At 44.4% G+C, this 56,833-nt stretch overlaps 1 protein-coding gene across 1 annotated transcript; it reads left to right on the top strand.

Moving 5' to 3' along the window:
* Window positions 1–35,450: 35,450 nt before the first annotated feature.
* On the top strand, window positions 35,451–52,350 carry LOC101536908 (uncharacterized protein C2orf78-like). Its single transcript, XM_055127107.1, has 4 exons — window positions 35,451–35,654; window positions 44,384–44,453; window positions 48,442–49,218; window positions 50,465–52,350. Exons 1-4 carry the CDS (start codon window positions 35,451–35,453, stop codon window positions 52,348–52,350), a joined length of 2,937 nt encoding a protein of 978 aa, XP_054983082.1.
* The last annotated feature ends 4,483 nt before the right edge of the window (window positions 52,351–56,833 follow it).

Here is a 56,833-nt window from a genome sequence, read left to right as displayed (position 1 = left end):
ATCCTTGCAATACTATATGATCCCCCGAGTCTCACTAGATGTAATCCTTGACCACAGAGCCAGGAATAAGCCCTGAGGACAACCAAGTATGCCCCCATTCCCGGTCTCCTCCAAAAATGAATGGAAGAAATGGCATGGTGAGGGGGGTTGATTTAAATAATGAAATTGGAATAGACTGAAGAAGGCAGATGAGTCTAAGATGACCAGAAGAATAGTAAAAATTCTTTCATGCAGGCTGTCATTATGGCTCACGATCACCTTTGGAAAATAAAGAGATTTGAGACACATCTCCAAAAGGTTTGGGTGGTGTATCCATAAATGATCATGGCTGGGGGATGCGAACAAATACATTGGGGAAGAAACCTACCAGATAGTGGTCAATGGCCATAGAGTTATTCAGGGGTGACAGTTAACAGTGACCAACCCAAGATAAGAGTTGAGGTAGGAAGCCCGAAGATCAGCTCCTGGGAGATGTGAAGATAAATCACCGTGTATTCAGGCCCAATGGTGAGCACCCCTAGATGCATCGTTTCGCTTCACCTTCCCAACAATACTCAAAGCCGGTGTTATGGTGCCACTCTGCAAGCGAGGTTCAACAATGTGGTCCATATGCCTATGTAAGTTCTTTGGATTTGCAAACTCCCCAAGGTCGCCAAGCCGGCTTTCAAGCCACAGCAGGCTGACATTACTCGAGAGAGAGCTCAAATATACTAGCTTGAGGGGCCGGCTAGGTGGTTTTCCTCGGTTTCTGGTGCCTGCAGCCTGCTGGAGACATCGCTGTTTACTGAAGCTCACTCAAGAATCAATGCTATAAATGGCGCTGAGGGCTGGGCCGTGGGGAGGTACCAGACTGGGACATGCGCACTAGGTCGCCACTCCCGATGCGGTTGGTACCGGTTCTCCTTTCAGCTGGGAAGCCGTTGGTGGGAAGAGATGGTGCTAGGAAAGTTAGGGGACGATGGATGAAAGGGAAGGAAATGGGGAAGGGCAGGCACAGGGGCACCAGGTTGTCATCATGGGAAAGTTGGTGGTTTACGTGAAAATGTTTTTTTAGTGAAAAATTTTATTCCTTAAATGAGAGGAACAACAAAAACAGGTTAGAACAAATAAAATAGGTTTAAAATAGCAGATCACATACAAGGCCAGAGATAGCTCAATGGGCCGGAATTCATTCTGGATTTCCTTGCTGGATCTTGGGCAGGCAGCCTGGTTCCCGCCACCACCAGCACCACGTGATGTGACTCCAAAATAACCCCGAGTGTTATAGATGCAAGGACTAAGGAAACACAAAGCAAGCTGCAGAACTTTTAGAGTGGTGGATTCCTTTTTCTTTTTGGCGGTAGTGGAAAGGGCTTTAAGGTGACCTGTTTTCAGTGTTTCTTTAAGAGAAAAATAGAAACAACACCTTGGCCAGCACATGGATTATGGCCCAAAGGGGGACTGTCCTGACCTTTTATATTGCTTCAATGAAAAAGGTAAGGTGTACTATGTTTAGCTAAAATTTAGAGTTTGCAAAGAAAAAATATGTTACAGCCCAACAGTTATTGCCAATTTCCCTAGATGCTTCTAGGGAATGAGTAAGTGACAGAGAACTTGGACCCTTTTAAAATATACACATCTGCATAAAGATATTTTTTGTTGGATCCATCATTTGAAACTAACTTGCGTGGCATTTGGTATACTTGCTAGCTTTGCAAGTGTTACCAGTATTTTACCTATCCCATTGTCATAATTGCCAAAAACAGCCTCTTCATTACCCACTGACCTCTCCATTGTCTCTCCTCTCTGGTTCTTGGCAACATTCTCCTTTTCTCTTTATGAGTTTGCGTCCTCTGAACACTTCATATACATGGATCCTAAGATATGTGCCATTGTGACTGCCTTTGTCAAAACCTGGTGCTTTCAAAGTTCATTGTGTTACAGTGTGTCAGTACTTCATATGACTAATATTCTGTTGTATGGACCTACCATATTGGAGAGGTTTCCACACTTTATAAATGGACGTCTATACGTAGGCTAAAGGAAATATTGACAGTGAGAGGAGACATAGTACAGAGGGTAGGATGCTTGCCTTGCATGCAGTAGGCCTGGATTAGCTCCATGACACTCCATATGTTCCCCTGAACCCTGTCAGGAGTGATCCCTGAGCGCAGAGCCAAGAGGAATCTCTGAGCACCATCAGGTGTGGCTCAAGCACAAAAAATAAAAGCATTCACACACATAAAAAATACAGTCCCCTTCATGTGGTTTTAGATAGTAATAACCTCATGGTGTAGACTGGCTAATGGGCATTAAAAGAGATCATAAACTCTGCAAATGTTCCTTTGTTTAGTAAAAACTTGATTGAATGGATGCTATGGATGGCCATGGAGAGATCTGGTGCATTATCAGGTGAGTCAATGGCATAACATTTGTTCTGACAAAGTAGAGGCAGAAGAAGATGCTGCAGATAGAAGAGGTCATGTGACCAGGGAGGGCAAGACCTGAGTGTATTAGCCACCATACAAGCTGCGTGGCAGTTATCGGAAGTTAAAAGAAAATGCAGGCTAAAGACCTTCTAGAGAAGGCATGTATTCTGGCTGACACCATTGTTCCAGTGATGTGTCTATTAAATTTCTGGCTTCCATGAGTGTGGAGATTTTTTCTTCTGATGTGTAAACTACCAGGTGATTAGTTAGGGCAGTCACAGAGAACAAATCAAACAAACAGAAAAAACATTTTGGAGAGATGGGTGTTTGATCATTGTGAGATTGTAAACCAAATATGAAAGCTTGTAACGATCTCACAGTGATTCAATAAAATTTAAAAAATTTAAAAAACATTTCAATAGCACAAGAGTCTGTAAAATAATACAGTGCTTCTGCAACAAATATTTGAAAGCAGTACATATAAAATTTTAAAATCTTTTCCTATTCCATTCTTAACTAAACACAGTACTGTTAATGGAACGTGTGTCGCTGTTCTGCAGGTAGCGACATCTAGAGCCTAGGACTTAAACATGGCCAGCCTTGTTTCCTGCTCCACACCAATATTCAAACTATTTTGGCTCTTTATTATAATGACACAAAATGCAGATCTGCTACTATGGAGAGCACTGAAGGGAATGTAAGATGATCTTATGTTGAAACTGGGAATTAACTTGCTAGATGCTCATGTAGGATCTAAAAGATGTCAAAGCACTTATAGGAGGCTTGCATTGGAAATGGTTGACCCAAGCTCAAACACTGGAATATCATATGGTCCCCTGAACCTGCCAGGAGAGATTCCTATGTACTGGGAGTAAGCCCTGAGAACCACCAAGTGTGGGTCCCCCAAACATTTTTGAATGTCCTGCTAAATTATATCCATTGCTTTTGTGGGCTTGTGGTACACCAGTATATCTTATGACCTAAATCCTTATTGGTTTTTTTGTGGCCCTAAAATCTGTCAAAGAGCCACCATAGTGTTTCTTCCAAAACATGAGGTGCTACCCCTTTTCCATTTAAACACTCCCGTAGGTCTGAATTTTTGTCAGAGTTAAAGCCAACATTCTTACAATGGCCTATAAGGCCCCTTTCTTCTATTTTCCTTTTCCTTTCTTTCTTTCCTTTTCCTCTCTTTCTTCCCCCTTCCTTCCTTCCTTCCTTCCTTCCTTCCTTCCTTCCTTCCTTCCTTCCTTCCTTCCTCCCTTCCTTCCGTCTCTTTGTTGTTTCTTTCCTTCTTTCTTTCTATGTTCCTTTTGTTAATTAGGGATCAGCAAGTATTTTCTATTTAAAAAATCACACAGTAAATAGGTTAGTCTTTGAGGATCTGTCTCTGTCTCTGCTCATTTCTGCAGTTTTACTATGAAATCAGCCCTTAAAGCCTTGGCTGATCCTTCACCAGAAAATTTTCTAATTGTGTCCTTGCATGGGCTCCTACTGGGTCTTCTTTTCTTCACTTCTAAAAAATATTTCTATTCCAGGTATTGAGTAATAATATACAATTAATATATTAATATTCCATGTGACTGACCCTGGTTCTATCTCCAGCACCACATATGGTCCCTGAGCATCACCAGGAGTCACTCCTGAGCACATAAACAGCAGTACTTGAGTACCCCTGGGGCTGGCCCAAAATCTCTCTACTCTCTACTCTCTCTTTCTCTCTCTGTCTCTATCTCTCTTTCTCTCTCTCACACACACAGTTCTAGGGCTGGATTGATTAAACAATGAATAGAGTGCTTGCCGTGTATGAGGACATTCCTCAAGGGTTCATGGGACCATATGGGATGGGATGGCAGGGGTTGAACCCAGGTCCACCATGTGCAAGGCAAATGCCTTACTCACTGGACTACCACTTGGATCCAGATATGACACTATTTTAAACTACAACTGCTTTCAAGGTCCGCTTTTATTATTCTGATTCCCTTTATAAATCCAATTATCCCATACTACTTGGGATTTTCTAGTAGATGGTGTAATTTATTTATCACATTAATTGGCTATAACCTGTCTAAATTGTTTCTCATCTGCCAAATCCAATTGTCACTTTCAACCTCCATCCATCAGGGCCAGTCACAGAAAATGAGACAAACACCTATGTAGACAAACATGTGGATTGTCCAAGATTTAGGGTCACCTGGGTAGCCATCAGTGGTCTCACAGGCAGGTCAATACAATGTAATATTGCTCCCCAAGCCCCACCAGAGCCCAACAGGTGAGTCACTCTTGAAGATGGCAGAGACATCAAGGACAGTAAGTCCATCAACATGCCATAGGTACAGGGAGAGCAGAGGTTGGGATAGTTCACACGGCAAATCAGTAGAATACAAAGTGTTATATAAAGAATATGAAAATCCATAAAATATAAAGTATTTGGGCAGGAGAGATAGTTCAGTGGGCAGGGTACCTGTCTTTCACCCAGTCTACTGAGGTGCTCCTGAATCCAGAGCCAGGAGTAAGCCCTGAGTATGGCCAGGTGTGGCCCCCAAACCAAAATAAATTAATAAGGTTGTGGCAGTTTCCTGTTCTTTTTTTGGTTATATTGTTCCACAAATCTAAAAGACCCTAAACAGTATTAATCTATGTTTTCCTGGCACAAGTTTGCAGCTGCAAGATACTTTGTCATCGATTCTATGCTTGCCTACTGCTATTTCCTGGGTGTATGTTTGTCTAGGGAATATCCAAACCTTTAGGTTTTCTGGTAGGGGATGATTTCTCATAATAATATGTCACATCCTTACCCTGGTAAGCTCCTTGTTAAATCATAGATCTTTGAAAGCATGGATTTTTTTCTATTTGCTCAAATGTATATACCTACTCCTTTATTAAACAGTGCTTGATACTGTTAATTGATGTTTATTGTGTTATCTACTCAATATCATTTGGATGCCTGTATAATTGTTTCCAAGGAGTATATAATGGTATCATTCAGGTATCTATATTATAAAGAGGCTTTTATGTTAAGGAAGATTAGTGACTAATGGGGTAAATACTGCTCTGCAATTAATTTATCTTCACACTAACAAAAGAACATTTTAGGTAGTGGAATAAGCCATGCAAAGATTACTCCTTCTAAATGCTATGTGTTTTTCATTTCTTGGTAGAACAGTGCAGTTCTTATTACCCTCTGCTAAATTGCCCTTGTTGTTTGGCAGATTTCCTGTACAGCCATTTCTGACCATTTAGCGAACAAAGATTTTTGAGTGTCTTACTGTTCAGAATCTAATATAATGTTTTCATTATATTAGATTCATAGTCAGTGTATGTATCCAATGTGTATGTATTATGCAAATATTTATGTATTATTATGTATGTATAATTATTATTATTATATTATGGCAGAACCTGGCAAGCTCCCCATGACGTATTAAATATGCCAAAAACAGTAACAATAACAGGTCTCTTTCCCCTAACCCTGAAAGAAGCCTCCAATCGTTGAGAAAGACGAGTAAGGACAGACTGCTAAAATTTCAGGGCTGGAACGAATGGAGATGTTACTGGCGCCTGCTTGAGTAAATTGATGAACAACGGGATGACAGTGATAGAGTGATACTATTATTATGTATATATTATTATGTATTAATATGTATGTAGCAGTGAGATTATCCCACCCGCACAGCAGAGCCTGGCAAGGTAGGCTTAGTTGTCAGGCTTTAGTTTCTGTGTTTATAAGATGGGTTTTTAGCAGCCTTAGGAATAGTTGGGTTTTATTACTTCCCAAGCACTCATTGCCATGTGGGGGCCCTTTCCTACCTGCCTAACTGCAAGAGGGATAGTGGGTGGTGACAAACTTGGAGAAGTTTCTTCAAGGGAGCTTAGTTACACTGTCATCATTGGGTGTATTCGGCTTCACTGGGGACATCTGGCAGAATGTGAGGCAGGCAGCACTTGGGAATTGCCCCACACAGGCTGAGAGGGAACCAAGAATCAGGGGCATTTGCCCATCAAGTCCATCTGTCCATCATTGCTTGACAAGTGTGTGCTGGATAGAACCTCTCCTGAAGCCCACAAGCACTCTGGGAGACCCAGATGCCTCCAGATTCCAGCCTGAGATGACAAGGCCACAAAGGTCAGGCCAGGGGCTGGGGAGGTAGCTCAGGAGGCAAGACACATATCTTGCACTTGCAAAGACCCAGTTTTGATCCGTGGCACCACATGTTCCACACACACAGATATGGCCCTGGGGCCCTCAGCACCTCAAGGCCCGACCAACAAACTCACCAGAAGGAGCCCCCAACCTCCTGAGCACTGCTTAGGAAATTAACCCCCCGCAAAAAAACAAAGCTTGTGGGAGGCACCCAGAGCCTGTGATCTACCGACCCTCTTTGTCCCTCAGGTGAAACTGGCCTTATGGTCCAGGGAGAAGCCAGGAAGCTGGTACAGCACTTTCCAGCTAGGGAAGAAGGTCAGTCATGACATTGGGCCTCAGGCGGGCTGGAAGGAGTGAGGCTGGCTCGCGGGAGAGGGCGGGGGACCCACAGACACGGTGGGAGTTTTGGGGTCATACTTGTTGGACAGACCCACAGGCCTCCCGGGGACAAGGTGCAGCCTGACAGAGGCCTGAGCAATGACTGGGGTCAGTGACTGGGAAGAACAGGGACAAGTGTGCCAGAGGCAGGATCAGACTTTGCAGAAGCTCAGTCTAGAGAGGCTCAGCTGGATTTTTAAATTTTTAAAAATTGTGTGTGTGTGTGTGTGTGTGTGTGTGAAGTAAGATAGTTTTCTTTTATCTTTTCCTTTTTGGGCTACACCAAGCAATACTCAGGGCTGACTGCTGGCTATGCATCCTGGAATTACTCCTGGCTGTGCTCAGGGGAACACTATGGGATGCCAGAATCAAACCTGAGTACAGAAAGATTATTTTCTTAACACAAAGTGTCGATCATGTAAAATTAAAATCTTGGTCATGTAGAATTAAGACCACGTGACTATTTAATCAAACAGAAGAAGCACTGCAGCAGAGAGAATCGGCAGGCATTCAGAACAAATTAAGGGTCAGCACTCTTCACATACTTTCTTCTAAGGAAACTGTTTGGGATAATTTTTAGCGGATTTCCATAATGAGCAATACAAACTAAATTACTGAGGTCCTGCTTTCGGGGCTAGGGTGGATACATTCGAAATATGGGGGTGGGAAGGTGAAATAGTGGTGGGCTTGGTGTCAGAATATTCAGTGTAGTAAGTTATTGTGAACAGCTTTCACTGTCACTGTTACCCTGTTTTTCACTGATTTACACGAGCGGGCACCACTAACATCTTCATTCAGCCCAGCTCTGAGATTTTAGCAGCCTCTCCTTACTCGTCTTTCCCAACGATTGGAGGCTCTTTTCAGACTGTTTTTATTACTGTGGCATATCAAATACGCCACGGAGAGCTTGCCAGGCTCTACCATGAGGGCAAGATACTCTTGGTAGCTTGCCAGGCTCTCTGAGAGGCACATATATATATATGATGTATATATATATATTTAAATATATATTTATGATGATGTGTCGCACAGCTGCAAATGTCTAGATATATACAATATATAGAGAGAACAATTACATAATGATAGAAGATTTAAGCAAGAAGTCTATATGGGGGATGGGAAGGTAGTACAGTGAGCAAGGTGCTTCCCTTGCATGCATCTGACCAGGGTTCAATCCCTGGGCAAAGAGCCAGGACTAAGCCCTGAGCACTGCTGGGTTCTGACCACCCCCTATCTCCCAAAAGGTGTATGTGTTATAAACATCTTAAAGATTAAAATAACAGTAGCATTTATGACATTCATTCTGAAATCTGGTAAGATAATTACATAACTGGGGCCAGAGAAAAAGTGCAGCAGGTAAGGCAGTTGCTTTGCATGCAGCCAACCTGGGTTTGACCCCTAAGCACACCCAGGAGCGATCCATGAGCAATGAGACAGGAGTAAGTCCTGAGCACATCTGTGTATGGCCCCCAAACAAAACAAAAACAAAGAGAATTGCATAACTTTGCTTGTTATCTTTTTACTAGTATAACTTTTCATTATTTATATGAAATGTTAATTACAAAATATTCTATATAATATACAGCCTATTCAAGAATTTTGGCATACCTGAAGCAGAAGTTTACAAATTCGTATTTTCCATTTGCCGCAGCTTCATGTAAAGGCGTCAATTTCCACAAATCTGCTACATTAACTACTGCTCCATGCTTAACTAGAACTTCTGCAACTTCATAACGTCCATAAGAACATGCATTATACAAAGGCACAAGGCCTTTGAAATGAAAAGTTAAATGAGCAACACAACACAAAGACCTTATAATATAAATAATTGTATATAGCTCACAGATTGGATTACCATCACTTCTTCAGAGATCTCTCCAGAAGCAAGCAAGAGTTGCTTCTCTGACCATCGCTGAGAGTTGACCTTGCTGCTCCCCCCTCACCCGCCCCAGGAGTGGCTCACTTCATTAGAAAGAAGTTGGAGGTGCAGGGTCGAGTCACACTCAGTGAGACTCAGGGCTTATTCCTACCTCTATGTTCACGAGGGACTTCAGGTGTTGCTCAGGTAACTTATGTGGTGCCAGGATTCAAATCTGGTACAGTTACATGTAGAATGTCTTATCAGGTGGTTCCCACCCCCAAGATTTTTTAATTTTATTTTTAGAAAGTTGTTCACTATCATTTATGGCACTCAATATTCCAAAACCAATTCCACACCAATCCCTCTTCCCACCAGTATTATTTCTTCCCACCATACAGGCCTGCCCCAAAGGCAGATCCTAAGTAAAAGACCTCTACAAAGAAAACTATAAAATGCTACTCCATGAAATAAAAGAAGACATGAGGAAATGGAAACATATACCTTGCTCATGGATAGGGAGAATCAATATTGTCAAAATGGCAATACTCCCCAAAGCATTATACAGATTCAACGTGATCCCTATAAGTATACCCATGCCATTCTTCAAAGAAATGGATCAAGCAATCCTAAAATTCATATAGAACAACAAACGCCCACGGATAGCTAAAACAATTTTTGGGAAAAAGATGATGGGAGGCATCACCCTCCCCAACCTCAAACTCTACTACAAAGCAGTAACAATTAAAACAGCATGGTACTGGAACAAAGGCAGAGCCGTAGACCAATGGAACAGGGTGGAATATCCCTACACACAACCCCAAATGTATGATCATCTAATCTTTGGTAAGGGAGCAAGGGATGTGAAGTGGAGCAAGGAAAGCCTCTTTAACAAATGGTGCTGGCACAACTGGACAACCACATGCAAAAGAATGGGCATAGACCTCGACCTGACACCATGCACAAAGGTCAGATCAAAATGGATTAAGGACCTCAACATTAGACCACAAACCATAAGGTACATTGAAGACAAGGTCGGCAAAACCCTCCACGATATTGAAGATAACGGTATCTTCAAAGATGACACGGAACTAAGCAATCTAGTAGAAACAGAGATCAACAAATGGGACTACATTAAACTAAAAAGCTTCTGCACCGCAAAAGATACAATGACCAAAATACAAAGACTATCTACAGAATGGGAAAGGATATTTACACAATACCCATCAAATAAGGGGTTGATATCAATGGTATATAAAGCACTGGTTGAACTCTACAAGAAGAAAATATCCAACCCCATTGAAAATGGGGCAAAGAAATGAACAGAAACTTTACCAAGGAAGAAATACGAATGGCCAAAAGGCACATGAAAAAGTGCTCTACATCACTAATCATCAGAGAGATGCAGATCAAAACAACCATGAGATACCACCTCACACCACATAGACTAGCACACATCCAAAAGAACAAAAGCAACCGCTGTTGGAGAGGATGTGGGGAGAAAGGGACCCTTCTTCACTGCTGGTGGGAATGCCGACTAGTTCAGCCCTTTTGGAAAACAATATGGACGATACTCAAAAAACTAGAGGTTGAGTTTCCATTTGACCCAGCAATACCACTGCTGGGAATATATCCCAGAGAAGCAAAAGAGTATAGTCGAAATGACATCTGCACTTATATGTTCATAGCAGCACTGTTTACAATAGCCAGAATCTGGAAAAAACCTGAATGCCCTGGAACAGATGACTGGCTGAAGAAACTTTGGTACATCTATACAATGGAATACTATGCAGCTGTTAGAAAAAATGAGGTCATGAAGTTTGCATATAAGTGGATCAGCATGGAAAGTATCATGCTAAGTGAAATGAGTCAGAGAGAGAGAGACAGACATAGAAAGATTGCGCTCATCTGTGGAATATAGAATGATAGAATAGGAGTCTAACACCCAAGAATAGTAGAAATAAGTACCAGGAGGCTGTCTCCATGGCTTGGAGGCTGGTCTCCCATTCTGGGCAACTCAGAGAAGGGAACACCAAGTAAAATATGACCGGAGGTCATACGGGGGAAGGGTGACGTGTGTCAAATGTATACTAGAGTCTGAACACAATGGCCACTCAACACCTTTATTGCAAACCACAACACCTAATCAGAGAGAGAGAACAAAAGGGAATACCCTGCCATAGTGGCAATGTGGGGTGGGGGGAGACGGGACTGGGGAGGGTGGGAGGGATGCTGGGTTTACTGGTGGTGGAGAATGGGCACTGGTGAAGGGATGGGTTCTCGAACTTCGTATGGGGAAACATGAGCACAAAAATGTATAAATCTGTAACTGTACCCTCACAGTGATTCACTAATAAAAAATAAATTTAAAAAAATTGCTGCTATACCCCAGCCTGACTCCACTCTCTCTAGGACAAAAACTTCACCAAGAGATAATCTGTTGAAAATTCTGTTATGTGGGTTTTGTGACTGAAATCTCCAGGCATTCTTGGGGTTGGGATGGGCTACCTCCCCCCACCTCCATGTACCTATAGAATCTTCAGCAGTCACACTCAAACCCCAAAGCTGCCATCTAAATGAAAAGGTACTCCAGCCTTACCATCCCGAAAAAATACTGAATGCCCTGAACAAACACTGTGAGCTCTTTGGGTCTATATTGCAAACCATAATGCACAAAAGGAAAAGGAAAGAACAAGGAGGGAGGTGGAGGTGAGGGGTGGTGGGCTGGGGGATTGTGTTGGGGAAACAGATATATTGGTGCTGGGAAATGTACACTGGTGGAGGGATGGGTACTGGATCATTGTATGACTGAAACCCAATTATGAACAGCGTTCTAATGCTCTATCTCATGGATATCCAGTTAAAAAAAATTTTTAAAGTAAAAAAAAAAGACAGATCGTATATCATTTTGTATTGCTTGTTATGAATACTCTGCTAACAATGATCCCTAAAGTTTTCCTTAGAGGAAAGGGGGTGGAGATTGTTGTAGCTTACCCTGGAGACATTAAGGCCTCATAGAAGAGATTACTAACATGTGACAGGTTGAGCCTTGGGTTGCTACCCCCCCTCCACAATGTAAATCTGTAATGTTAATGGAGATAATGTATTATGATATCATAAACTTCCAGCAATACACAGGGGTTACTCCTGGCTCTGCACTAAAGAATTACTCCTGGCAGTGCTCGAAAGATAGTATGGAATGCTGGGATTTGAACTTGGGTCGGCCATGTGTGAGGCAAAGGCCCTACCTGCTGTGCTATTGATCTAGACCCTAAAACTATTTTCCTTTGGCTATACAGGAGAACAAGATTGTGCCTACCTGCCTAAGGACTCCAGCAATACAGTGCCCAGGGACAAATATTCCCTTTGCCCACAACTTGACCTAGTCTAATGCCCAGGTGAAGGTCTTCATGAAACCCTTAGCAATTCAAGTCCCCAAAACTCTTCCCTTTGAGCCCCCAATTTAACAGGAAAATTCAGTGTCATACCTCCTCATTCTCTGCCTTATTCTCTCCAGTTTCACATATATAAAGTAGCTAGGGAAGAGACCATCAATGCCTCTGAGTATCCTAAATCTCACAGTGACATTTTGAGGAGCTTGACGGTAAACAAAGTCCTTCAGATTACTCAGAGATGACAATGGCGCGTTCACTTCCGGAATGGCTGTCTCGAAGGATTCAGTCGAACCCTAAGGGGAGCACCATCCATGAGCATATGGGGCATTGAAAAGACAACCTCAAAATCTTTAAGAAACACTTCACCAGGAAAATAATGGTCTGGGTTGCTGCCAAGCTTTCATATTCCAGGCATGGTATTTCCAGGAAATACTAAGAGGTGTGAGACGGTGGTGAATGAATGATGAGAGATGAGAAGTGGATTCATGTCAGTTGGAGACAAAAGAAAGAAGAGGGATTGTGGCTCTGGAGCCTCGATTTGAGCTCAAGCCTTAGGAAGGTGGACCAGAGTGACTAATGGCATTGAAACACTGAAGCTCTCTGAGAGACAGTCCCCTTGGTTCCCAGTGACCACAGTACTGAACTTCTGACTTTACCAGAAACGTTTGTGATCTACGTACTGCGGCTGACTTCAAGCTGGCTGTACCCTGCAATTCCTCCTCTGTGGGTAAGGGTAAAGGTTTTGTTAGAATTACTTCTGCAGAGTCTTGACCTTCCTTGTCTTCCTCCTCACTATCCATGATCACCTGAGCTGCAATAGCTATAGAGAAAATATTTCAACAGCTGCAAAGTCTGATGAAGAATGAAAATCTCTGAAATAAAGACGTCATTAAAATATTTCTGGTCTTCTCAGCATCTATCCAAATGTTGACAACTATTGTCACAGTTGTACTCAGAGATGTGCTGCTGACTTGCCCCTGTCTTGCATCCTGTCAGTGTAATTCTACTTTTTCTCTGCTTGTTTTGTCTCACACACCACACTGAAACAGAGCTTAGGTTAGGAGTCAAAGCATCCCTGGGTTAGTTCTGCTTCAAGACTTGCTTCACTCATTCATTCTTTATTTTTTTTCTTTTCTGGGACATCCCTAGAAGGGCTCAAGGCTACCACTTAGTTGTGAACTCAGGGATCATCCCCTAATTGGATTGGGGAACCATATGTTGTGCAAGAGATCAACCCCAGGTCTGTTGCATGCCAAGCAAGCACTCCACTACTGTATACAATTGCTCTGACTCCTCCTTCAGATTCATTCTTTAGGATACAGGGTCATTTTTCTATGATCTACTTCTAATAGCCTTTCTCAGCTGAAAACCCCAAGTTGGAGGCCAGAGAGAAAGCTCAATAGGCTACAATGCATGTGGGAGAAGTTTCAGGTCCAAATCCTTATTTTCCGCGCCAACAACATCTAGGAGCCAAAAGAAAAATAAAGCCCAGGGAACAATGAGTTGGTAAGTTGCTGGGTGATTAAGATACATGTGAGAATTAAGAACCACCAAAACATTTCATTTATCTTCCTGTAATAGAAACAAAGGAATAGTGTTCACAAAGAAATTTTACTATCATTAAACGTAAGGCTGTTGTTACCTTGCACGTGGTCAACCCAGCTTCGTTCCTCAGCATCCTTTTGTGCCCCAAGCACCACTAGAAGGAATTTCTGAGGGCAGAGCAAGATGTAAGCCCTGAGCATTGCTGGGTATGGCTATAATTAAAAATCAGTATTTGATGTAGTCTGTCTCCGGCCACACTGCAATCTGATGCATCCTACCAATCTGTCAAGCACATATTGTTGGACATCTGATTTGTAAACTTTTGGGACCAGGAGTTGGATTGGGGGAATAAGACCCACAACCAGCAGTGTTCAGGGCTTATGCCTGGCTCTGCTCTGAGAGAATGGCAGTGCTCCGGGCATCATCTGGAGTGTGCTGGGGATATCAATGCTGGGTTGGTCACATGCATGGCAAGCTCCCCACCTGTTGTCATGTTGGTGTACAACATCTCACAATCTCAGGCCTAGTTAGACTTGGATTTTAAAATTGTTTTTCTGTTACTTTTACTTTAACTGACTATGCTTTGGGTTATGTAACTGACTTTGATACTGTTTCCATTGACTAAATTAATTTGCATAGTCTGCCTATGTGGCTGAATATCATTGGTTAGAACATCAAGCTAGTTAATAAAAGGGGGCTGAACAGATTGCTCTGGGGCCCAGCACAACACCAGAGACAGTTTTGTGATCCTCCAAAAAGTATTTTGTTCGTGTGCATATCTTAATGCCTCAGACTGTTTAACCAAACCTTACTACAACATTTCTTTCTTTCTTTTTTTGGATTTTAGAGCACACCTGACAGTGCTCAGGGTTTACTCCTGCTCTGTCCTCAGAGGTCACTCCTGATGACCTCGGTGGACCATATGGGATGCTGGAAATCAAATCCAGGGCAGTTGCGTACAAGGCAAGTGCCTTCACCTTTGTACTATTTCTCCGGCCCTAAAAAGTTCACTTTCAAAGAAGAACAATGCTGGCTGACGAATCCTACCCATGAAGCTTAATCCAAGTGTTCAGTAGTCAAACTCTGAAGGTTTAAATGGAATCAGAATCCTTATTTGAAATCAACTGAAAACCTTCTTGAAGTATTCATGATTATCCTAAATAATGACTCTCCTGAACCTGTGCTACCCTTTTATAAAACCACACTCACAGGATCAGTGCACATCTACAGAAACTCCCCCAGTTTTTGGACACAAACCCACCTGAAAATACCAAGACACCGATGTGTTCCTGCCAGGCCACGGGCACTGGCACCAGGTTGCGGGTCCACGATGCTTTGTGGGCTGTATATGAAAGTCGCTGTCTGGCACACACCAGTGATGGTCAGAGTCATAGTTCTGTTTGGTGTCCTTCAGGCTCAGGAACTTGATTCAGAGCAGCAGAGAAGCAGATGATGTTGCTGAGGCTGAAGAGGAGATTCAGGAGGATGGCTCCAATGAGCTGAGCCAAATACAAAGGTTTGGAGATGATCAGGAGACATTCCTTCCTCAGATTCATGTCCAGAGTGATGGCTTCCATCTGCAGATGTGTGGCCATGACCATGTACACGTGGAACAGCTGGTGACTATTCCCTGCAGCACACACACCCAACAGCCACCCACATAGGCACCAGATGCCTGTGGTGGCGGGACTGCTACACAGGAGAGTAGCCGCATGCAGGAACCACACTGAGTCCACTGGGGGTAAGGGCCTTAAAAGGCAAATCCAGAGGTGGGGGGAGGGAGGGAGAGATGATAGAGGGGAGAGGAAGGGGGAAGGGGAGGGAGGGAGGGAGGAAGGGAGGGGGAGAGAGAGCATATATGGAGGAATCTTTGGGGCAGGAGTAGAAATGGGGACCAACAGTTTCTGGCAGGGCAGCTCTGATGACTGTTCTGGTCTGTCATGACATGTGCACAACTAAGCACCTTTCTTACAAGAGGCTTCTTTTTCTGCTGGGGGCTGGGGACTGTCATACCTAGAGGCACTCAGAGCTTACTCCTGGCCCTGTGCTAGGGGTCACAATAAGAAGGAAGGAAGGAAGGAAGGAAGGAAGGAAGGAAGGAAGGAAGGAAGGAAGGAAGGAAGGAAGGAAGGAAGGAAGGAAGGAAGGAAGGAAGGAAGGAAGGAAGGAAGGAAGGAAGGAAGGAAGGAAAGAAGGAAGGGAGGAAGGGAGGGAGGGAGGGAGGGAGGGAGGAAGGAAGGAAGGAAGGAAGGGAGGAAGGAAGGGAGGAAGGGAGGAAGGAAGGAAGGAAGGAAGGAAGGAAGGAAGGAAGGAAGGAAGGAAGGAAGGAAGGAAGGAAGGAAGGAAGGAAGGAAGGAAGGAAGGAAGGAAGGAAGGAGACAGGAAACCATAAGTGTGGCTAGGGTTCAAACCATCTTTGAGCCACTGTGCCCTCACCTCCTCTACTATCTCTCAGGCCCCTTTGAGGTAAAAAAATAGACTCATTTTCTTGGGAAAAGGGAGTTTTATGGTTCCAACCAGATTTTAGCAGTGTTTGTTCTTTAAAGGACAGAGAACTCCCTAAACCCCTTTTGAATAATCTCTAATTGATAGCTCTCGGGCAAAGCCTCCCTCGCCACAGGACTGTTTTCTATTCTGGGTCTTGGGTTCAAGAGCATGGAATAGAGTTGAGTAAATAAAAACGCTCCCTGGCACCGCCCCCTCCCACCGCTGCAGAGATGTGACCCCAGGGGCCGCATGCGTGTGCGGCTCCTCCGCAGCTGCACCCGTGTGAATCCAGACCCAGCAGAACCAACTACAACATGGACTGCTCTTGCAGATTGTTTCCAGCCAGAGAACTAAGCTGCGATTCCATGCCCGCCCGGGAGGGGAAAGGTGTTTCTCTCTCTCGCCTGTCCCTTCCCGGGGATGAAGGGCGTGGGGGAGGCCATATTATGACGACCACAGATGGGATTTTACGACAAAAACTGCAGCAAAAGGGCACGAGGGTGCTCTTGGGAAGGTGGGAGGCACCGGCCCCTCCCACCGCTGCCGAGATGTCAGACCCCACTAGAGTCAGACCTCTTCACAACAGGTCTGACTCTAGTGGGGTGCTCCTAATAATAATGGTGAGGTTTGTGTTGAAATATTGAATGTAACCAAAGTAAATAGAAAGTAAAGTGAAATTTATCAGTTACAAGGCGGGGGGGGGTGTTGGGGTGGGCGGGATGGGAGGTGTACTCTGGTTTTGTTTTTTTTTTTTTGTCTTCGGTGGTGGGATATGGGCACTGGTGAAGGGATGGTTTTTTCAATGCCTGAAAGCATTGTAATTTTCCACATGGTGATTCAATAAAATAAAATTTAAAAAAAAAATAAAATAAAAACGCTCCCAGGAATCCAGAGAGGTGACAAAACCACCCCCTAATACCCTGTCTTTCTCATCTGCCTCCCTTATGGGAATCTGCCCCCTCAGGATTTTGCTCTTCATAATCCACTCGTTGAAGGGGGAGAGAATAGAAGATAAATTTCTAACATTTAAAAAAAACCCACAAATATCCCAAACCCCAAAACAGGCTCCAGGAAGACAAAATTCCTCTCCCTATATCTCCCCCACCCCTCTCCCGACCCTGCCCCATGCCCCAACCCGCACTCCTGTCTGAGAGCTCCTGCATTGTGTGGTCTAAGGCTTCCTCTGGCCAGCCGCTGGGGTGCAGGGTGGAGGGCAAGTTCCAGGCCTCCCCTACCTCTAACCAGAGCTCAGGCTTGGCTCTGGAGACACACACAGCTCAGCGGGGGCCGGGCTGCAGAGCACCCCTAACCACCTGGGGCGTGTTCGCCTCCTCCCTGGGACCCCCATGCCTCGCAGTGTCTGCCTGGGCCTGGGAGCCACAGGCTCTCCTGTGACTGCAGCTGCTCCCACCAGAAGGAGACAGAGACTGTCCCTGGGACAGCCGCTGCCGGGCTGCCCTGAGACCAGCGCAAATCCGACTTCCCTCTTCCTCTCAGGGGCTGTCCTCAGTGTTTTTCCGTCCTGGGATTTTTGCAGGTGAGGGAGCCATAGACAGGCCCAGGACTACCGTTAAACCCACCGACTTGCTCTCCATCCTCTCCCATCCTACCTGGACTTCCAATTTTATGCCCATTGGCCGGTACCTAGAGAAATTCCGGTCAAGGTGCTTCTCGCCCTGCCCCTGCCAGCCTTTTGCACCTGCTTGTGTCACAGCCCACGTGTGACCTGAACCCCGGGAAGTGGGGACAGCTTCGATGTAGTCAAAGCATCCGGGAGCCAGATGCTTGGGCAGGTGTGCGGAGTAGAAGAAAGAGGCCAAGTCACTTAATACCTCTACTGCAAAGCACAACACCCAAAAGGAGAGAGAGAGCAAAGGGAACACCCTGCCACAGAGGTGGGGTGGGGGGGATGGGGTGGGAGTGGGGGAGGGATACTGGGACCATTGGTGGTGGAAAATGGGCACTGGTGAGAGATGGGTACTTGAACATTGTGTGACTGAAACGCAAGCACGAAAGTTTGTAAGTCTGTAACTGTATGTCATGGTGATTCAGTAATAAAAAATTAAAAATAAAAAAAGAAAGAGGCCAGGAGGGTCATGGCCATGTGCTTCTTGTGGTAGAAGGTGGCTTCGCTCAGGTACAAGGTGGCACTATCCCCTGGGAGCAGGAAGAGCTGCAGGCATGGAAGGACATGTCAGGTCTGGAGAGGGTCCTTGTTCCGCGTCCTGCTTGGACTGCACCAAGGACACTGAGCAGATCCCAGCCTGCCCTGACCAACGGAGGCCCAAGGCAAAGGTGTGTAAATTTCCCCAGGTGCTCGGAGAGCTGGGGGCTCTTCATTAATTTCTTCATACATAGTTACAAAGTTGTTTTGTGATTGGGTTTCAGTTCTACTGTTCCAACGCCCGTCCCTTCACCAGTGTACATTCTCCACCACCAGTGTCCCCAGTTTCCCTCCCACCACCCCCACCTCTCTCACCCCTCAGCACCCCAGCCAGCCCCCATGTCCGTGGCAGGCACTTCTCTCTCACTCTCACTCTCATCACTCTCTCCCTCCCTCTCCCTCTCTCACACTTACTCTCCTCACTGTCTCCCTTGCTCTCTCTCTCTCCTCTCACTCTCCTCAATCTCTCTCACTCACTCTTCTCTCTCTCTCTCCCTCACTTGCTCACACTCTTACTCTTGCTCTCACTCCTCTTTCTGAGCATAATGATTCGAACTGATTTTTCACAACAGTCAAAGTAGTAACATAAGAAAACAAAAGAAAATAGAAAAATCCTATTAGTTGCCATTCTTTTTTATCTGAGGATAAAATGCACACCTGGAGACAGCTCAGGCTGAGTCTATGCCCTGCATAGATGCCCGGTCCCCTAAAAACCATCAAGAGTGATCCCTGAGCACAGAAATAGGAGTGGACCTTGAGGATCACTGGGTGTGATGCCCTCCATCCCATCCCAAACACAAACAAATCCCCAGACTCAAAGAAAGAACAGGGGAAAGTAAATCTGGTATCAAGTAGTCTGTTCACCATCTAAGCATGCAGCCGATGTTCCTAATTAAACCTCTGAGTCATCGGAGAGAATTATTATGTAGGAGCCAAGTGGAGTTCTTTGGGACATGAGGCAGCCACCGCGCCTGTGGGCATTATCCCGGCCTCCACCATCACACTCCCCCTTCAGATGGCTTCGCCGAGCACTGAGGTGTGGGAGGTGCTGAGTTCTCTGCCTGCCTGCCCATCCTCAGGGTTCCGGGGGCTCTATCTCCCTCCCCACTGCCCAGCCCTAGCCCCCGGCACCCCCAGTGCTGAGCCAGAAACACAGAACCTGGGACAAAACACCTGGGACGGGTTTGGCTGTGGTTTCCCGGGCAAGGCCCATGTTCTCCAGGAAGGAGTGGGGGCCTCGGGGGATTGAGTGCACCCCCAATCCGTGCCCCGTCCCAGGCGGGCAGAGCACAGAGCCTGTCCTTCCCCCTCCCTCCTCTGGGGGCCTGCAGCTGACCCCCTGCCACACTCACAGGCTCAGGGGCTGAGTCCCTCTCTGCTGCTGTGACACGGGGAGGTGAACCTCATTTCGAGGTGAGAAGCAGCTAGGAGCACTGCCTCTGGCCAAGGGCTGTAGTCAGACCCCTGGGACCCTGCTGGCCTTCCTTGCTCGAACCCCTCTGTCCTGGGTACACTCTGGAGTCACCCGCATATCCTCACCGGACAGATCTTCTTTATATAAAACCTCTCTATATTTACTAAATTACTCTAGTAAATATCAATTATTCTACTAAATGACTATATTTGCTGCTTTGTTTCCCTCTGCCAAAGGTCTGCCTCCAGACATTCCCCCTTTGCCACCAGCCAGCACTTCATCTCATATATCTGGTCACAACCTGATGATGGGTGTCGTGACCCCGACCCTGTAGCTCTCTTAGTCACTCTACTAAGTCTCAGGCTAATTCCCCTCCCCAGTCCTCCCGGATTGCTCCTGAGCTCCCCTCAGCGCCAACCCCTGATCTGTCCCCAATGGGTGCTCAGAGCCTGTGTCTTCATATCACTCGCTGATTACTCTGCGAGTCCCTCGGAGAGAAGCAGTGGGCTTCTTGTGGGTGTTCCCAGGGACCTGCATGGTGTTTGGACCCCCAGGGACCTTACCCTGTAGGGGATGGGCAGCAACACCCAAATGTAGGTATAGGCAAACTCGAGGACGTGCAGCCGCCTGTACAGCTTGGACCCCTGCGTCTCTAGAACTATAAATGATGCAGGCAAAGGAGGAAGAGACAGGGTGGAAGGAGTCTCAGTGCACGAGGCGCTTGGGCAGGCCTGGAGTGCACCGCATTACGGCACAGCGCATGGCCACGCTGGATTCCCATGGCCACCTGGTCCCCAGCATCACGGGTGCAGCCCACCAGCTGCCTGGGTATCCCTCGGCTGAGCAGCATTCCATCCTCTGGCCCTCACACTCACGGGAAGGCCTGTTGACTGAGAATTGTGATGGGGCCCTGGGCATTCTGAGGGGAAGGAGCTTTCCTCCCCCAAATGACTACAGTCAAGCCTCGGTTAAGCCTCATCCTGGAAAGGGTGTTTCCACAGCCTTTCCTGTGGGTTTGTTTGGTTTTTCGCTTTTAGGGCCACATCTAATAATGCTCAGGGGTGTTACTCTTGGCTTTCCACTCAAGGATCACTCCTGGTTGTCCTTGGAAAACCATATGGGATGCTAGGGATTGAATCCGGGTCAAGCCGAGTATAAGGCAAATGGTCTCCCCACTGTACTATTGCTCCCACCCCAGGGGCCAGTCTCTGAAAGAAATACCTGAACCACTTTGAGACACACTGATACCCAGATGAAGTTCGGGGCGGTGGGGGGGATGTGGAAGGCGACGGGCAGAGGTTCTTTGGGAACCCCATACTCTAACTGCCAAAGAGCCTTTCCTTCCTTCCTTCCTTCCTTCCTTCCTTCCTTCCTTCCTTCCTTCCTTCCTTCCTTCCTTCCTTCCTTCCTTCCTTCCTTCCTTCCTTCCTTCCTTCCTTCCTTCCTTCCTTCCTTCCTTCCTTCCTTCCTTCCTTCCTTCCTTCCTTCCTTCCTTCCTTCCTTCCTTCCTTCCTTCCTTCCTTCCTTCCTCCCTCCCTTCTTCCCTTCCTTCCTTCCTTCCTTCCTTCCTTCCTTCCTTCCTTCCTTCCTTCCTTCCTTCCTTCCTTCCTTCCTTCCTTCCTTCCTTCCTTCCTTCCTTTCCTTCCTTCCTTCCTTCCTTCCTTCCTCCCTCCCTTCTTCCCTTCCTTCCTTCCTTCCTTCCTTCCTTCCTTCCTTCCTTCCTTCCTTCCTTCCTTCCTTCCTTGCTTCCTTTTTTCTTTCTTCTTTTCTTTCTTCCTTTCTTTCTTCCTTTCTTCCTTTCTTTCCTCCTTCCTTTATCTACTTTCAGAACACATCTCCCATCCTGACCAATTCCTCCAACCCTCATTTTCTTAGTGATCCCTTCTCTATTCCAGATGCCTTCTCCCCTCTGCTCATGAGTCAGGCTTCTAGCTATGGAGCAAACCTCCTGACCTTTTGTATCTATTGTCCTTGGGTGTCAGTCTCATGTTATTTTATAATCCACAAATGAGTGCAGTCCTTCTGTATCTGTCCCTCTCTTTCTGACTCATTTCACTTAGTATGATACTCTCCATGTCTATCCACTTATAAGCACATTTCATTACTTCATCTCTTCTAACAGCTGCATAGTATTCCATTGTGTATATGTATCAAACTTTCTTAAACCAGTGATCTCTTTTAGGGCACTTGGGTTGTTCCCAGATTCTGGCTATTGTGAACAGTGCTGCAAAGAACATAAAGGAACAGATGTCATTTCTACTGTGCTTTTTTGCACCCTCAGGATATATTCCCAGAAGTGGTATTGCGGCGACATATGGAAGCTTAATTATAAATTAAGTTTTTGAAGGACTGTCCATATTTTTCCAGAAAGGCTGGACCAGTCAGCATTCCCACCAACAGTGAAAGGGCGTCCCTTTTTCCCCACATCCACGCCAGCACTGGTTGCTTTTGTTCTTTTGAATGTGTTCCAGTCTCTGTGGTGTGAGATGATATCTCATTGTTGTTTTGATTTGCATCTCTCTGATGACTAGCTATGTGGAGCATTTTTTCTTGTGCCTTTGGCCATTCGTATTTCTTTTTCAAGGAAGCTTCTGTTCATTTCTTCTCCCCATTTTTTGATGGGGTTGGAGTTTTTTTTCTTGTACTATTCTACTACTGTCTTGAAAATCCTGGATATGAATTCCTTTATCAGATGGGTACTCGGTAAATATTCTTTCCCATCTGTGGGCTCTTTGTATGTTAGTCACTGTTTCTTTTGAAGTGCAGAAGCTTCTTAGTTTGAGTAGTCCCATTTGTGTATGTGTGTTTCCACTTGCTTGGTCAGTGGTGTTTCATCTTTAAAGATGTTTTTAGCTCCAGTATCATGGAGGGTTCTGCCTACATTTTCCTATATGTACCTTATGGATTCATTTATAATACTGAGGTCTTTAATCCACTTTGATCTGACTTTTGTGCCTGGCTTTATACAGACGTCAGAGTTCATTTTTTTGCAGGTATTATCCAGTTTTCCCAGCACCACTTGTTATTTCTTTATTTCTTTATTTGGGTTTTGGTTATGGGGACACACTTGGCAGTGCTTAGGGCTTACTCCTGGCTCTGTACCAGGGATCAATTCTGACAGGGATCAGGGGACCCTGTGTGGTGTAGTGGATTGAACTGGAGTTGACCAGGTGCAAAGCAAGCACTTAAAATTTGTATTCTTAAAAAATAAACCATATTCTCTCTCTTTCTCTCTCTGTCTCTCTTTCTCTCCCTCCCTCACTCTATCTCTCTCTCACTGGCCCCCAAGAACCTCTTAGATTCCAGTACCCAGAAACTAGGGCTCAAGCGAACATGCCTTACACATCCCGGAGTTTGGTATCCAAGTCCCAGAGCACTGCATCACTGAGCGAATCGTTGTCAGGAGTGACCCCCCTCTGAGGTGTGGGGGTCAGCATGCGCCGAGGCCCAGTGTTCTGACTGTTCAGAGACCTCCTGGCAGCCACCTAGGGGGTTGGGCCTACACTCAGCCATGCTCAGGGCTGAGTCCTGGCTCTGTGCTCAAGCATCACTCCGGATGGGGCTCAAGGAACCATCCGGGGTGTCAGAGCACAAGGAACAGAGCTGAGGGGCTGGGACCTCCCAGGTGCTCTTTGGCCCTGCTGGCATCCAGATGGCCACGCAGGCCAGGGACTGAACCTGGGTCTCCTCACAGATCCCAGTACTTCAAGCCATATCCCCAATTCCACAGCCATTTTCTGTTTTCTCTTACTTTGTGTTTTTTTTTACGCCACACACCTGGAGATGCTCAGGGGTTACTCCTGGCTCTGCACTCAGGAATTACTCCTGGCAGTGTTTGGAGGAGCATATGGGATGCCAGGGATCGAATCTGGGTCAGCCGCATGCACTGTAAGTGCCCTCCCTGCTGTACTATTCCTCCAGTCTCATCCCACAACAATTTTCTTCCACCTTCTTTGTGTGTAGTATACCTGGCGGTGCTCAGGTACTAGTCCTGGCTCAGAGTGACACCTGGCGGTGCTCAGGGAACCGTAAAGGGAGAGCTGAGATTAAAACCAGGGTTGGAAGTGTGTGTGGGGCTGAGGGTAATTAAGATAGAGAGCGGTATGACAGTAATAGCTGAGAATGATCACGCTGGACAAGAACTGAGTGTAACCAGGTCCCAGGAGCTCCTCCAAATCTTCCCCATGATCCTCTCCTGCAGAGACAGGTTTCTACATTCTGCCATACGCACTGCCTCGGTTCCCCAGACCCTCTGTTCCTCTCCCCCTGTCATGGCCCCCTGCACCTCTGGCCCAAGCTGCCCATGTCCTGTTAGCCATCATAGTGATCTGAATACAGACCCCATCTGCTCCCTGCCCCAGGGCTCTGGGAGCATGGCCAGAGCAGGCATGGAAGCTGTTCGGGTCTGGAGGGTGCTGACGTGAGCAAGCCCAACCCCTCCCTGATTTGACCCCGAGGCTTGCACGAATGCTCGGCAAAGTACATTCTGGCCTTGTTCTCTCCCTGAAAGGGGAAGGAGAGAAAGAAGAGACGCTCTGAGCAATGTGCCCTTTTTGGGTGGGGGAAGAGAGATGCTTTTCTGTCCATACCTGGAGATGCACAGGGGTTACTCCTGGCTTGGGACTCAGGAACTACTCCTGGCAGTGCTCAGGGGACCACATGCGATGTCGAGGATCTAACCCAGGTCAGCTGAGTGTAACACAAACGTCCTCCCTGCTGTCCTATCGCTCTGGAGCCTTTTAAGTGCCTTGAAGTGAGATGGGTGAACAAGAGGCAGGAACTGTGGTTTTCTATTTGGCTCCCAAACTTCACACCTTGAACTTCAGCCCGTGTCCTCACCTTCAGCCCATCTGCCCCAGGGCAGCATCGGCCATCTACTCAGGCCCCTGGATATCTGCCTTGGACCTTGCACTGCTGCCGCAGATCATCTGATCATTCCTGGCTCAGGCACTCTCTTCCTGTGGCCCCTGTGATGGGAAGGTGGTCTCTGGCCGCCGAGGAACACCCCGAAAGCATGGGTTTCCTGCCGCTTGAGACAACATTTCACTCGGCCGGATAAAATGCTTCCTTGTGGGTTGCCAATGAACCAGTCTGTCCAACTGCAAAGCTGAATCTACATGGGAAAAAGGAGAAAAAGCAGACCAGAACAGAGGGGAGGGCGAAGGCACAGGGCCCCAGGCCACAGAGCTGCAGTTGCGCTTCACACCACAGGGTGTCGCTAAAGATTCAGGGCAGGACGGACCAGAGGCACCAGAATCCTCCCAAATGTCCACAGCCCTGAGGGTGCTGGGGTGTGCAGAGAGGGAGTAATCTCTAGGGAGCCAGACTCCCCTGTCCAGAACCAGGTTAGCAGGAAACACTGGCTCCCGAGAGAAACGTGTATCAAGGGAAGGTGGTTGATCTGAACCTGGTAACTCCTGTTGCTGCAGAGCCAGAGTGCAGCAAGCTGGCCGGGGAGAGCTGTGGGGCTTTGGGGAAAAGGTTCCGTGCAGCGGGTGTGTGCATGCCTGGGTGTTCACCCACGGATCTGCCATCCTGTGGCTCACCGCACAGCAGCAGGGACAGTCTCGTGTGCTGGCATTGGTCCTAGCGGCCCTTTGTCGTCTTCCTGAGCCCTCTGGCCTCCAGCTCTGTCGGGAACCTCTGCCTGCATCTCTGGTCTCCTGTTCTCACTGGGCACAAGTCAGCCAGGGCAGCTCACTCTGAGCTTCCGGGCCTCCAGTGTGAGGCCTTGGGGAGGCTCCTCCTTGTGGGGTCTGGCCTCCCTCTTTTCCCGAGGGGTCTTTTCCCGAGAACTCTCCTTCAGCAGCTTCCTGCATGTGTGCACGTCTGTTTCTGGAGGAGACAGCCCTCCTAGGGGAACGCTGGGGGTCACATGGCCCCGGCAGTGCAGGCAGCTCTTCCCTCTGCCACGGCCCCCGACAGTTTCCCGCTGACCACAGGGCAACCCCAAACAGGCATTCTGGAGATTTTAAGAAGCAACTCTCTCCAGGGGTGCCAAGTATACCCCACCCTTCCCCCCTGGGCAAAGAGACATTTGTTCCTTGTATCTAGTCACTCGTTCTGGAGGAAACAGTCCCCCTGCTAGCTTGGAGGACATTCAGGAAGCTTCTCCCCACTTCCACAAAGCTGCCCTGGGTCATGGACACAGGGGACGGTCCCTCTCACCCAGGAAGCCTTCCTTGCCCTCTGCATACAGAGCTCCCCTCACGCCGATCCATATTCCCAACACTGCACCGAGTCCTAACCAGACAGTGCGTCCCCCAAGGGCCGGAATCAGAGCCAGGGACAAGACGGGTGTGTCCTTCTAGGAACCCTGCCCCCATGCATCCTTTCTGGGAGGCTGTTTGCTCCTGGGGTGGGGATCCCACCTGACCTGGCACCTGTACAGCTCAGGCCCGGCACAGAGGCTGCTCCAGACATCAGAGTCCACTGCCAGGGTCCTTGAGGGGCTGGGGAGGAGGAGGTCCTAAGCAGTGTCTGGTTCTGTTCCCTACCTGCTGTCAGAGCCCTGGGGAAATCTGTGTCATCCAGCAGTAGTGAGTGTGCCCCTGACTCCCCTCTGCAGCCTTTCTGAGGAGGAAGGCCACAAACCCAGCCTTGGGTGGGGAGTAGTGTCCCCCCACCAGGCCCCTGACTCAGGACAGGTGGCTGGAAGGCCACTGGACTCCCAGGAAAACAAACCACGCAGTCTTCCAGGCTGGGAGATATGCACACCTCGCCCTGGGGCCCAGAGATCCTCGTTGCCGCCCACAAGAAAGAGGGGTCCAGGTTTGCCTTCCCGAGCACCTGCCCCCACCTGCAGTTGGGGGTGGGGGCATAGGAGGTGCCTGCAAGAGCAGCAGCGACCAACAGGGGCACAAATGGAGTTGCAGTTGGTAGATGAAGGATCCTCCCTCCCTCCCTGCCTCCCTGCCTCCCTCCCTCCCTCCCTCCCTCCCTCCCTGCCTCCCTCCCTTCCTGCCTCCCTCCCTGCCTCCCTCCATTCCTGCCTCCCTCCCTTCCTGCCTCCCTCCCTCTCTCCCTCCCTCCTTCCCTCCCTCCTTTTTTGTTCCTTCCTTTTTCCTTCCTTCCTTCCTTCCTTCCTTCCTTCCTTCCTTCCTTCCTTCCTTCTTTCCTTCCTCCCTTCCTTCCTCCCTTCCTCCCTCCCTCCTTCTCTCTACTAAATTTCTTTCTTTCTTTCTTTCTTTCTTTCTTTCTTTCTTTCTTTCTTTCTTTCTTTCTTTCTTTCTTTCTTTCTTTCTTTCTTTCTTTCTCTCTTTCTCTCTTTCTCTCTTTCTCTCTTTCTTTCTTTCTTTCTTTCTTTCTCTCTTTCTTTCTTTCTTTCTCTCTTTCTTTCTTACTTTCTTTTTTTCTCTCTCTCTTCCTTTTGCTAATTAGAAATTGCCAAATATTTTCTATTCAGAAAAACAACACATAGCCTTGGTTGATCCTTCACCAGCAAACTTCCTGATTTTGTGTTTGAACTGGCTCCTACTGGCTTTTGTTTTCCTCACTTCTAAAAAATATTTCTGTTCCTGTGACTGAGTAATAATATAGGGGTAAATATGTTAATATTCAATGTGAGTGAACCTGGTTCTATCTCCAGCAACATATATGGTCCCATGAGAATCACCAGGACTCACTCCTGAGCACAGAGGCAGGAGTATTTGAGTATCACTGAGACTGCCCAAACACACACACACACACACACACAAAGACACACACACAAACACACAGAGACATTTCTGCGGTTGGAGAGAGAGAACAGCGAGTAGAGAGTTTGCCATGTATGAGGACACTCTTCAAGTGTTCAAGGAAACCTATGAATTGGGATGCCAGCGATTGAACCCAGATTCACCATGTGCAAGGCAAATGTCTTACTAACTGGACTATCACATTGATCCATGATGACACTATTTGAAATTACAACTGCCTTCAGAGTTCCGTTGGTTCATTCTGACTCCCTTTATGAATCCCCAATTATCCCATACCTCTTGGGATTTCCTAATAGTGTAACTTGTTTATCACAACAATTGCTTGTAATCTGTCTAAATTGTTTCTCTTCTCGTCTGCCAAATCCAAATGTCACTTTCAGCCTCCATCCAACCGGGGTCAGTCACAGAGAATGAGACAAACACATAAGTAGACAAAAACACCTGGATTGTCCAGGCATAAGGATCACCTGGGCAGCCATCTGTGGTCTCACAGGCAGGTCATTAAAATGCAATATTGCTCCCCCACCCCCCACAGAGCCCAACAGGTGAGCCATTGCTGAAGTTGGCAGAGACATCAAGAACAGTTAGTAAGTCCATCAACAAGTCCTAGGCACTTGGAGATCAGAGGCTAGTGTGGCTCACAGAAAACCAGTAGGCATCCTTAAAATATAAAGCTGTTTGGGCAAGAGAGATAGTTTAGAGCCCAGTCAACTGAGCTCCTGCAGGAGTGATTCCTGAGTGCAGAGTCAGGAGCAAGCCCTGAGCATGGCCAGGTCTGGCCTATAAACTGAAATAAACAAATAAATAGATCAGGTTGAAACAGTTTCCTATTCTATTTTTGGCCCTATTGTACCCTAAACTAAAGGACCCTGAAGAGTATTAGACTATATTTGCCTTACACAAGTTTGTAGCTGGCAAATACTTTATCATCTATTCTATGCTTGCCTACTGTTCTTTCCTAGGTGCATGTTTGCCTAGGAGAATAATCCTAACCTGGGGTTTCTGTTAGGGGATGATTTCTCATAATAACCCATCACTTCCTAACCTTAAGTAAGTAATAATGTATATTATAAAGTATGGACATACAATTTAGTTTTTAAATATTATTTAAAATATATTGGTAGTGAATTAGTATTGTTGGTTAACAGTGCAATCTATATAATTATTTAGTAACTTTCTTGATTTATTATTGAAAAATGTAAGCTCTTTAGTATAATAGGAGTAATTCCCTAACATAAGAGTCTGAGGAAGGTAAAACTCTTATAACTGTCATGTAGGATTCCATCTTCCTAACCAGCTTAATTCTACTTCTCTGTCCAATCCAGTCTTTCTCTTGGGAATCTGACCTCCTTATTGGCTAGTCTCTACCTTTCAACTGCCTGCTTTATGACATCATTCTCCCACCAAACCTACAACCACATGGTAGAATCCTGAGGTTCTTGTGCAGTTCTTTGTATCATCACAAGTGACCATGACCAGTGACTAACGACCATTGACCAGTCATCTGTACTGGACGCTTATGGTCCTCTGATTCAGTGTTCAGATATACTCTTGTATCATCTCCTCTACCTTTCATCAATTTTTCCTTTGCTCTGACCATGTCAAATAAGAAATAATACTTTTCAGAGATTTTCATTAGATTTTTCATCTCTAAACTGAATAGTCAAGTAAAATAGCATGTAGTAATGGAAGAAAGTATTCAGCTAGGATTTTATAAGCTAATTTTAGCTTGACTTTGACATTTGCTGTGTGATTTTAGACACTGACTTTCTTTCTCTCACATACAAAGTGTTTTTCCCCATTCACTACATTATATTTTAGACACAATTATAAGCTCAAATACCTATATATATGTGTATTCATCATCTGATTTTCCTTTTCCTTTTAATAGTGATTTTTACATGATATCTATGATAAAAATAAATCAGAGACAGTATTTTGACAGAAACAGAAAGTAAATCAGAGACAGTATTTTGACAGAAATAGAAAATGTAGGTGCATTAGAAAACTGTTAATATATACCAGGATGTTTTCTCTGAAACGGTCTCTCCACTTGTATTTATAGTTTAGTATTTTAAATGTGGTGCTATTCCAAAAGCATTATCATGTGTCTTTGAGTTTTCTATCTAAACTAGGTGATAAGAAAAAAAGGGCTGTGGGGAAGTTGTGGAGTAATGAGCATTAGGGAGGCAAGTCTCAAAGGTAAGGAAGTTTAGCATCATTTTCATCAAGCATTGACCAACAAGAAACCAAGAAGTAGAAGACAATATGAGGGAAAATAAAATAGGCAATTATCAAGGATGGGGCAACCTTTGGGGATAGAATGTTGGAGAGAACCAAAGATTTAAAATCAAAACAGAAAGAATATATGTTAAATATGCTGAGAGCAAGTCAAAGCAGTTTACCTCAATAAATGGGAGGACTAGAAAGTATACTATGCCTCGAGTAGGATACCGGTAGGAAAAGTAGTTTACCAAAAGCCATTGTTGGTGGCTTTTTCCCTTATTGTCTCTTAGAATACAGTATTTGGCACTTGGCAGTTTTGAATATAAACACGCTTCAGAAATGATGCTTCATATAAATAATAGTAGTTATTGAGAGGGATGGGAAAAACCAGAGTCTTCAATGTTTTTATTACATTCTAGTTTTTAAGTACATGCACGCTTTACCTGTTAAATAAATGATATCTTCTAACTTGAATCAGGAGACTTGATTCTTTTGTGCAGCAAGTAGGTTCCAGGTAAAGGCTGCTGGTCATCTTCATAAAAAGTTTCTAACATGAGAGCATTTTGTTGAAAGCCAACATCTGTTTTTAGATCCTAAAAGGAAATAGAGAAGTCAAGTCTTAAGTGTCTAATTACACATTCATTTCGGCTTTATGGAGTCTAGGTTTTCCTACGTTAAAAATATTGAAATTGAAAAAAACAAAAACAGAAAAAAATTAAAAAAATAAAAATATTGAAATTGGATTTTAGCGTTCTTTTTTTTTTTTGCTTTTTGGGTTACACCTTGCGATGCACAGGGGTCAGTCACATCTGGCTCTGCACTCAGGAATTACTCCTGGCAGTGCTCAGCGGACCATATGGGATGCTGGGAATCGAATCCGAGATGGCCGCATGCAAGGCAAATGCCCCACCAGCTGTGCTATCGCGCCAGCCCCTTGGAGCTCATTTCTTAAGCTTTGGGAAGAACATTTTCCTCATTGATAAAGATAACTGTTATCTAGGTCTTGATGATAAAGTTGATATTTTTTATGACCATTTTTTAAATGGTCTTTACTGTTTCTTGTGTGATTTACTGGAATTGTATGCTGTGTTTAATACCTGTTGTTTGCTGGTTAATATTCATAGATGTGAATGAGAATCACAATGTATTTTCTTGTATTTATTAAATTTCATTTTGTTTTTTACTCATTGAAAACATATTTTTGGCTACCAAATGCAATCACATTTATTATATTTTTCTGCTTTTTATGTAAGTTACTGGTAAATCTTCTGTTTTATGGACTGGTAAGGTGTGCACTTACCTGATGGTGCGAGTGCAGAAGATCAAGTACGACATCCTTGATCTGACCGAAACGAGAAGGCATCAATCACATCATGCCACCTCTGACACTGGAGAATGAATTGTTCCTCGGAAAACACAACAAGAGAGGCATTGGTGGTGTCATTGTCCTTGTCAACATGAACTTAGCCATGAGCATTGATTCATTCGAATACCTAACAATCCGACTCGGATGATTATGCTTGAATGGATGTGGCTCACTGCCGGCTATTTCTATCTTCGTCATCTACGCACCAACATCCAACTACGATGAAGAAGAAATTGAGAAGTTCTACATGGAGCTGGAGAAGTTCTGTAAAAAAGACCACATCTTCTACAAGATCATTGTTGGTGATTTTAATGCCAAGATAGAACCGAGAAGGTCGCCCAAAGAAATCCACTTTGGGTCCGGAAACTAGAATGGAATGAACAGGGTGAAAGACTGTCTGAGTTCATCATGTCAACCAAGACCATCCATTCCAGAAGACCAAATCTAAATGTTGGACATGGGAGTCTCCCGGTAGATAGTTCCACAGTGAAATTGATCACATCATATTCAATCTAAAGTTTTGTATGACTGATGTTGCTGTTGTCTCAAAATCCCAAATGGGATCAGACCACCATGTCCTTCATGCAAAATTCTACTTCACAGAGCAGGGAGAAAGGACTGCAAAGTTTAAATTTAAGAAGAGAACTCCCAGAATGACCACTAACTGGGAGCTCTTTGACACTATTGTGGCAATGTGGGAAGATGCCGTCATTGACAACATCGACGAGGAATATGATCGACTGGTTCAGAACCTCCATAATTGTACAAAAAATGCCAAGACTGGGAAAGCCACAATCAACCTGTCTTCAGAAACTCTCAAGCTCATTTATCAACATTGTTTGGCAGGAGCCTCAGGCAACCACAAGCTAATGTCCGAGCTCACAAAGGTGTGTAGAGAAGTGATAAAGGAAGACCTCAAAGAGAGAAGAGCAGCAGTGTTAGCTGATGCGGCAGAAGCAGGGAAAAGTATTTGCAACGCTCTCCTGTCCTTTGCCAACTACAAGACCAAGATGACTGCCCTGTGATGTCCCGATGGATCTAACCCATCTCCAAGAAAGGCGATGGAGAGAATTATTCACGACTTCTACTCAGATATCTTCGAGAATCACGTCCACCTGTCCACATACCAAATTCCGCAGGATGAATATGTCATTCCCAATGTCTTCCCTTATGAAATCCAACATGCCATTTCTTCAGTAAAGACATGTACACACCCATCCAGAGAAGGTCAAACTCGAACACCTGAAGAATCTGCAACTAGTACTTGTCAATACACTGGCTCTTTCTTCACACGCTACCTGTGTGAATGCAAGGTTCCTTCTCAGTGGAAAATCAGCAGGACCATTCTGTTGTACAAGGAGGGAGACATCCACGACACTGGTAAATCTTGCCCAATCTGCCTGTTATTCATCGTGTACAAGTTGTTCACTCTAGTCATCCTGAATAGAATAGGCAGAACACTAGATGAAGGACAACCATGCGAATAAGCCGGGTTCCGACAAGGATTCAGCACGATCAACCATATCCATATGGTGACCAAACTCATCAAAGTTTCACGAGAGTTCAAGATGCCGCTCTGTCTAACGTTCATTGATTTAAAGAAGGCCTTCAATTCTGTTGAGACTGAAGTGGTCATCGAAGCCCTAGCTAAACAGGGCATTCAAACTCAGTACCTCAAGATCCTCTGAGAGCTGTATTATGGATTCACCACCAGGATCTCACCATTCTACAAGGAAGTGATCATTGATATAAAGAGAGGGGTACGGCAGGGTGATACCATTTTACTGAAACTCTTCAGTGCCACTCTCGAGAACATCATGTGATGACTGGAATGGGAAGGAATTGGAGTGAAGATAGATGATAGGCAACTACAACGTCCCCACTTCACTGATGACTTTGTTCTCATAACACCAAACATTAGCCAAGTGGCACAAATGCTGGCCAACTTCGACTGCGAGTGTGGAAATGTTGGACTGCAGCTGAATCTCACGAAGACATTGCTCATGAAAAACAAACTGGTCTCTGACGTTCCATTTGCTGTCAATGGAACAAACATCTCCAAATGCAGCAGCTATGTGTACCTGGGTCAAGAACTCAACATGAGGAAAGACTTGGCGCCAGAACTGCGCAGGAAGAAGAGAGCAGCGTGGAATGCCTTCCAGAGCCTCAAAGAAGTCGTTAAGAGGACGAAGAACCTCCAGCTCTGGGCACATCCTTTCAACTCCGCCATTCTTCCTGCACTAACATACACCTCCTAGACCTGGACCCTACAAAAACAGGGTGAGAATGCTATTAGTGTATCCCAAAGAGGAATCGAAAGAGCTATGCTAGGAGTATCGTGTTTCACTCAAGTGAGAGAAGGAATCTGGAGTTCTGAACGATGTCGATGGTCAACAATCAGGGATGCTGTCTCGTTTGCTAAGTCGTCAAAAATAAGATGGGCTGGACACGTAATGTGATTCAGAAATGACCACTGGACTAGAGCTATTACTGACTGGATTCTATGGGACATCAAAAGACCGCGTGACTGCCCACCAACTAGATGGTCAGACTTCTTCGTCAAAACCCTGAATGAACGATTTGAGGCTCTTCCTCTCCTGGAGTGAGCAGATATCATTGGGCTACACTAGTACGCGACAGGGACAGATAGAGACATTACTGCACCTGCTTGAGCAAATTGAGGATCAACGGGGATGGCAAATGACAAGTGATAAGGTGTGCACTCAACAATCACCTTCTATTTCACTTTTTGGCCAACACTTTTTGCTAAAATAGAATACTGTCTTCATCTTGTATACATGGCACAATTTATTAATATACTTATTGTCCTGTTTTCTTTGGTTTTGGTTTGGTGCCATGTCCAGTGTGACTCAGACTCTTGGGTCTGCTCTCAATCACGTACTGTGCTATGCTTCTTGCTACATAACCCAGATTTTATTAATATCTATATACCGCTTTTACAGTTCTGTGATACATCTTTTTAATGATTTTTAACCTATATTTCCTCCCATGTAAATCACATGAAATAGAAAAATTATATTCATGCATAAATTATTATTCTTAATTAGAGTTGTTAGTAACTACATTGTAGATGAACAACTTGAGAAACAGAATTTAAATAACAGTTTTCCTTCCAAAAGCACTTCTTAGGAAAAACTCAAGTAGTCGTTGTTGAGGTAGGATCAAAAACCAGGGTAAGGTGACTAACATTCAATGCATCAACTATATTGAGTCATATGTGAACCATAGGTAACAGATATGAACTGCACAAGCCAAATGAATACCTGAAGATTACAATGATGATAGGTGTAATGACCCCAGAGGCCTACATTAACGTAAGGTATCTTCCACCTAGTTTCTGGCATTGTATTGATCAAGCGAGAGTCTTGGGAAGAAAGTCCACAAGTCCACATGCTTAGGTTCCATAACCTGGAAAAACATAAGGGACAAAGAGATACTGGGGGGGGAGGGGAGGCACAGTTGGATCTCTGTCACTGCATGCAGTCTCCTGAGCACTTCAAGGAGTCACTCCAGATAACAGAGCAAGGAATAGCCCAAGATCACTGCTGGGTATTGGTCCAAACTCCACAGCACACCACACCCAAAAAAAGTTATTGAAAGGCTTGAGCAAGTCTCAATGCCATCTCTGGGGCTCAGGGTTTTTCTTGTACAATAAAATGTTAGCCATTCTCTTAGAATTATTTCTAGGTTATAGCATATTTGTCCATAGGAGAGCAAGCTACAGGCATTGTTAGGTCAAGGAGAAAGTAGCTGTAAGCAAGAAAACCTTGTACAAACATCACTGGAGTCTTCTATAGCTCTGTTTTCACTTTGGGAGCACGGTGACAAATACACAAAGTGCCAAAAGTTCCCGCTGTTCAACCACCAAAACTTGTTGGACTTTTGGTAACTCACTTGACATGTTGGTACTAGAAGCATCTCTATGGCTAAACTTTTAAGTTAATACTGTTCCTCTCAAACTTCATAGGAGATTAGCATCAGTCTCACAGATTTTTTTCATCACCCTCTTATTTCTCACAGAAAATATTCAAAATGCATCAGTATTGGGAACTGCACATTCTCTGCAGCTTCCCCTTCCCGTGGTGAACAATGCAGCTTCCCTAACAGGAAGTGTCTGCAACTACTCCAGAGTATCTGCTCCAGCTGGTAGTTCTGTTTGGCCCCTGCCCTCAGACTTTGGCACCTCTTTCCAACCACTGATGGGTCGTTCCTATCTTGACCAACGTTCTAGCAGAATGAAGCTGTCTGGAGTGTCTGACCAGAGCCACATATCCACGTCAGCTGCTTCCTAACTTTTGGAGTGTTTTGAAGTGGGATATTGCAGGAAGTGCTGAAAAGAAGTCTTCCATGGGAGACTTTATTGTGACTGTCATTGACCAAGACACTGCTGTCTCTTCCATGCTGATGGCAGCTTGCTATGAGTTAACCTTGGATACCCACATCATGGTGTCTCTGTACCCATCACTTTCTGCCACTCTTATTGAGAAGACACCATCTCAGGTTCCAAATCAGAGTCATAGCCTGTTGCTTCCCGACCAGGAAGGGAGCCAGGTATATTACTATCATCAGGGCACTCAGGGACCTCTCCTTTCTGGAGAACTTGGTCCCTACCTGCAATGCTATGGCTCTATGTCTTACACAGGAGGTAGGGGCTCTGCCCTCCAAACTTACAGCAACTCATCCCCAGATATGGTTATGGTTCTAAAGGAGTTCCAGGCCTCAAGTAATTGACCACCAGCCTCCAACTCTGGAATCTACTACTCTGTGCTTACTCAACCCATCACAGTATTGAGTTATCAAGGTGAGTAAAACAGAGAGAAGGGAAAGTCAGCATTCAAAACTTGAGGTCAAATCTGCAAGTGGAAAACTGTCCGTTGGCAGGTGGCACTTAAGTTAAATACACTGAGATTTTTATGTTTATGAATCTTGCAGTTAAATTAACTCAGTTTAATTTTAAACTCCCCTCACTCATTTTACAGCACCTTATTTTCGATTCAACATAAGAGCTCCTAACGCAGATTGGAAGGTATGATAGTATAATGGCCATCTAGGCTTCATATAATGAAACACCAGGAGCACACTAAGGAATGCCACATTTTTCAATGTCCTAGTTCACGAGTCCCCCAGTATTACCAAACTAATATTAAACTACATTTCTTAACTATTGTTTTTTGTGTTCTGAAGACATTTCTGAACTCTTATTTTGATGGTGCCACTTTAACTTTCCCTTACTTTAATGTAAAACAAGGTTCTGAATACACCTGTTGTTCGGAGATCCTGTCCAAAGTCATCAAACCTACAATCTCTACTTGAGCACTGATTTCCTGATGAGTGGCGCTTAATTCCTTCTCCTATTCCATGATATGAACTATCTTTTTTTTCCAGGAAAGTGGAGAAATTGAGAGTATCCTACAATTCTAAGCTCTGTATAGCATTTAATAGTTTATAAATCTCTAATTTCAACCAACCCATCTCGACCAGACTTACTGAACCCTACTAGTCAGCCTATTCTTCCGCCTGCAACTTCTAGACCTGCACCCTGTAGGACAACAGCTAGCACTTTTCTCCCACGGGAGCCTCTTCCAGTCTCTGTGACCACGGGCCAAGCTCCACCCAAATGTCAGAGTCAGTTTCTACTCCAAGACTTCCATTTCCAACCAATTCCATGGAGAAAGCCCAATATTCCCGAGCCAGTAATGTCAAAGTCCATCACAAAAGAGCAAAGACCAGAGCGTGAGGCTATGAAAAGGAAGGCTCAGCAGGAGCGTGAAAACGCTGCCAAATGCACCTCTTTGGGGAAAGTGCAGATTTTTCTTGAGAGAAGAAGAGAGGAGCATCTCTCAATACTATGGCAATGTAATGTGAGTAGCTGGAATGGTGGGTGCCACTTTAGGTACCAGATAGTTGTCATAGACAAACACTTGACATGCCATACACATTTCATTAATTCTGATATATTTTAATAAGTTAAACATATGCATTAAATTTCATAGATTGGTAATAAAAGTTCTGAATTTTGAGATGCTGTCAACTATGTTTATTTAGAGGGGTTTGGGGTTGGAGGATTGTCACGGTCCTGGCCAGTAGCCCCCGGCAAACTGGAGTATGATCCCCCAGCCACCTGACTTACTTCCTAAAGAAGAGAGAGTGGGAAGGGGAGAAGCCTCTGGCCTGCCCCTCCACGCACCGAGGCCACCCCACCACTGCCACCGAGAAAGAACCTTGCAGAGGGGGAAGAGTTGGAGATCAAGCAACTCTCATTTTATTAGAGCTCACACGCTAATATATAAAGGAAAATTTTAGGGAGGAGTGGACATCATGGACACCTGGTTATCAGCTCTGGAGTAAACATTTTGCTGGGCCCTTTACAGATGTTAACTAATGATTTATGTTCCACTCCTTTCAAGGCTGGGTATGCTTAGCTCAGACAAGTGGTGACTTTCAAGTTTCATCCCATTATCTCCTCAACCAGGGAGCCTTTCTGGGTGGAGTGCTAGCACAGGGCCTTAGCGCCCTGTTTGAAGAGAGCCTGTTTCTGTTTCTAAGGGCAGGAGATTTGGCTAGGGTCTCAGGCTGGCTGCTGAGACCCCAAGAGAGGATGGCAAGAGAAAGAATGGGGAGTTAGAGAGACGACAAAAGAGAAACATACAAGATTCTAAGAAAGAGAAACTTGGTACAGGGTTTTAAAGCCCATATGAGGAGAAATTTTATGGGCCTGATGAAGAGTAGGGGAGGGTCAGAGGAATAGTATCACTGTAGGGCATTTGCCTTGCAGGAGGCTGGTCCAAGATTCATCCCTGGAATCCTGTATGATCCCCGGGGTCCCACCAGATGTGATCCTTCAGCACAGAGCCAGGAGTAAGCCCTGAGCACAACCAAGTATGTCCCCATTCCCAGTCTCCTCCAAAAAATAATGGGAGAAATGGCAGGTGAGGGTGTTTTATTTAAATAATAAAATTGGAATAGACATAAGAAGGCAGATGAGTCTAAGATGACCAGAAGAATAATATAAATTCTTTCATAGGCTGTCTTTATGTCTCATGACCACCTTTGGCAAATTAATAGATTTGCGACACATCTCCAAAAGATTTGGGTGGTCCTATCCATAAATGATGATGGTTGTTCAGTCGGAACACATATTACTGGGGAATGAAACTACAGTTGAGTGGTCAATGGCCCTCAGAGTTATTAACGGGCTACCATTAACAGGGAACAATCCAAGAGAACAGCTGTAACAGGAAGCCCGAAGATCAGTTCCTGGTATATGTAAAGATAAATCACCACATACTCAGGCCCTAGGTTCAGCACCCCTAGATGCACCATTTCACTTCATCTTCCCAACAATACTCAGAGCCGGTATTACAGGGTCACATTGCTAGCTAGGTTCCACAATGAGGTCCATATGTCTATGTAAGTTTTTTAGATTTGCAAACTCCCCAAAAAGGCCAAGCCGGCTTTCAGGCCACAGCATCCTGAGACTGCTGGAAGGGGAGCTTATAATATATTAGCTTGAGGGGCCGGCTTAGGTTGTCTTCTTCGGTTCCTGGTGCCTGCAGCCTGCTGTAAACATTGTTGTTTACTGAAGCTCTGACAAGAATCAATGCCACAAATGGTTTCAGGGTCTTGGCTGTGGGGTGCTACTGGATTGGGACATGCACACTAGGTCATCACTCCCAAAGCAGTTCCTACTGTCTCTCCTTGAGGTTAGAAATTTGGTGGTGGGAAGCAATGGTTCTAGGAGAGTTATGGAGTGATGAATGAAAGGGAAGAAAATGGGGAAGCAGAGGGACCGGTGCAGCAGATGTGCATCATCGGAAAGTTGGTGGATGTTTTTTAAACATGTTAAAAATGTTTTTTTGGTATTAGGGAGATATGTGCTTCATAGATACTGTTTGGGAGAGTTCCTGTTTTTTCAATTTCCTGGAAAAGCTTGAGGAGAACTGGCAACAGGTCCTCTTTAAATGTTTGGAAGAATTCACTGGTGAAACCATCTGGCCCTGGGCTTTTGTTTTTGGGGAGACTTTGATTATAGTTTCAATTTCCTTTATATTAATGGGTCTGTTCAGGTATTCCAAGTCTTCTTGGTTCAGTCTTGGGAGATTGTAGGAATCCAGGAATTCATCCATTTCTTTTAGGTACTCTTGTTTTTTGGCATACAAACTTTCAAAGTAGTCTCTGATATCTTTTGAATTCCATTGGTTTCTGTTGTGATGTCCCTCTTTTCATTTCTGATTCGGTTTATTAGGGTATTCTCTCTTTTTTTGTGAGTCTTGCTAGTGGTTTATCGAACTTATTTATTTTCTTGAAGAACCAGCTCTTTGTTTCATTGATCTTTCAGATTTTTTTTGGATTTCCATAATAAAACAGAGCTAATTTCTGCTCTGTTTTATTATTTCTTTCCTTCGATACGGTTTGGGTTCCTTCTGCTGATCCTTCTATGAAGCACATATCTCCCTAATACCAAGAGCAAATAAGAACACTGCTAACAAGGAAACTTCAGGCCAATATCCCTGATGAACTCAGATGCGAAGATCCTCAACAAAATACTAGCAAATAGAATACAACAACTCATCAAAAAGATTATACATCATGACCAAGTCGGATTCATCCCTGGGATGCAAGGATGGTTTAACATTCGGAAATCAATCAACATAATTCATCACATCAACAAAAGTAAAAATAAAAACAATATGATCATTTCAATAGATGCAGAGAAAGCATTTGACAAGACCCAACATCCATTTATGATGAAAATTCTCACCAAAATGGGTGACCCAAATACAAAGGCTATCTACAGAATGGGAAAGGATATTCACCCAATACCCATCAAATAAGGGGTTGATATCAATGGTATATAAGGCACTGGTTGAACTCTACAAGAAGAAAACATCCAGCCCCATCAGAAAATGGGGCAAAGAAATGAACAGAAACTTTCTCAAGGAAGAAATACGAATAGCCAAAAGGCACATGAAAAAATACTTGTTATCACTAATCATCAGGGAGATGCAGATCAACACAACTATGAGATACCACCTCACACCACAGAGACTGGCACACATCCAAAAGAACAGAAGCAACCGCTGTTGGAGAGGATGTGGGGAGAAAGGGACTCTACTACACTGCTGGTGGGTATGCCGACTGGTTCAACACTTCTGGAAAACAATATGGTCGCTCCTCAAAAAATTAGAAATTGAGCTCCCATTTGACCCAGCAATACCACTTCTGGGAATATATCCCGGAGAGGCAAAAAGATATAGTCGAAATGACATCTTCACATGTATGTTCATCGCAGCACTACTTACTATAGCCAAAATCTGGAAAAAACCCGAATGCCCGAGAACAGATGACTGGCTAAAGAAACTTTGGTACATCTACACAATGGAATACTATGCAGCTGTCAGAAAAGACGAAGTCATGAACTTTGCATACAAGTGGATCATCATGGAAAGTATTATGCTAAGTGAAATGAGTCAGAAAGAGTGAGACAGACATAGAAGCATTGCACTCATCTGTGGAATGTAAAACAACAGAATGGAAGACTAACACCCAAGAATAGTAGAAATAAGTACCAGATTTGCTCCATGGCTTGGAAGCTGGTCTCACATGCTGGGGGAAAAGGCAGCTCAGATTGAGAAGGGAATACCAAGCAAAAATGTGGTGAAGGACCTGCTCGGGAAAGGAGAGTTGTGCTCAGAGCAGACTATAGACCAAACATATTGGCCATCCCAGACCTCCATCTCTGACCACAACACCCAAAGGGAGAGAAGGAACAGAGAGGAATGCCCTGCCAAAGAGGCGGGGTGGGGAGGGGGATGGAGTGGGAGTGGGTAAGAGGGATGATGGGGTCATCAGCGGAGGACAGGCATTGGTGGAGGGACAGATGCTTAAGCTGTATATGACTGAAACACAAGCACCAGAATATGTAAACCTGTATCTGTACCCCCATGGTGATTCAATGATAAAAAAATAAAAAAATAAAAAAATTTAAAGTTTTTTGATGAAATATTGTATTTCATAAATGAGAGAAAAACAAAAGTTGTAAAATAAAATAGGCTCCTAATAACAGGTTACAGACTAGGCCAGAGAGAGCTCAAAGGGCTGGAGTTTCTTCTCTGACTGGAACTCAGCTCCTGGTTGGAACTCAGGCAGGGAGCCTGGGCCCTCCCAGCACCACGTGATTCAACCCCAAAGTAACCCCCAAAAGTTATCCACGCAATGACCAAAGAAACCCAAAGCAAGCTGCAGAACATTGACAGTGGTGGCCTCATTTTTCTTTTGTGGGGCTGTGGGAGGGGGGTTGAAGTGAAGTGTTTTAAGAATTTCTTTAAGGGGTAAATAGTAACAAAACTTTGGCCAGCATAGAAATTAGAGGCCCACAGGGGGAGTGTATGCATGGCCTCATATTCCTACAATAAAAAAGGTAAGGGGTACTATGATTATGTTAATTTAGAGTTTGGTAAGAAAACCTGTCATTATTCCCAATTTTCCTATTAACTTGTAGAGAATAAGTGAAGGAGAGAGAACTTGGACATCAGATAGGACGTTTGCCATGAGACCGACCCAAGTTCAGTTCCTCCGTCCCTCTTGGAGAGCCCGGCAAGCTACCGAGAGTATCCCTGCCCGATAGGCTGATCCTGGCAAGCTACCCGTCCCATATTCGATATGCCAAAAACAGTTACAACAAGTCTCACAATGGAGACATTTCTGGTACCCACTCGAGCAAATTGATGAACAATGGGATGACAGTGCTACTTCATATACATAGATCCTAAATCATGTGTCAAACAGCCATCATTATGTTCCTTTCAAAACATGAGATGCTTTCAATATTTTTTTTGTTGAAATATTGAATGTAATCAAAGTGAAGTGAAAGTAAAGTGAAATTTACCAGTTACACATGCGGGGTGGGGGGCTGGGGAGGTGGGGGGAAGGGGGGAGGTATATCGTGATTCTTGGTGGTGGAATATGTGCGCTGGTGAAGGGATGGGTGTTTGAGCATTGTATAACTGAGACTTAAACCTGAAAGTTTTGTTACTTTCCACATGGTGAATCAATAAAAGAATTAAAAAAAAAACATGAGATGCTACCCCTTTTCCATTCAAACTCTCCCATGTCTCCTAATTTTTCTCAGAGCCAAAGCCAACAATCTTACAATGGCCTATAAGGCCATTTACTTTCCATTTCCTTTCATTCTTTCCTTTTCCTTCCTTCTTTCCTTCCTTCCTTCCTTCCTTCCTTCCTTCCTTCCTTCCTTCCTTCCTTCCTTCCTTCCTTCCTTCCTTTCTTCCTTCCAACTTTCTCTCTTTCTGTCTTTCTTCCTTTTGCTAATTAGGGACAGCACATATTTTCTATTTAAATAACCACTCATAGTAAATGCGTTAGTCTCTGAAGACCTGTCTCTGTCTCTGCTCAACTCTGCAGTTGTAGTATGAAATCATCCCCTGGAGCCTTGGCTGATTTTTCACCAGCAAATTTCCAGATTGCGATTTTGCACTGGCTCCAACTGGCCTTTTCTCCCCACTTCTAAAAGTTATTTGTACTCCAGGGCCTGAGCAATAATATAGGGTTAATATATTACTATTCCTGTGACTGACTCAGGTTCTATCTCCAGCACCACATATGGTCCCATGAGCACCACCAGGAGTCACTCCTGAGCACAGAGGCAGGAGTACTTGAATACCACTGGAGCTGGCCCAAAACAAAACCTCTCCCTACACACACAGACACACACAACACATTTCTGGGGCTGGAATGATAGTATAGTTTATAGGGTGCTAGCCATGCATGAAGACAATCAGCAAGGGACCATATAGGATGGGATGCCAGGGATTGAACCCAGGTCCACCATGTGCCAGGCAAATGCCTTACCCACTGTCATCACTTTGATCCAGATGATGACATGATTTTAAGTTACAACTACCTTCAAGAAATACTTTTGTTCATTCTGATTCCGTTCATAGATCCCCAATTATCCCTTACTACTTGGGATTTTCTAATGGATGGCGTAACTTGTTTATCACAATAATTGGTTGTAATCTGTCTAAATTGTTTCTCCTCTGCCAAATCCAAATGTCACTTTCAACCTCCATCCAGCAGGGCTCAGTCACAGAGAATGACACATATAAGTAGACAAACACCTGGATTGTCCAAGCTTAAGGGTCACTTGGGCAGCCATCTGTGGTCTCACAGGCAGATCAATACAATGCAATATTATTCCCCCAACCCGACCAGAGCCCAACAGGGGAACCATTGTTGAAATTGACAGACATCAAGGATGGTAAGTACATCACATGCCCTAGGCATCTGGAGAACAGAGGCTAGTGTAGTTCACAGAGAATCACTAGGCATCCTTAAAATATAAAGTTTTTGGGGCAGGAGAGAGCTCAGTGGGCAGGGCACCTGTCTTGCACCCAGTTGACTGGGCTCCTTCGGAGTGATTGCTGTGTGCAGAGCCAGGAGCAAGCCCTGAGCATGGCCAGGGGAGGCCCCAAAACCAAAATAAATAAATAAATAAATAGATAAATAAATAAATCAGAATATGAAAGTTTTCTATTCTATTTTTGGCCATATTGTCCCCTAAATCTAAAAGACCCTAAACAGTATTAGTAGATGTTTTCCTGTCACAAGTTTGCAGCTGGCAGATACTTTGTAACCTATTCTATCATTGCCTACTATTCTTTTCTGGATGAGTGTTTGCTATCAGAATACCCTACCATTAGGGTTATTTGTTAGGGGATGATTTCACATAATAACCCATCACTTCCTAACCCTAAAGAAGTAATGATGTATATTATAAAGTATGAATACAAATTTAATCTTATTAAACATTACATAAAACATATTATTAATAACTTAATGTTACTGGTTACTAGGCAATATAAATGATTACCTAGAAACTTTGATTTATTAATGAAATATGTAAGCTCTTTAGTATAATAGGAGTAATTCCCTAACATGTGAGTCTGAGGAAGGTGAAACTGTTATAACTGTCTTGTAGGATTCCATCTCCCTAACCTGCTTCATTCTACCTCTCTCTCTATCCAATCCAGTCTTCTTCTTGGGAATCTGACCTCCTTATTGGCTAGCCTCTACCTTTCAACTGCCTGCTTTATGACATCATTCTCCCACCAAACCTACCACCACATGTTAGAATCTTGGGGTTCTCGTGCAGTTGCTTATAAACACATTTGGATCATCGCAAGTGACCAGTGACCAATCACCAATCACCAGTGACCAGTCATCTGTACTGGACACTTGTGGTCTTCTGATTCAGTGTTCAGACATACTCTCGTATCGTCTCCTCTTCTCGTCTATCTTTTGTTGATATTTCTACTTCGCTGACCATGTCAGGTAAGAAATAAAACTTTTCAAAGCTTTTCATTAGATTTCTTATCCCTAAACTTAGTAATCAAGTAAAAACACCATGTAATAATGGAAGAATGTATTCAACTAGAATTTTATAAGCCTCATTTTAACTTGTCTTTGACATTCACTGTGTGATTTTAGATAGTGACTTTCTTTCTCTCAGGTGCAAAGTGGTTTTACTCATTTATTACATTACATTATATTTTATACAGACTTTATAAGCTCAAACACATGTTTATATATGAGTGTTCATTCTCTGTGTTTCCTTTTCTTTTTAAACGTGATTTTTACATGATACCAATGAAAAAAAGTAAATCAGAGACACTATTTTGACAGAAACAGAAAATGTAGGTGCTGTAAAAAACTATTAATGTATACCAGAATGCTTTATCTGTAACGGTCTTTCCACTTGTATTTGTAATTTATTATTTTACATTTAGTGCTATTTAAAAGTGTCTTTGAGTTTTCTATCTAAACTAGGTGATAAGGAAAAATGGGGCATGGGGAAGGTGTGTGGTGCTGAACAGTAGGGAGGCAAGTCCTCAAATGTAAGGAAGTTTAGGGTCAGTTTCATCAAGCATTGACCAAAAGAAGCCAAGAAGAAGAGGATGATATGAGGGAGAATAAAATAGAAAACAAAAAAGACTATGGAGAAGTTCTATCAAAGAATGGGAAACCGGGGGCTGGAGTGATAGCACAGCGAGTAGGGCATTTGCCTTGCACGCGGCCGACCCGGGTTCGATTCCCAGCATCCCATATGGTCCCCTGAGCACAGCCAGGGATAATTCCTGAGTTCAGAGCCAGGAGTAACCCCTGTGCAGAGCCAGGTGTGACCCAAAAAGCAAAAAAAAAATGGGAAACCGTTTGGGATATAATGTTGAAGAGAACCAAAGATTTCAAATCAAAAAAGAAATATGCAGAGAACAAATAAAAGCAGTTTATTTTAATAACTACTAGGATTAGAGGGTGTACTATGCCTCGAGCACAGTATCAGGAGGAAAAACAGTTTAACAGAACGCCAGGTTGGTGGTTTCTATTCTTATTGTCTCTTAGAACACACCTGGCACTTGGCAGTTTTGAATATAAACAAGCTTCAGAAATGATGCTTCCTATAAATAAGTAATACTGGTTATCTAGGGGGATGGAAGAAGCAGAATCTTCAATGTTATTATTACATTCTAGTTTGTAAACTACATGTATGCTCTGCCTATAAAAATAAAGAAATGATATCTTCTCACTTGAATCAGGAGACTTGATTCTTTTGTGTGACAAGTAGGTTCCAAGTTAAGGCTGCTTCTCATCTTCACAAATAGTTTCTTCCTAACATGAGAGCATTTTGATAAAAGTCAACATTTTTTTTAGATCCTAAGAAGAAACAGAAAAGTTGAGTCTCACATGTCTAATTACACATTTATCTCGGTTGTGTGGAGTCTTGAGTTTTCCTACACTAAAAATATTTAAATTGGATTTTGGTGATAATTTCTTAAACTTTGGGAGTGACATTTTCCTTGTTGATAAAGACACTTGTAATCTAGGTTTTCAAAATAAATTTGTAATTTTGTGACCATTTTTTAAATGGTCTTTTCTGCTTCATGTTGATTTTCTGAAATTTTATGCTATGTTTAATACATGTTGTTTCCTGGCTAATATTCAGAGGTATGAATGAGAATCATAATGTAATTTCTTGTACTTATTATAATTCATTTTGTTTTTTACTCATTTAAAACATACTTTTGGCTACCAAACGCAATCACATTTATTATATTTTCTGCTTGTTATGTAAGTTACTGGTAAATCTTTCCTGTTTTATGGACTGGTGAGGTGTGCAATCAAAAATCACCTCATTGCATCTTCAGGCTATCACTTTTTGCAAAAATAGAATACTGTCTTCATCTTGTATGCATGGCACAGGGTATCAATAAACTTTTTGTCCTGTTTTCTTTGGTTTTGTTTGGAAACCACATCCAGAGTGGCTCAGGGCTTACACTTGGGTCTGTTCTCAGTCACTTACCATACTATGCTGCTTGCTCCATAGTCAAGATTTCATGAATATCTATATACTTCTTTTTCAGTTCTGTGATACACGATTTTTTCTTTTTTTTCTTTATCTGTATACTTTTTTTCTTTATCTGTATACTTTCTCCCATGTAAATCACATGAAAAAGACAAACTTTAAGTATGCATATTATTCTCTTGCCCCTGAGCCTGGCTGTCTTCCCCAGAGACCCTCGGGAGGGGTGGGTTTCAGTTTCCCTCCCGCCCAGAGCAGAGCCCCCGAGGCTTAAGACCTCCAGAGCCTAGCCACAGCCATGCTCAAGGCCCCTCTCCACATATTCGGATGAGCCTTACCCATGAAGGAACTGGCAGAGGAACCCAGGTGTGTAGGACCTGGGGCTGAGACCTCAAAGCCTGCTCTGATCCGGACTGGGCCTCTTCCACCCATATTCCCCATTTTCCAGTAGCTAGGTGGTCACACCCAGGGACTGCCCACAGCGCCGTGTAAATCCACCAACGGTCAACATCCAGAGACTATAAAACCAAGCTCCCAGAAGCTCTCAAGATTGAAACTTCTCCCTCTAAGAGAACCTGGCAAGCTACCGAGAGTTTCCTGCCCACGTGAGAGAGCCTGCAAGCTTCCTGTGGCATATTCATATGCCAAAACCAGTAACAAATATGGGGAAACCATATTCATTCATTCCCCTGACCCTGAAAGATTTCGCCTCTAATGTGGCACTCTTGGGAAGAACCAGTAAAGAGAGGCTTATAAAATCTCAGGGCTAGGATGAATGGAAACGTTACTGAGACTGCTCGAGAAATTTGATAATCAACGGGATGATGATGATGATGATGATGGTGATGATGATATTTTTGGGGGTCTATCCTTTTAGTTCTTTTTATGATGATGATGATGATGATGATGATGATGTTTTATTAGTGAATCACCATGAGGGTGAAGATTATTCTTAATTAAAGTTGTTAGTAACTACTTTACAGGACAGTAATTTGTCACTGAGAATTTAAATAATAGTCTTCCTTCCAAAAGCACTTATTGAGTAAACTCAAGTACTCATTTTTTAGGTAGGATCAGAAACCAGGGTAAGGGTGCTACCGTTCAATTCATCAACTAGATTGAGTTATATGTGAACCGTAAGTAACAGATACGAAATGCGAAAGCCAAATGAAAATCTGGAGATTAAAATGGTAATAGTTGTAGTGACAGCAAATGCCTAAATTAATGTGACGTATCTTCCTCCTAGTTTCTGGCATTGTAGTAATCAAAACAGAGTCCTGGAAAGAAAGTCCACAAGCTTAGGTTTCATAACCTGGTAATACATAAGGGACAGAGAGATAGCACATGAGGGCTAAGGCACTTGCCTTGTATGCAACCAATCCAGTTGGATCTCTGTCACTGCATCCAGTCTCCTGAGTACTACAAGGAGTCACTCCAGAGTACAGAGCAAGGAATAACCCAAGATCACTGCCGGGTATTGGTCCAAACTCCACCCCACCCACTCCCAATAAAAATAATGGGAAAACTTGACCAAGTCTCTATGCCATCTCTGGGCCACGAGTTTCTTTCGTCTGCAATAAAATGTTAGTCATTCTCTTAGGACTTCCAAGTTTTAACATGCTTCCCCTCTAGTAAATAACATGTGAGTTCAATAGGAGAGCAAGCTACAGGTAGAGCTAGGGCAAGGAGAAAGTAGCCATAAGCAAGAAAACCATGTACCAATATCACTGGAGTCTTCTATAGCTCTGTTTTCCCTTTGGGAGCACGGTGCCAAATACAAAAAGTGCCAAAGTTTTCCAGCCATTCAACCACACTAAATTGTTGGACTTTTGGTAACTCAGTTGAATGTTGGTATTACAAGCTTCTGTATAGATAAAACTTTAAGTTAATATTGTTTCTCTCAAATGGAGCAGGAGATTATCAGTCTCACAGATTTTTTTTTGTCACCCTTGTTCCTTACAGAAAATTTTCAAAATCCATCTGCATTGGGAACTGCACATTCTCTGCAGCTTCCCCTTTCCGTGGTGAACAATGCAGCTTCCCTAACAGGAAGTGTCTGCAACTACTCCAGAGTATCTGCTCCAGCTGGTAGTTCTGCTTGGCCCCTGCCCTCAGACTCTGGCACCTCTTTCCAATCACTGATGGGTAGTGCCTATCTTGACCAACGTTCTAGCAGAACAATGCTGTCTGGAGTGTCTGGCCAGAGCCAGATGTCCACTTCAGCTGCTTCCTGCCAGAGAGTTTTGGAGTGGGATATTGCAGGAAGTGCTGAAAAGAAGTCTTCCATGGGAGACTTTACTGTGACTGTCATTGACCAAGACACTGCTGTCTCTTCCATGCCGATGGCAGCTTGCTATGAGAAAACCTTAGAGAGCAACAACACGGTGTCTCTGTACCCATTACTTTCTGCCACTCTTATTGAGAGGACACCATCTCAGGTTCCAAGTCAGAGTCATAGCCTGTTGCTTCCCGACCAGGAAGGGAGCCAGGTGTATCACTATCATCAGGGCACCCAGGGACCTCTCCTTTCTGGAGAACTAGATCCCTGCCTGCAATCCTATGGCTCCATGACAATCACAGGAGGTAGGGGCTTTGCCCTCCCAACCTACAGCAATGCATCCCCAGAAATGGTTATGGTTCTAAAGGAGTTCCAGCCCCCAAAGAACCGATCACTAGCCTCCACCACTGGAATCTGCTACTCGGTCTCTGCTCAACCCGTCACAGATTCGAGTTATCAAGGTGAGTAAAATGGAGAGACGGGAAATCCGGCATTCAATAATTCGGGTCAAATCTGCAAATGGTAAACTGTCCATACACGGGTGAAATTTAGCTTTAATAAACTGACATTTTTAAATTCATGAAATCTGAAGTTAAATAAACTCAGTTAAAGTTTAAACTTCCCTCACTTATTTTACAGCACCTATTTTCACACTTAAGATAAGGACTCCTAATGCAGATTGGAAGGCATGATAGGATAATGGCCATGTAGGATTCATAGAAGAAGACTTCAGGAGCATAACAAGGAATGCCATATTTTCGTAGTTTATCAGTCCCCCAGCATTTACCACAGTAACAATGAACTCCATTTCTTAAACTTGTGTTTCTGTGATTTCTGAAACATTTTATTTATTTATTTTTTTACAACTTTTTAAAAAATTTTTTATTCTTTCATAGAATCACCATGTGGAAAATTACAAAGCTTTCAGGTTTAAGTCTCAGTTATACAATGCTCGAACACCCATCCCTTCACCAGTGCAGATGAAGAAATTTTAGAACTCTTATTCTGATGGCACCACATTAACTTTCCCTTTAATGTACAAGAAGGTTCTGAATACATCTTGTACTGGGAGATCCTGTCCAAACTTATCAAACCTAGAATCTCTACTTGAGCACAGACTTCATAAGGAGAAGTGGTGCTTAATTCCTTCTCCCATTTCATGATACGAACTATCCATTTTTTGGTGAGGAAACTGAAGAAATTGACTATATTATGCTAAGCTCTGTATAGCATTTAATAGTTACAAATATATAGCTTGAAAAAATCTTTAGTTTGGGGGAGGCAGAGTGTGTGTCACAGCCCAAGGCGCTCAGGTTTTACTCCTGGCTCTGTGCTCAGAGATCACTGCTTAGGTGCTTAAGGGACCGAATGTGATCCTGAGGATCAAACTGAGGTCAGCTCTGAGCAGGGCAGGTGCCTTACAGACTGCTATCCCTCTGTCCCAAGTCTCTTATTTTCAAGTAGAATTTACACAGAAACTCTTTCAAATACAAAGAAAACCAAGAAACAATGGCACCACAGGAACGGCAGTAAGAACTACAACAGTTACCTCCAATCTTCTAGCACAGGGCCATGTCCATGATTCTTAGAAGAGCCAGTAACAATGCCTTGACCATTGCTGGCAGGTGAACAATTGTAGCACCACTAGTTGTGTGGAGGGAGTATCTCGTTTACGGGGTCCTGATTTCTTCTTTGGTTCCTTTGTAGTGATGAATTCCATGGGGATGGAGACTTCCATGGTATTACTACCTTCAAGTCAGACATTTTCTCTGACACAAACTTCAGAATTGCCCGAGTCTTGCAGTAGCAGGAATCAAATACTTGACAGGGACACACCACCTGAACTTGGGGATGTCCCTATAAGAGCTCCAGCCCAAAGGAACCTGGCGCTTCCTCCATCTTCAATTCAGGACCAAACAGATAAGAGTTTGGATGAGATGAAAATTGGGCTTTCAATGTCTCTGGATACCTTGAAGATCCCAATAGAAAACCAAGATCCTCAACTGTGCCCTTTAGAAATGCCCGATATCCACCAGCTCCTGGCCTGCATTGACCCTCTCAGCCAGGAGCAACAGCCTGGCACTGAAACTACTGGTCAGGAAAAGAATGGTCTATGTTTTGAGGACCCAGGAACACTTGAAAGTGGGATTGAACCTGGCAGTAGTTGTGAAGATACCACTACACTGGTGGAAGATATACACCTTCCCCAGATCTTTGATCACTTAAAAGACCTAGATCAATGCAAAGATCTGCAGGTAATGAACACCACAGATACCATCACTCTGAATCAGGTGCAAGAAAATGCAAGTGGCACAAAGAGACCCTCCCATCCAACCCGGAAGAACAAAAATAAGGCCTCTCATCCTCTTGAGGGAGAACCCAAGGCCAAAATCCCGTCAAAAAACCCAGAACGCTTGCCTGGGCGAGAAGTGATTGTTTGCAAAGCTGCAGTCCGTGATAGATGTCCTGTGACCATGGCCAAACAGAACAGAAAACCTCAGAAAGCTGCATCCAGCAGGATCAGCAAGACAAATAGCCATGGGCTGGGGAAGACAAAAAAGGCCAGAGAAAACTCTAAGGAAGCTGAGAAAAGTAAGCAGCCAGGGAACAAGGTCCAGAGAGAAGAGAAGCCCACCATTGCCAGGATAAAACGCAAGAAAAGTGAACATGAGCTTTGCCAAGAGGCCTTTAAAAAGCCCCGCAGCTGCCCAGCCATGCGCATGCTGGAGTCTGTGCAAGTGTTTCACACACTGGAGAAGAAGAGTGATCAAAAGCCTGGATTCTCTTCCTCCCGGGTCCTGGATAGCTCAAAGAAGCCCAAAGATTTCCATCCATCCTCAGCTGGCAAACCCTGTCTAGGTGCTACAAAGGATGGAAAAGTTCTTGAGGAAGATCAGGTCAGAACGCAGAAACCAAGTAGCAGTGCCGAAGAACGCTTGTCTCCATCCCAGTATGAGCTGCCACCTCCTGGGAAGGTCAAATTGATACCTTTGCCATTTCTAACCATGGAGAAGCCACGAGCTCGACCTGTTCCTCGGAGACCACAGTCTCTGGCTTCACATCGTCCAGCTGCAGCTCACCCTGCCAGGCCTGGCTCTGCCAACTCAGCTCAGCCAACTGCCTCCAATTCATCCTGGCAAACTACTGCATCTTTGCCAGGTCCTGCCAAGCCAGTTCAGCCCATTTCGACCAACCCATCTGGACCAGGCATACTGAACCCTACTAGCCGGCCTATTCCTCAGCCTGCAACTTCTAGACCTGCTCCCTACAGGACAACAGCTAGCACTTCTCTCCAGCGGGAGCCTCTTCCTGTCACTGTGACCAAGCACCAGGCTCCAGCCAAATGTCAGAGTCAGTTTCTACTCCAAGACTTCCGTTTCCAACCAATTCCATGGAGAAAGCCCAATGTTCCCGAGCCAGTAATGTCAAAGCCCATAACAAAAGAGCAAAGACCAGAGCGTGAGGCTATGAAAAGGAAGGCTCAGCAGGAGCGTGAGAACGCTGCCAAATGCACCTCTTTGGGGAAAGTGCAGATTTTTATTGAGAGAGAAGAAGAGATGGACAACTCTCGATACTGTGGCTTCGTAATGTGAGTAGCTGGGATGGTTGGTGCCACTTTAGGCATCAGATGATTGCCATAAACAAACACCTGAGATGCTGTAACGTTTCATTCATTGATATATTTTTATTAAGTTAAAGAGATGCATTAAGGTTAATAGAGTAGTAATAAACGTTCTGAATTTTGAGATGCTGTCAACAGTGTTTGTTATTTGGAGAAGGTTGGGGCTGGAGGATGGCATAAGAAAGCATGGGAAGTTAGAGAGAGAACAAAGGGGAAACAGACAAGACTGTAAGAAAGTGGAAGAGACTTGGTCTGGAGTTTTAAAGCCCCAAAGAGTTGAAATTCCATGGGCCTGATGATGAGTACTAGAGGGTCAAAGGAATATTATAGCTGATAGGGCACTTGCTATGCATGAGAGGCTGACCCAAGTTCGATCCTTGCAATCCTATATGGTCCCCTGAGTCCCACCATTTGTGATCCTTGAGCACATAGCCAGGAGTTAGCCCTGAGCACAACCAACTATGCCCCCATTCCTGGTCTCCTCCAAAAATGAATGGGAGAGGGGCCGGAGCGATAGCACAGCGGGTAGGACGTTTGCCTTGCATGCGGCCGACCCGGGTTCGATCCCCGGCATCCCTTATGGTCCCCCAAGCACTGCCAGGAGTAATTCCTGAGTGCAAAGCCAGGAGTAACCCCTGAGCATTGCTGGTTGTGACCGAAAAAGCAAAAAAAAAAAAAAAGAATGGGAGAAATGACATGGTGAGTGGGTTTGATTTAAATAATGAAATTGGAATAGACTGAAGAAGGCGGTTGAGTCTACGTTGAGCAGAATAGTAAAAATTCTTTCATGCAGGCTGTCTTTATGGCTCACGACCACCTTTGGAACATAAAGGGATTTGAGACACATCTCCAAAAGTTTTGGGTGGTCTAACCATAAATGATCATGGCTGGGGGATGCGAACAAATAAACTGGGGAAGAAACCTACCAGATAGTGGTCAACGGCCCTCAGAGTTATTCAGGGGTGACCGTTAACAGTGACCAACCCAAGAGAACAGCTGTAGCAAGAAGACCGAAGATCAGCGTCTGGGAGATGTGAAGATAAATCACCATCTACTCAGGCCCTATGGTCAGCACCTCTAGATGCACCGTTTCGCTTCGTCTTCCCAACAATACTCAGAGCCGGTATTATGGTGCCACTTCGCAAGCGAGGTTCAACAATGTGGTCCATATGCCTATGTAAGTTCTTTGGATTTTGCAAACTCCCCAAGGTGGCCAAGCCGGCTTTCAGGCCACAGAACCCTGACACTACTGGAGGGGGAGCTCAAAATATATTAGCTTTAAGGGCCGGCTAGGTGGTCTTTCTCGGTTCCTGGTGCCTGCAGCCTGCTGTAAATGCTGCTGTTCATGGAGGTTCATTCAAGAATCAATGCTATAAATGGCGCTGAGGGCTGGGCCGTGGGGAGGTACCAGACTGGGACATGCGCACTAGGTCGCCACTCCCGAAGCGGTTGGTACCGGTTCTCCTTTCAGCTGGGAAGCCGTTGGTGGGAAGAGATGGTGCTAGGAAAGTTAGGGGGTGATGGATGAAAGGGAAGGAAATGGGGAAGGACAGGCACAGGGGCACCAGGTTGTCATCATGGGAAAGTTGGTGGTTTACGTGAAAATGTTTTTTTAGTGAAAAATTTTATTCCTTAAATGAGAGGAACAACAAAAACAGGTCAGAACAAATAAAATAGGGTTAAAATTGAAGATCAAATACAAGGCCAGAGATAGCTCAAATGGCCGAAATTCATTCTGGAGTTCCTTGCTGGATCTTGGGCAGGAAGCCTGGTTCCTGCCACCACCAGCACCACGTGATGTGACTCCAAAATAACCCCCGAGTTTACAGATGCAAGGACTAAAGAAACACAAAGCAAGCTGCACAACATTGAGAGTGGTGGACTCCTTTTTCTTTTGAGGGGCGGTGGAAGGGGCTTTAAAGTGACCTCTTTTCAGTGTTTCTTTAAGGGGAAAATAGTAACAACACTTTGGCCAGCACACTGATTATGGCCCAAAGGGGGACTGTCCTGACACCTTATATTGCTACAATGAGAAGGTAAGGTGTACTTTGTTTTGCTAATGTAGGGTTTGCAGAAAACAATTTGTTACAACCCAACAGTTATTCGCAATTTTCCTAGGTGCTTCTAGGGATTGAGTGAAGGAGAGAGAACCTAGACCCTTTTAAAATACACATCTGCATAAAGATATTTTGTTGGATCCATCATTTGAGACTAACTTCCGTGGCATTTGGTATACTTGCTAGCTTTGCAAGTGTTACCAGTATTTTATCTATCCCATTGTCATCATTGCCAAAAACAGCCTCTTTACTACCCACTGACCTCTCCATTGTCTCTCCTCTCTGGTTCCTGGCAACATTCTCCTTTTCTCTTTATGAATTTGTGTCCTCTGAACACTTCATATACATGGATCCTAAGATATGTGCCATTGTGACTGCCTTTGTCAAAACCTGGTGCTTTCAAAGTTCATTGTGTTACAGTGTGTCAGTACTTCATATGACTAATATTCTGTTGTATGGACCTACAATATTGGAGAGGTTTCTACACTTTATAGATGGACAGAGCCCTAGATGTCTCATACATAGGCTAAAGGAAATATTGACAGTGAGAGGAGACACAGTACAGAGGGTAGGATGCTTGCCTTGCATGCAGTAGGCCTGGATTAGCTCCCTGACACTCCATATGTTCCCCTGAACCCTGTCAGGAGTGATCCCTGAGCGCAGAGCCAAGAGGAATCTCTGAGCACCATCAGGTGTGGCTCAAGCACAAAAAATAAAAGATTCACACACATACAACATACAGTCCAGTTCACGTAGTTTTAGATGGTTAACAACCTCATGATGTAGACTGGCTAATGGCCATTCAAAGAGATCGTCAACCCTGCAAATGTTCCTTTGTTTAGTAAAAACTTGATTGAATGGATGCTATGGCTGGCCATGGAGAGATCTGGTGCATTATCAGGTGAATCAATGGCATAACATTTGTTATGACAAAATGGAGGCAGAAGAAGATGCTGCAGGTAGAAGAGAAGGTCATGTGACCATGTAAGCCAAGACATGAGTGTATTAGCCACCAGACAAGCTGCCTGGCAGTTATCAGAAGTTAAGAGAAAATGCAGGCTAAAGACCTTCTAGAGAAGGCATGTATCCTGGCTGACACTATTGTCCCAGTGATGTGTCTGTTAAATTTCTGGCTTCCAGGAGTGTGGATTTTTTGTCTTCTGATGTGTAAGCTACCAGGTGATTGGTTAGGGCAGTCACAGAAAAAAAACAAACAAACAAACAAACAAAAACCACAACACTTCAATAGAACAAGAGCCTGTAAGACAGTACAGTGTTCCAGCAACAAATATTTGAAACCAGTACATATAAAATTTTAAGATCTTTTCCTTTCCATTCTTAACTAAACACAGTACTGTTAATGGAATGTGTGTTGCTGTTCTGCAGGTAGCGACATCTAGAGCCTGGGACTTAAACATAGCCAGCCTTGTTTCCTGCCTCACACCGATATTCAAACTATTTTAGCTCTTTATTATAATGACTCCCCAAAATGCAGCTCTGCAACGATGGAGAGCACGGAAGGGAATGTAAGATGATCTTATGTTGAAACTGGGAATTAACTTGCTAGATGCTCACGCAGGATCTAAAAGATGTCAAAGCGCTTATAGGAACTTGCATTGGAACTAGTTGAGCCAAGTTCAAACACTAGCATATCATATGGTCCCCTGAACCTGCCAGGAGAGATTCCTGTGCACAGGGAGTAAGCCCTGAGAACAACCAAGTGTGGGTCCCCCAAAAGTTTTCTGAACGTCCTGCTAAATTATATCAGTTGCTTTTGTGGCCTTGTGATACACCAGTATATCTTATGACCTAAATTGTTTAAACAAAAAAGAAAAGATGAAGATCTCTCGTGGCCTCTGCTGCTGCTGGACACCTGTGTGCATTCGGTAGCCTTGAGCCGCTTCCCTGCCTCTCCACCTCCCCAGGGCCCCCCAACAGAGACACAGAGAGACAGGGAGACAGGGAGGCTGGGGACCACAGTCAGATGGTGAAAATGGCCCCTTTAATGCAGGGTTGCTAGCATACTTAATAGAACATCTGAAGGGGGGTTGAGGTAAGCACAGGTGTGGTGGTCATTTACATAGATAAACATTTGGTAGAGGAAATTCTTTTAGGGAGGTCAACTCAAGGAGACACACTGTCTCCCAGGGGCAACTGTATTGCTTTTAGGTTTCCCTCTAATTGTATTAAGTTATCAATACTAGCAGTTGTTTGGATAAACACAGCAAGAGGCAAAGATCCCAACACTTAGTTCTCTGGGCTGAGAGCAAACAGGGTTTTAAACTTGGTTGTCTGGGCTCTGAGTGCAAGCAAGGCTTTCACCGTAAATCTTAGACTAAGTCCTCAGGCCAGTTCAGCTAGTCCTTCCCCAGGGGGGTCCTGTCTCTAAAGTTGTAA

The sequence above is a fragment of the Sorex araneus genome, chromosome 1, assembly GCF_027595985.1.
Source record: "Sorex araneus isolate mSorAra2 chromosome 1, mSorAra2.pri, whole genome shotgun sequence".
In the NCBI taxonomy this organism is placed as follows: domain Eukaryota; kingdom Metazoa; phylum Chordata; class Mammalia; order Eulipotyphla; family Soricidae; genus Sorex; species Sorex araneus.
Note: the sequence above shows the minus strand (reverse complement) of the source record. Positions and strands in the feature narration are given on the sequence as shown.

What these genes read in the sequence shown, in the direction of transcription:
- LOC101536908 (XM_055127107.1), top strand. Translation starts at nt 35,451, where the DNA reads ATGGGAGACTTTATTGTGACTGTCATTGACCAAGACACTGCTGTCTCT. An exon ending in CCGACCAGGAAGGGAGCCAG is followed by an intron (nt 35,655 to 44,383) that starts GTATATTACTAT and finishes TTCAGTGTTCAG; the next exon opens with ACATACTCTCGTATCGTCTC. An exon ending in TACTTCGCTGACCATGTCAG is followed by an intron (nt 44,454 to 48,441) that starts GTAAGAAATAAA and finishes TGTTCCTTACAG; the next exon opens with AAAATTTTCAAAATCCATCT.